Here is a 72,089-nt window from a genome sequence, read left to right as displayed (position 1 = left end):
ATATGGGAGGAAAGGCTATTGAGTTGGATGATCAGCCATGGTCATAATGAATGGCGGAGCAGGCTGGAAGGGCCGAATGGGCTCCTTCTGCTTCTAGTTTCTATGTTTCTATGACTCTTACCAGTAACCAGGGGCGGCACGGTAGCACAGTGGTTAGCACTGCTGCTTCACAGCTCCAGGGTCCCGGGTTCGATTCCCGGCTCGGGTCACTGTCTGTGTGGGGTTTGCACATTCTCCTCGTGTCTGCGTGGGTTTCCTCCGGGTGCTCCGGTTTCCTCCCACAGTCCAAAGATGTGCGGGTTAGGTTGATTGGCCAGGTTAAAAATTGCCCCTTAGAGTCCTGAGATGCGTAGGTTAGTGGGATTAGCGGGTAAATATGTGGGGGTAGGGCCTGGGTGGGATTGTGGTCGGTGCAGACTCGATGGGCCGAATGGCCTCCTTCTGCACGGTAGGGTTTCTATGATTCTATGATAATTTATCTGTTTCGGGATATGTCCCAATAGATTCTTCAAAAACATTTCAATAAATGCTTTGGTGCTCTTAACATCACCTCTGCATCTGAGCCCCATTTCATTTGTGATTGGTGCAGTGGCTCAATGTCAGAAACAATGCTGGCATACTGTGCTATTTGTCTTGGTAGCACGTTACATCAAACCTAAAATTTGAAGTTCCTGTCTTAACCAAAGGACTCAAAGAACCTCCTCCGATACAGATATGGTTAGCCATAGAAAGCATTCAATTAGCTTCATCATAGAATCCCTACAGTGCAGAAGGAGGCCATTCGGCCCATTGGATCTGCACCAACCACAATCCCACCCAGGTCCTATTCCCATAACCCCAGTATTTACCCTGATAATCCCCCTGACATTATGGTCAATTTAGCATTGCCAATCAACCTAACCCGCACATCTTTGGACTGTGGGAGGAAGCCGGAGCACCCAGAGGAAACCCACACAGACACAGGGAGAATGTGCAATCCACACTGACAGTGACCCGAGGTTGGAATTGAACCCAGGTCCCTGGCACTGTGAGGCAGCAGTGCTAACCACTGTGCCACCGTGCCACCCGACCTTCCACCACAAAATAAAACTGCTAGAAGACCTACAATATCAGAAAAATGAAAATCACAGGAAAGTCACAAGTATTTAGCTCTGGCCCATCCTTCAGGAGGTTTCTCAGTAGCAGCTTTGTAGAGTCAGTATGCAGTAGTATTATACAACCTTCCTTTCCCATACCATGCCTAAACTCATTCACTATTTAGAATTAAGGACATTAGGTTCTTTGTCATGGGCAACATCCGAACGCGGGCTCTATTCTTAGTGGGAAGAATGTGCTTAGGCATTGCAACTTACATTTTGGCAACACGGTGGCACAGTGGTTCGCACTGCTGCCTCACAGCACCAGGGACCCGTGTTCGATTTCCGGCTTGGGTCACTGTCTGTGTGAAGTTTGCACGTTCTCCCTGTGTCTGTGTGGGTTTCCTTCGGGCGCTCTCACAGTCCAATAAATGTGCAGGTTAGGCCGTGCTAAATTCTCCCGAACAGGTGCCGGAGCGTGGCGACTAGGGGATTTTCACAGTAACTTCATTGCAGTGTGAATGCAAGTCTACTTGTGACTAATAGATAAACTTTTTCTTGTTTTGACAGTAAGTTGCCCTCTTTTGAAACAAATTCTCTTCCTTTTTGCTTTCTATAACTCTGTCTAGTCTCACTATTACTTACATCAAGGAGACAGGTTGTTGATCGAAGCCCACTCCCAATGTTGTTCTGAAATCAGTCACACGAATGCACAGAAACAGCAACTTGGTGCCACACTCCCTGCTTCATGAATCGGTATTTAAGCCTCCTTTCTATTTTTAAGTTTTTATAACACTATGTACAGCTGTAGTCAACTTATCAGTACAAAATGCTTCTGCAAACAATTAAGTGTCAGCATTGGATTGCAACATTGGCAAAAATGCAACATTTCAGTTCAGGCACATCCAAACATAGCCACAGCATAATTTTGTAAAAAAAAATCAATTCCATTTAATCTGATTACTTTAAAAACTTAAAATCTCTGCCAATATTTCTGTTCATTAGAAATTAAATTCTATAATATACTGTTAGAGCACATGCCAAATATACTAAATGAACAGTTTGATTTCAGACCCCAAAATCAATTCAGGTTTTACAATAATAGATTAAAAGCCGGTGGAATTAAAGCAGGTACAAGCACATGGAGCTGCAATTGCTGATGATAGCTAAAGTTAAATAAAAGTAAAATCATTATCTACTGCATGTACCTCGGAATATAGCAGCCCAAATTATGGAACGAGATATGCCATGCAACCTCCGAACTATACAAACTCTCCAATTTGTAAAAATGTCAATGATGATTATATTGCATTTTGCTAAGTGAAGCTATAGAATATCTTCTGTTTCTACTGCCCACCCCACACACCCCACACCCAAGATGCTTGCATTTTAAATTCCTTCTTTATTGATAGGACATGCAACCACCATTTTTGGCCAAACAGCTACCACAAAAACCCATAATCACTTAAGCCTTATTAACATGTCCTCAAATCACTACAACAGACCTAGGTACAAAACATAAGTCACGGTTCAATGTCCAAACGTCCAACTGCTCATGAAATTCATTCTATAAATTACATATGCTGTCCAATATCACTCATCATATGCTTTATGCTTCTATTTTGAGATATATTTTAATTGGAAGTGCTTGAAAGAATGATTTTGCAGTCAATGGGGAAGGAATACATTGTCAACCAATATTCTAAATATCAGCATGAGCAGACATATCACCTTTATTATTCATGAGAATCCTGGCCAATATGAATCTGAACGACGCATTATTATTGAATATCAACACAAATTAAGGAAGATATCTGTCGATGTATGGAAAAATACTCCTGTTTTCCCGTCCGTTGAGCAGTTAGTTTTGTTTTGGGAGAATCCCGGCCAGCTCTCTGCAGTAACAACTCACTAATCCCGCACACACCCTTTCCTTGTATCCCGACTCCAAATTTTCTCTCTTCTGGTACTGAGGTAATTTACTTTTAAAAGTCACACTTGAATCTACACGCTCTCATGCAATGGGTAGGATTTTCTGGCCGCGCTTGTCCCAAAACTTGAAAAGCCCACCCGAAGTCAATAAACCTTTGCATGGTCTGCACCCCACCCCCGGCCTGCTATGATTCCCATAGTGGGCGGGATGGGAAATTCCCACCAATGTGTTTCTGATCACAGAATCATAGAAACCCTACAATGCTGAAAGAGGCCATCCGGCCCATCGAATCTGCACCGACCGCAATCTCACCCAGGCCCTACCCCCACATCCCTACACATTTACCCACTAATCCCTCTAACCTACGCATCTCAGGACACAAAGGGGCAATTTTAGCATGGCCAATCAACCTAACCCGCACATCTTTGGACTGTGGGAGGAAACCGGAGCACCTGGAGGAAACCCACGCAGACACGAGGAGAATGTGCAAACTCCACACAGACAGTGACCTGAGCCGAGAATCGAACCCAGGTCCCTGGAGCTGTGAAGCAGCAGTGCTAACCACTGTGCTACCGTGCCGCCCCTCATGATGCTCATGACTCACTGCAGAAAATACTCTTCCTCAAGTTGCCATTGGATCTTTTGTCAACACTTTAAATCGGTGACTCTCAATCCTTCTACCATTGGGGACATTGCGTCTCTATCTACTTTATCTAAACTCTCTGATACGTTTAACAATTTTGACACTTTTTCAACTCCGACCCTACCATCCACCCCCCACATCTCCCGCAAGTCTCCCTCCGACTGGGCCCTTTTTCAACACCCATTTTAGAAGTGTGCTCTTCATTTCATATTTCTATTACTTTTTCTTCCAACAAAAATGTATTCCTTCACACTTTTCTGCATTTGTCCTCTGCCACATGTCTGCCCATTACATCCTGACCTGCCCACGTCATCTTGTTGTACCTTACAGTAGTGCTTACAGATTGACAGCAATTCATGTATATATTATGTAGCAAATCAAGTACCATGTGAAATTTGTTGAGGACTATCTGGATTCAGTTGTCTTCTCATAGTTCAGTCATGAAAATTAGCTCTGAAGAATACATTTTGTTAGCAAACAAAAAAATACAAATAATGGACTGGGAATTCCTTGATTTGAGTTCCCTAAAACGATGCCAATCTTGCTGACAGGAACTTAACAGAAACATCCTGCAGAATGCATTTGGTTATACAGGAGCAAAAAAAAAACCCCAGCACAACAAATCACATAATTTCAGCATAATCACTCAGGGTCTTACAAATTGATGAAGTATCCGATAAAAGAGAATAATAAACTGACCTCTGAAATGGCCGAACAAGCCATTCCATTCAAGGGCAGCATTCCTGCAGTGCTGCAATGGAGTGTCAGTCTGCTCCTTCCTGCTCCAGACTCTGGTCTAGATTTTCCACTCCAGTTAATGTTGGGCGGGTTCAGCAACAGGAGCAGAAACTATCGCAAGAAAGTCAAAGTCATGTTTTATGTTGGCGTGAAAGCCTGCAACGATCAACCCCTCCCCCATTAGTCACTTCATGCCGTGTAATGTTGGGTATGACATTGTAATACATTGGCACCTCATTATTGGACCCGGTCAAAAAATCCATCCATGGCAGGGTGCTATCAGAATGGCATGAATCACGACTGGTTTCAAAAAATATGTACCTGGTGAGCACCCACCAAGGGAACGTTTGTGGAGTGGCTCCGTATATTAAGGAGGCTTCCTCGGGGGTGACCAGCCTTTTACTGGGGAGTATCAGCTCTGACTGGAGGTGAGTAGCCTTTGACTCACGGTACCGGTTCTTTTTCTTTTGTTATTCATTCATGGGATGGGGGCGTCGCTGGTTGGGCCAGCATTTATTACCCATCCCGAAAGCATTTAGGAGCCAACCACATTGCTCTGACTGGGGGTGACCAGGTTTTGATACTGGGGTACCGGCTAGACTCTGGATGGGGGGAAACCAGCATCAATTCTGGGGTGACCAGGCATCACCGGGGCTAGCGGGGTGAAGGCTCCAGGGTACCCAGGGTCTAGTAGGGAGAGCAACGTGGATGTTGAGGGGGTTGGGGTTGATTCGGGGTTAACTTGGGGAGATGAAAGGGGGGGGTGAGTTGATATGAAGGAGACCAGGTGATTGACTGTCAAGTGCCTTATGCTGTTGGGCCACTGGCTCTTTGAAAGGGCCTCACAGAGGAAGGGATGCCTGGGGTTGTGCGGAGGGTGGGTGGGCAGCCATCATGGACAGATGGTTCCATTCAAATCTTGGGGGAGAGGGCTTCTGGAGGCAGGATGTTAACAAGGTCAAGGCTAATGGAAAGACATGTCAGTGACCTTTACCCCTTTGCAGCTGAGACCATTCAGCTGTAACTCAATTGACATACCTGGAGTCAAACTAATCACACCATTGTGCCCACTCAAGCAGCACTTACAGGTGTGAGACCCATTGGTTACTGCTTAGTATTAACCCTTGGCACACTGACTTCCAAAATTGCTGCCATGGTGTGCCTGCGCCACTGGCCCACTGAGAAAGCAACTACGTTTTCTCCGAAGGTTGGCAAAGCACAATACCCAAGAAAAGCGCTCCTAATCCTTGGCTGTTTGCTGAGGTGTTTATTGACAAGAGCCCCGCCCAGGTGAGGTTGAATACAAGGCCTTGAATTTTGGACAATATCTGCAGCTGAGAAGAGTGCTCAGGATTCAGTAGAGTGGCCAAAGCTTGGTTATGTGGTGTGCAGCAAGGACGGTGTGGGGCCTTGGCGAAGCGGAATGCGAAGTAAGGATTGCCTATCACTGTGGTGGCCAGAATATGAGAAAGTGAGCTTAGAGAGACAACTTCAAATAATGAATAGGTAAAGATAGATCCACAGGAGACAAACGCTGACCGTCAGGCCTCTCTTTGATACTGCAGTGAGGACAACGGACGAAACATGGAGCTTGGTGATTTCGCTGCAATTCTTCTTGCTCAAAGGCAGGAGAGAAGAAGATGTCACTGGAGGTGCCTGGCTTGCCAAAGGCAGGAGCAGAAGCACGAAGAGGAAAAGGTGGCAGGGCTTGCTTCACATGCAGATTTTGCTCCACAGAGAGCTGTCATTCATGGGCGCCTCACTAGAATGAGGGTCTAACATATCTGTAGATAACTGAGAACTCATGTCACCAAAGACGGCACATGTCCAGGGAACTGATTAGTTACATTTGCCACCTTCTGCAGGAATTGGCACCACTGGGACTTGGATGGCATCCACTGCCTGTGTCACTGAAAGCTACAGCAGCGCTCATTTTTTATGCCAGTCGCGCCTTCCAGGGTTCCACAGGTGATCTCTGTGGGATTTCGCAATCCTCCGCATACACGTGCATTCAAGAAGTGACAGACACAATCTTTGCAAATGCAGACAACTTCATCCATTTCGAGCAAGATCAGGCAAGCCAGGTTGCAAGAACGATGGGCTTTGTGTGAATCCCTGGCTTTCCACAAGCGCAGGATGTCATCGACTGCTCTCATGTGGCACTCAAATCTCCCCGGCATCAAGCGATGAACAACATAAACCGCAAAGGCTTCCGCTCGCTGAACATTCAGCTGGTCAGAGACTTCAACAAAGCACATCCTCCAGGCGTGAGTTCGATTCCCAGGGAATGTGCTTGACTGCTACATTCTGAGCTGCTCTCAGATCCCTAACATGTTTCAGGGTCAACAGACGCTGCAGAGTTGGCTCCTCGGGGACAAAGGTTACCCACTGAGGAGGTGGCTGATGACGCCTGTGCGAAGGCCACAGAGTGGAGCTGAGACAAGGTACAATGAGGCTCATGCTGAATCTCACACTTTGGTGGAGCAGACCATAGGAATGCTGAAGATGAGGTTCCAGCACCTGGACCAGCCTGGTGAAGCCCTGCAATACAGCCCACATCATGGTCATCTGTCATGCCCTGCACAACCTGATACTGCAACAGGGAGAGGAACTGCCAGAGAAGGAGATGGATGAGCAACAAGTTTCATCTGATGGGAATGAGGCTGAAGAGATCCTCAAGAGAGGATGTTGGCCATGGGGCAATGGTGATGTCCAGACAAGCTTGGGAAGCGCTCATTGCCACTAGATTCAAAGTGTGATGAGGGCATCTAGTGAGGACATCCCATTATCTTCATGTAGCTTCCCTTGACCTCGCCAATGTATTATAATGTCATACCCAACAATACACGGCATGAAGTGAGTAATGGGGAAGGGGTTGATCATTGCAGGCTTTCACGCCAACATAAAACATGAGCATTGTTGCACTTTCCGACTGATGGCAGCGCACACTCTCTGTGATAAAGCTCCAGTCATAGGATGCAGTGGTTTCCCATAGTCCCTACATTCCAGGAGGATGATGACAACTTGCAGCGGGGACGGTGGATAGATCCTCACAGAGCTTCTGTGAATGTCTGACTCCTGTCTGGCTGATAGCAGCTCACTTGCTCTCAATGACTAGGGTCATATCACAGCGATGGAGGGGGGGAAGTTTTATCTCTCCGAATCCTTTAGCATCCTTCGTGAGCTGCATCCTTGAAGTTCAGTGTCACCGGAAACAAAGGCAGATGGGATGGGATGGCAAGATCAGTCACACCTCAAAAGGTGCAGAGAGCACACATTGGCAATGACTGGAATGAGTGATACTATCCCTGTACATTGTGGGAGACATCCTCATTGTCTCCGAGATACAGGTATGACTGATGTATTCAGTCACTGTGAAGGGACACCACCAGTGCATTGACAACTCTGCACATGGAGGAAGCTCTGGACTGAGCATCCTGCCTTCTTCTGGTGCAGTAATCCAGTTTTCTGATCAAGATTACAGGAACACATCAGAACAAAGAGCCAGAGAAAGGGTGCAATTAGTGAGAATTTATTTACGGTGGTGAACGTTATGTACAAGTGCTTAATACCCGTGCCCACGCTGCGCTATTAGAACTTCTTGACCTTTCTAACCATGCCACTATGTCTTGGTGCATCCCCGACATCCACAGTGAAAATGGAGGCTGTTGGATTTTTAAAAAGAAAATATTAATTGTGAAGCTAATGGTCTGATCTAAATTCTTTGGTACGGATACATGAGGCAGTCAACACATCAAAAGACCAGATCCAATTATTCTAATTGGAACATGGGACTTAGGAACAGGAGTAGGCAATTCAGCCCTTCGAGCCTGCTCTGCCATTCAGTGAGATCCTGGCTGATCTGGCCGCGGTCTCAACTCCATTTTGCCATCTGCCCCCATACTCTCCACCCCCAACTCCCCCCCCACCCCCGCCACTTCCCCCACCAACCCTATTACCCTTGACTTCTTTGTCAATCAAAAAGCTGCCTAACTCTGCCTTGAATAAATTCAATCCCCCAGCCTCCACTGGTTTCCGAGCATTCTGCTGACTAATGACCCTCTGAGAGAAGAAAATCTCCTCATGTTTGTCTGAAACCTCTTATTCTCAAACTGCAATCCCTAATTCTAGTCACTCCCACAAGTGGAAACATCCTCCAGGTGTCTATCTTTTTAAGTCCTCTTAGGATCTTAAAGGTTTCACAAAGATCACTTCTCATTCTTCTCAACTCCAGTCGGTATAGACCAAACCTGTTCAACCTTACTTCATAAGAGAAGCCCTTTTCACCTCAGGAATGAGCAGAGTGATCCCTCTCTGAACACCATTAGATCTTTTTCAGTATCTTTTAGATATTTAACAGTAAGAAAAGCTCCATTTATTCCACAATTTTTCAGAGCGCTGTATTATCGGAGGTACCACTTTTCAGATGATGCATTAAACCAATGTCCCATCCACCTGATCGAGTAGAAATAAAATATCCCGCGGTACTATTCATTGAGGAGCGCAGAGTTCTCGTAACATCACCAAAAATAGATTAGCTGCTCATTCATCTTATCTGCTGATTTTGTGTGATCCTGTGCATGCAAATTTACTGCTGCATTTGTCTACATAATGTCGTCCAGACTTCAAAAGTAATTGCGAGCGTTTTAAAAGGTTCCACATGAATCTATATGAATCCAAGTCATTTCTCAGTGCAGGCACAATCTTGTTTTTCATTCATCATTAGTAAATAGTTATGTCTAATTAGAATTTGTTTACCAGTCTTTTAAAGTCTGCACCAACTCTCCGAAACAGCACCCCACCCAGGCCCTCCTCTCCATCCTCTGGGCGGCATGGTGGCACAGTGGTTAGCACTGCTGCCTCACAGCAACAGGGACCCAGATTTGATTCCCGGCTTGGGTCACTGTCTGTGTGGAATCTGCACGTCCTCCCCATATCTGCGTGGGTTTCCTCTGTGTGCTCCACTTTCCTCCCACAGTCCAAAAGATGTGCTGGTTAGGTGCTTTGGCCATGCTAAATTGCCCTTAGTGTACCCGAACAGGCGTTGGAGTGTGGCAACTGGGGGATTATCGCAGTAACTTCATTGCAGTGTTAATGTAAGCCTACACGTGACACTAATAAATAAACTGACCTCACGTGCTCATTTACCATGGCAAATCCCCCTAACCTGCACCTCTTTGGACACGAAGGGGCAATTAAGCATGGTCAATCCACCTAACCTGGACATCTTTGGGCTGTGGGAGGAAACAGGAGCACTCGAAGGAAACCCACGCAGACACAGGGAGAACCTGCAAACTCCACACAGACAGTTACCCAAGGCCAGAATCGAACCCAGGTCTCTGGTGCTGTGAGGCAGCCGCGTGTTAACCACTTTGCCACCGTGCCTGATGCAATTTTAAGAGGATAACCCACCACAAGCAGACAGAGGCCTACTTTCGATTTAAAACTGACCCAACTGTGCCACTGGGGATTTTGCCTGTGAAAGTTGTGCTGGGTGCTCATTAATAAACCTGTTCAGAAAACCTGGAGAGCAGCGGCAGTGGCTAGAAGCAGTTAGGTAATTTCTTTCTGAAGATTCCTGGTGCCCTGCAAGAAATCTGTGGACCTTCTCAACTCTGGTCTTTTCTCGCTTTCCATCTTGTTTTCCAACCACTCCCCCACCACACCAGGGCCAACTGCCACATTCCTCAGGTTGCCCTTTGACACTCTGCACCTTTGTTCTGCCATTTACACATTCCAATCTCCTAATGGACGCTGTTAGCACCATTCTCAGCCTTTATCATCACCATTTACATTCCCTTTGTCTATGCCATTGCTATCAATTACAACCTTCCAACCACCACTCCACCTCCCCCCCCCCCACACTCATAGTATACATCTTGTCTGATTTTCCTTGTCTTCAGCGCTGACAAAGGGTCATCCTGACTCAAAATGTTGGCTCTGTTCTCTCTCCACAGATGCTGCCAGACTTGCTGAGATTTTCCAGCTTTCTCTGTTTTTGTTTCAGATTCCAGCATCTGCAGTATTTTGCCTTTGCCCTGTTCTTTTCGCTGCCTCCCACCAACAGCAGCTCCTTTAAGACTCCAGCATTGACCATATGTCAATGATTGTTCCCTCGGAGGTGCCAGCCTCCCATTTGACTTCCTGCTGTCGGCTGCCAGCCCTGATATCACCCACATGCTTTGCATGGAGATACTGCTCCTCAACTCAATCAGGGGAAATGGTGATGCAGTGGCAATGTCAATGGGCCAGTAATCCAGAGACCCCAGGCTAAGGCTCTGGGGTTAGGGTTTCAAATCCTACCATGGCAGCTAGTGGAATTTAAATTCAATTAATTAATAAACTCTGGAATTGAAATAATAAAATCATCCCATCAGGACAAAGCAACCAGCTTGATTGACACCCCCCAAAGTAGAAATGGTCAAGAGCCTCAAGTTTTTAGATGTTCAGATCATCAAAAACCTGTCCTGGTTCCCCCCCATGCCAAAACTATAGTTAAGAAAGCCCACCTACGCCTCTACTTTCTCAGACGACTAAGGAAATTTGGCATGTCCACTATAACTCTCACCAACTTTTATAGATGCACCATAGAAAGCATTCTTTGGTTGTATCACAACTTGCTTTGGCTCCAACTCTATCCAAGACCGCAAGAAACTACAAAGGGTCGTGAACGAAGCCTAGTCCATCACTCAAACCAGCCTCCCTCCCATTGACTCTGTCTACAATTCCCGCTGCTTCGGAAAAGCAGCCAGCCCATAATTAAGGACTCCACGAATCCCAGATTTCTCTCATCCATCTTCCTCTGTCAGGAAAAAGATACAAAGGTCTGAGTACCAACCGACTCAAGAATAGCTTCTTCCCTGCTACCATCAGACTTTTGAATGGACCTACCTCGCATTACATTGATTTTTCTCTATACCTTAGCTATGACTGTAACACTACATTCTGCACTGTCTTCTTTCCTTCTCTATGAATGGCATGCTTTGCCTGTATAGTGCGCAAGAAACAATATTTTTCACTGTATACCAATACATGTGACAATAATAAATCAAAAAAAATCAAATCACTCCCCCCACTACCGATGCACAATGGCAGCAGTGTGTACCATCTACAAGATGCACTGCAATAGTTCACCAAGACTTCTTTGACAGCATCTTCCAAATCAATGACCTCCACCGCCTAAAATGACAAGGGCAGCAGACATATGGGAACATCACCACCTTCAAGTTCCCCTCCATGTCACTCACCAGCCTGACCTGGAACTATATCGCTATTTCTTCACTGTCACTGATTCAAAATCTTGGAACTCTCTTCCTAAGATCACTGAGAGTGTACCTACACCACATGGACTGCACCATCTTCTCAAGAGCAAATAGAGATGGGCAGTAAATGCTGGCCTAGCCAACAACACCCACATCCCCAGAATGAATATAAGGAAATGCATGGTGGACTTGTGTGTCATCATTTGATTTCACTTTTTCACACAATATTGCTAAACTGTAAGATTTACACAAGGAACAGCAATGGGCCAAGACTGGATCCTAGAGGTGATTACACAGGCACAACAAGGTAAAATATTGGAGGATATTTGCATCGTTGGTGGGACAGGCTACAACAGAACCAGCAGATAGCAATCCTGCAGTATTGGATCACACAGGGAACCACTGATAAAGGATTGGCTGGCCAGCCATAAATCAAAGAGCGCAATGAACGAAAAGGGATAATGGATTTTACCAGTGCTTTGGACTCACATAAGACTCTAAGACCATAAGAAATAGGAACTGGAGTAGGTCGTTTGGCCCCTTGAGCCTGTTCCACCATTCAAAGGATCATGGCTGATCCGATATTTCTCACATCCTCTGACCCGTCCTTTCCCCGTAACCCTTGATTCCTTTTCTGATCAAAAATCTAACTATCTCAGTCTTAAATATAGACAAGGACTCTCAGCCCTCACAGTTCCCTGTGGAAAGGAGTTTCAAAGGCTCACAACCCTCTGAGAGAAGAAATTCCTCCTCATCTCATTCTTAAATTGCGGCCCCTTTATTCAGAGACTCGTAGTCCAAAGTGTACCTTATCCGAGTATCGTATAGTATTTAAATCCACTCACGAGACCAGCTATCATCATGACAGGCAGGGAAGCTGGCAAACTGCATCAGGGAAAGCATCAGGAGATGTGTCCAATGCCTTCCTGCAGCCATGCATTTTTGCCAGCAGGATAGTTGGCAGACCATGTGCGCACACATTTAAATGGACAATTACAGGCCTTTTCCTACCTCTGTTGGCAGCAGCGGAGGATGCCCACCATTACATGGAGAGAATGTCATGTCAACCCCGTCAGCTTCCCAGCAGGCTCCAGGACAGGGACGGAATGGGAGGGGTTCCCTTTTTGGACATCAGCAGCAAACAGTGTCACCTGCCCTCAGGACTCCAGCCCCTCCCCTTCCCCAGAGCCTGGTGCCTCAGAACACACTCACTTGACTTAGGGGCATCGATATCAGTGGTTATCATTGAGGCTCATGAGCTGCTGGCCCTCTGATTGGGTCGCCAGCTCTTGCAGGTGGGCTACTGTCCTTAGTAGTGAAGGGTCATCATTGTCAATCCAAGTGTTTCACCGGGGAATATCCCGGCTTTGGGAAAAGGGACCCTGTTTAAAACACAGGCTGTTGGTCCCAAGACCAGAAAGGGTAAAACATTTCAAATGCTAAACCAAAACCAACCCCACCCAACAGAGACGTTAATCACATAATCGTGGCTCCCAATTGGCCAGGGAGACAGTGACACAGACGGTTCTGATGTGATCAGAGAGGTAGCAGAGCCAATTGGAAGGTGGTTCACACATCGTATCACATTCAAGATCAGGAGTTCCCATTGTTCTGCAATACCAGCTAGATGAGGGGCAGGAGAACAATACACAAATGAACAAAGCTTTCTGACCAGGGGACCAATCGATACAATTTTTGGTTTGTTTTTGCTGTCTGGGTAGATCAGGCAGAAAATAAGACCATAAGATATAGGAGCAGAGTTAGGCCATTCGCTCCATCAAGTCTGCTCTGCCATTCAATCATGGTCAATAAGTTTCTCAACCCCAATCGCCCGCTTTTTCCCCTTGATCCCTTTACCAATCAAGAACCTATCGATCTCTGTTTTAAATGCACTCAATGACCTGGCCTCCATAGTCTTCTGTAGCAATGAATTCCATAGATTCACCACCCTTTGGCTTTGTGAGTGGAAAATCATGTCTCACAAATTTGATTGAGTTTTTTGAAGGGGTAACCAAGAAGGTAGATGAGGGCAGTGCAGTTGATGTTGTCTACATGGGCTTTAGAAAGGCCTTTGACAAGGTACCGCATGGTCGGTTGTTGCATAAAGTTAAATCTCACGGGATCCAGGGTGAGGTATCTAAATGGATACAAAATTGGCTTCTTGACAGAAGCCAGAGGGTGGTTGTCAAGAATTGTTTTTCAAACTGGAGGCCTGTGACCAGCGGTGTGCCTCAGGGATCAGTGCTGGGCCCACTGTTATTTGTCATTTATATTAATGATTTGGATGAGAATATAGGGGGCATGGTTAGTAAGTTTGCAAATGACACCAAGATTGGTGGCATAGTGGACAGTGAAGAAAGTTATCTCCAATTGCAACGGGATCTTGATCAATTGGGCCAGTGGGCTGACGAATGGCAGATGGGGTTTAATTTAGACAAATGCGAGGTGATTCATTTTGGTAGATTGAACCAGGGCAGGACTTACTCAGTTAATGGTAGGGGGTTGGGGAGAGTTACAGAACAAAGAGATTGAGGGGTACATGTTCATAGCTCCTTGAAAGTGGAGTCACAGGTGGACAGAGTGGTGAAGAAGGCATTCGGCATGCTTGGTTTCATCGGTCAGAACATTGAATACAGGAGTTGGGACGTCTTGTTGAAGTTGTACAAGACATTGGTAAGGCCCCTCTTGGAATATCGTGTGCAATTCTGGTCGCCCTATTATAGAAAGGATATTATTAAACTAGAAAGAGTGCAGAAGAGATTTACTAGGATGCTGCCGGGACTTGATGGATTGAGTTATGAGGAGAGGCTGAATAGACTGGGACTTTTTTCTCTGAGCGTAGGAGACTGAGGGGTGACCTTATAGAGGTCTGTAAAATAATGAGGGGCATAGATCAGCTAGATAGTCAATATCTTTTCCCAAAGGTAGGGGAGTCTAAAACTAGAGGGCATAGGTTTAAGGTGAGCGGGGAGAGATACAAAAGTGTCCAGAGGGGCAATTTTTTCACACAGAGGGTGGTGAGTGTCTGGAACAAGCTGCCAGAGGTAGTAGTAGAGGCGGGTACAATTTTATCTTTTAAAAAGCATTTCGATAGTTACATGGGTACAATAGGTATAGAGGGATATGGGCCAAATGCGGGCAATTGGGATTAGCTTAGGGGTTTTAAAAATAAAGGGCGGCATGGACAAGTTGGGCCGAAGGGCCTGTTTCCATGCTGTAAACCTCTATGACTCTACAACTCTATAAGAAGTTCCTTCCTATCTCGGTTCTAAAGGGTCATCCCTTCTGTGCCCTCGGAGCCTAACTGGGGCAGCCTCTAAAAGGAGGGAGACGAACCTTGAGCTTGAACAAAAGGGAGGAACAAGAGGTATGCAGCTCAACAAGACTGGCACATCAGAGCAACGTCTGGCCCGTTCTCTCCTTCTACAACCAGGGCCGAAGAAAGTCACATACCCCAAGGAACGGGTATGGCCCCAAGGATTTTGACCAGAGAAAACACGACAGGGTGAATGTTTCATCTGAAGTCTGGATAACATAACATAATTTCCCGTCAATATTTTAAATGAACTGAAAGTATTTAGTCTTTCGTTTATTAAGCATACCATGCAGATTAATCACCGTAACTAACTGTTTAAAAATATTGTCTGTGGAATACTATTAATTAGTGCAACTAGTCAATAATTGTAATTTGCCTAAATGAGGATAATTACAAGTTAAAATGGGCGAAAATTACAGAAGACCATTGAGAAACCTATCAATGATAGTTACAAATAAAGTCTCCTTCCTTTACCGTTTCCTGGTTTTGTCATGACAGTCTCAATTTTCCATTAAATGCCTCAGTGTTCTGATAACTTAGAGTGACACAGTGGCACCAGGGACCTGGGTTCAATTCCCGGTTTGGGTCACTGTCTGTGCGGAGTCTTCATGTTCTCCCCGTGTCTGTGTGGGTTTCCTCCGGGTGCTCCAGTTTCCCTCCACAATCCGAAAGATGTGCAGGTTAGTTGCATTGGCCATGCTAAATTCTCCCTCAGTGTTTCCAAACAGGCGCCAGAATGTGGCGACTAGGGGATTTTCACAGTAATTACATTGCAGTGTTAATGTAAACCTATTTGTGACACTAATAAATAAACTTTAAAACTTTAAACTAAATGGCTCAAGTTTGCAGGTTTGAAGCTTTTCCTTCCTATAAACAATCACAGATTTCTGTCAGCACCTCACCTTTTTGCACTCATCAGTGTCTCTTCCCTTTGCTTCCTCTCCCCTCACAGCCTCGTGCTCCATTTACTGTTGGTTAACATGAAGAAAATCCCACTCACTGCGCTGGACCCTGGGAATGGAATGCCACCTACTCAACGACCATTAAACACCTGTACCAGGACACCCCTGCCTGCGAGGAATCCCTCTCATGAGCCACCCAGAGCTGAGAGTGAAAATGGTCCTTGAAAGGACTGCAAGACATTGGTAAGGCCACAATTGGAATACTGTGTGCAGTTCTGGTCATCCTATTATAGGTGGGATATTACTAAACGAGAAAGAGTGCAGAAAATATTTACTCGGATGCTAGTGGGACTTGATGATTTGAGTTATAAGGAGAGGCTGGATAGATTGGGACCTTTTTCCCTGAACTTCAGGGTGATCTTAATGAGGTCTATAAAATAATGAGTGGCATAGATCAGCTAGATAGTCAATATCTTTTCCCATAGGTAGGGGAGTCTAAAACCAGAGGGCATAGATTTAAGGTGAGAGCAGAGAGATACAAAAGGGTCCAGAGGGGCAACATTTTCACAGAGCATGGTGAGTGTTGGAACGAGTTGCCAGAGGTAGTAGTAGATGCAGGTACAATTTTGTCATTTAAAAAGCATTTAGACAGCTACATGGTTAAGGGTGAAAGGAGAAAAGTTTAAAGGGAATATTAGGGGGCGCTTCTTCACGCAGAGAGTGGTGGGAGTGTGGAATGAGCTGCCGGATAAAGTGGTAAATGCAGGGTCACTTATAACATTTAAGAAAAACTTGGACGGGTTCATGGATGAGAGGGGTGTGGAGGGATATGGTCCAAATGCAGGTCAGTGGGACTAGGCAATAAATGGTTCGGCACAGACAAGAAGGGCCTAAAGGCCTGTTTCTGAGCTGTAATTTTCTATGGTTCTATGGGTAAGGTGAGTATGGAGAGATATGGGCCAAATGCGGGCAATTGGGACTAGTTTAGTGGTCACAAAAAAGTGGCATGAACAAGTTGGGCCGAAGGGCCTGTTTCCATGCTGTAAACTTCTATGATTGCTCTCATTGTAAAACTTTTGTATTCTTCCACCTGTTTTCCTGTCCTGGCTTCAACTGCATTAACTTTTACACCTAACCCCTTGTACCTTCTCCCACAAGGGAAAACCTAGTTTAGTTCAAGTGTTTTTTCTTCACCTTAAAAACTATGACCATCAGGTGAATATCTATTCCAGTTGGCCAGTTGGATCCTGCTGGTGTGTTCTGTTTGGCTGTGTAAACTGTCACTCGCTCACTGTAAGTAATGGGTGCAGTTGAACTTGTTAATCAAAGAAAGTCAAGTTTGACCTCTGCTCAATTCAAGTCCTCCTAGCATTTCCATTACCATCCAATTTAATAGGCAGTGATGATAGATCCAGCTTGTTCTTCAAATAAACACCCTTTTCAGTGCTTGAATTATTAGAAGCTGCATTGCATCGACCTGCGGCAAAGGTGACTGACCGCTTGATAAGGTGGTGGCATCAGATTCTATACTAGCTTCCATTAGAGAATTGGATAACAAATATTTGAAGGAAAAATTGCAAGGAGACGGGGAAAGGACGTGATTAAGGCTAGCTAGTTCTTCAAGTGAACCAGCACAGGCTTGATGGACCACATGACCTTATTTTGGGGAAGCTGTAGCATAGTGGTATTGTCACTGGACTAGAAAACCAGAGACCCAGGCTAATGATCTGGGTTCAAATCCCACCAGGGTGGAATTAAAATGATGACCATGAAACCATTGTCAATTGTCATAAAAACACATCTCATTCACTAATGTCCTTTAGGGAAAGAAATCTACCATCCTTACCTATCTAGCCTACATTTGACTCCAGATCCACACCAATGTATAATTGATTCTCAAATGCCCTCACTTCAAGGGTATTTAGGGATGGACAATAAATGTTGGCCCAGCCAGTGACGCTCACATTCCACAAATGAATAAAAAGAAACTATTCTATGATTCTACAACAGCGGTAAAGGCCAATCACAAGGACCCAAGTGGATCACGGTGCCATGACATCGCTAAGCAACCAATGAAAATCAAGAGGCGCTTTAAACCAACAGGGGACAGAATTCTCCCATCTGGCAGGAACAGGGGGGTGTTTCCATTGCAAAGGCCAATGGAAAATTACACCATGGTCAGGATTTTACCGGCTCGCCCGGCCCATCGATGGGTGGAGTGAGCCAGTAAAATCACGCGAGACCCAAGAAATCAGGATCACGCCCGATTTCTCGGCTGTCGTGAACTTACCAGAGCCGGATTTCTGGCAAGGTCAGTCTCTCGCCAGAAATGGGCGTGAGGCTGAATAAATTGTTTAAATTTATTACAACGCTGATTTAAAAGGCATTAGCAAGCCCGGCGCTGAATCGTCCGGGCTCGCTTGCCTTTATGGACTCTCCGTAAAGAGGTTATCTCTGGCGAGGAAAATTGTGCTCCCCATGAAAGGGGAACAGTCATGTTGGCCTCACCAGTAGAACTAAAGGCCATTGATACCCCCCAGGGAGGCCAAGGACAAGGTGGGGTGCCCCTTGGGTAATGCCAACCTGGCACCTTGGCACTGCCAGCCTGGCACCTCGGTAATGCCCACCGGGCACCTTTGTGTTGCCCACCAGGTAGTGCCAGGGAGCGGGGAATATAGAGGATAGGGCCTGAAGGGAGCAGCCTGATCGTGTGGGAGGACGATGCTGTGCACTCTGCCTGCGACTGGATTGGTGGGGGAGAGGGGGCCAGCTACCAATCTGCATTGCGATCATTGTAAGGGGGCACAATCAATCTGGGCAGTGATGGGGGCGGCGGGGGCTGTATTTCGGGTGGTTTGGGGCTCGCGATCAGCCACGGGCCCCCGGGGGGGGCGGAATTTGTTCAGGCTGCCTGCAGCAGCAGGGGCAAGCCCACTGCCTGCAGCAGCTAAAGAAATGGTCCAGACCATGTTTCCATGCACTATGTGCACAAGATTGAGTGTGAAAACTCACCCAAAAAAATGAATCTGCAACTCTCCCATTTTTACACTAGCTGGACACTTAAGAATCATTCTCATAAAATTCCACCTCATATCTTCCTGCCCCAACCTCATTAATGATGGAGGTTTAACACTACGACGGGCAGGCTTGCATGTCCTGCCATCAGATCTGGATGCCATATTTAAAAGTGCCCAACATCACTAACCCACTGAAGATAGAAGATGGACCTCCTGAAAAAGGAGATGGATCTCCCGAAACACTCTGAGGCTGGATGATGGAGCTCCTCAATGATACTGAAACTGGTAGATCCAACTGATGGATGCTTCTTGCACCCACTGCTGTGGTGTTCTGGGGTCCAGGGTTCACTGGCAGCCTTCACCTGAACTCCGGAGGCAGTGCCAGGCATTGTGCAGGTAAGTTCCAAATTCTGCACGTCATGTTGTTCTAGACATATTCCAGACTGGCAAGTTTTCCTGCAGGTATCGCAGAGAATCAGAGCGTGGATGGAAAACTCTGGTCAGGCCGTCACCTGCATCTCATCAGCGGGATACAAATGAGTTTTACATCAGCCACCAGCAGGTACCGATCCATCATGGTGGTCACCAGCAGAAAGCCACACTGGCGTAAAGCTGCTTTTTGGGACTCCTGCTGAATTCTACCCCATTCCCCCCACCCCACCCATCACTGAACCTGCTGGTGGGGCATGGGAGCATGCTGCTCAAGGCTACCAACTTATGCTGGACAATTCTGGGAGATGTCTCACATGATTCCCTCCTCCCCACCTTGAATTTCCCCTCCCCCAGGCTCCTGCCATTGGTCATCCAAAACATGTATCATCATGACAACCTTGGTCTTTCCAAGGCTTTTAAATGAGTCCCGATTTTGACTTTTTGAAAATCTGGTCACCTTATATTCCTTATAACCAAAATACCGGTTATTCTGTCCAACTGGTCCATTCCAGTAATTATGTTCCACATTCATCGCCCAAATTCCCCACTCATACTCTTTCACCCAACCCCAACCTATCCGTCTATTTGTTTCTCCCTCATTGTTTATCTAGCTGCCACACATGCATCTATGCTCGTTACCTCAACTACCCCAGCTTTCTGGGACAGCCTCAGTCATCTCTGGCACTGCCTCTCTGACATTTGCAGGTAATTAGTTCTTGATCTGAGGACACGTTGATATGTCAGTCTCAATCTTATATGGCAGTGATGGGCAACCTGCACGCCAGGGGCCACATGTGGCCCATCTGGGTTCTGAGTGCAGCCCATGAGACATTTTGTTGATGGTTGCCCAAGCACAGTGTTGCCAATTTCCACTGGTTTATGTCCATGTAGTTTTTTTCCTACTGGTATGACTGAAGTGATATGCATGTAAGGCAAGGACAAGTGAGGTGAGGTATGTGCTGATAGCACATAACATTGACTATGAAAACCGTGTGCTCCCTCTGCATCCAAAGTGTCAATATTTCTACCATTTGAAGTTGATAGTTCTATTAATATGTAAATGATTAAGCATTTTCTACCATTCGGTATGAAATATTTGGTGCGTATTAAATGCGTTTAAGTTTATTCATGGGGTCATGAGTAGTGAATATGCCCAATTTCAATCTTGCGGCCCACTGAGATGAAGGAAGACCATTCATGCGCCCCACTCACTAGCCAACACTCACTGTTGGATGGTGTCTTCTCCGGATCCATCGTGTTAACTGACTGCAAATAAACAGAACTCTCAACCCATCCCTACTGGTATCCAGGAACACATCCTCCACATCACCAACCATCACAAATGTCCCCCAAATGCTGGGGGAAGGCTAGGAGTTAGAATTTCAAAAGAAGGGCATGTAGCCCTGTAGCACTTTCTTCCATGAGAGGGAACCTTGTCAGGGAAAGAGGCATTTAGTTCAATTACCAAACAGAATGGAGTGAACGAAAACTTGTTGATTCGACTCACTTAAACTCATCTGAACACAATTAAATTGTCCTCATACATCAGTGCAAATCAGTAACATCCAGACAGTACAAATCAATACATCCAAACAGAAAACCCTTAAATGCTGCTGTGCCCTGACTCTCATTTACAATGCTTCTTTTATAAAATATTTCCAATACTTCAGACAATACACCTTTGGATGGCAATCCTTCATCACAAAATATTACCCTTGATTTTCATGGGGGATGGAGCCAGAAGAGTGTGAAGAAACCCAATGGCAGGCAACAAGGCCAGTAAGGCTGGAGCCATAAAACCTCTGCCAATCTTACGGGTAGGGCTTCATTCCATTATATCTATACACAGAGTCCCACTCAGCAGTCTAGCAGCAGGAGGCAACAGATGAAAGTGCTCTATGAACAGTTCCCAGCAGTCAAGATGGATGGAAGCTCTGACTACTGCCAGGACAGTGGGTCACGGGGCAGGAAGGAGTAGCGAGGAAGCCTGTGACCATTATCAGGAGAAGAATACATCAGAGATCAAGAGGGACAGCAGCACAAGGGAGGTCCAAAGTCCTTGTGAGGCCCACGGACCTATCTAGTCCTCCCTAGCTCAGGCCTCAAGTTGAATTGCAATCAAGTCCTGATGACATCAGATCAGATCTGTGCACTTAAAAGTAGCACCCTGCATTCTCCCCACTCAAAAGAGCAGGTTAATATTGGAACAGGAAGGCATTGGGTTTGAAGAGAGTGGTGAAATGTGTTTTAACAGCAGTCACCACACCAAATTCTACTACATGAGGGTAGTTGATATCAGGGCCTCTGAGTAATTCAATGCAAGTTTATATTAGATGTTTTCTCCCGGTCCTTGGCATTAGTCACTTCCTTAACTGCCTTAGTTTTGAGTGATGGCTCACAGCCCTACCTCAGCTTGTAAAATACATTACTCAGGTATGCAACAACACCATTCCCTGTGGTCTGGACCAGATACTCACATCTTTCAAAGTCAATCTCTCTGAAAGCAAAATAAAGCAGCTTGAGGAGTCATATCTAATTGGGTAAATATACAGAAAAATGACAATCAGAATCATTCATTTCCATCGACGATATTTGTCTTCTAATAATGTAAAAGTAATCAACACAGCACCCCAGTCAGTGGGTCATCTTAGAATTATTGAATGATACAGCAGAGAAGGAGGCCATTTAAGCCTATTAAGTCTGCGCTGGCAATCCAATTAATTCCACTGCCACTCTCATTCCCAATATCCATGCAATATTTTCCTTTTGAAGTATTTACCCAAATCCCTTTTGACGGCTTCCACTGAGTCTGTATCCACTGCCTTATCAGGTCGTGCTTTCCAAATTCTAAACAATCGTTGCCTCAAATTTCTTCCTCGTATCGCCTCATATTTGCCAGCCGCCTAAATCTCTGTCTTCTCAATATCGACCCATCAGCCATTGGAAACAGTTTCTCTTGATATGATCACTTCTATCAAATCTCCTCTTTGCCTTCTCTGCTCCAAAAGTAATAATCCCAGATTCTCCAGCCTGTCCACCTCACTGTAATCCTTCATCCCCGAAACTACGCCAGTAAATGTCTTCTGTAACCTTCTCACAAACCCAAGAGTGTGACAGCCAGAAGTGGACACAACACTCCGGTTAAGGGTGAATTGGTGTTTTATCTTGTTCATTTCAAGTTTATTTTCTAATTCTCCTGTCCGATATTCCATCCTGCTGGTCGCCTGGTGCTGCCTCCAGTTCTTGCAAATCTCTTTGCTATTTTGAAAACTAGGACTTGAGTGCCAACTTTAAGTCAAACTATTACCTTTCCCCCCCATTGAATACACTAGCTTAACTTGGTAAGAATTGTTTCTGCACCCAGATGAAGAGAGTTGATCTGACAGGAGTGAATATGAATGACCACTGGAATGCCAAATTATGTTTTGTTGATTCCAGCACACTCATTTACAGACATGGGGAGGGGCGACTCTCCTACCTGCTCGAGCAACACAGTGGACCGAGAGACACCAGCGGTGGCTGTTTGCAGGCTTCCCGCTGGGCACCACAGCCTCTGCAAGTCTCCACAATTAAGGTCTCCAGCGCCATCAGCTACCTGCCAGAAATCAGCACGGAGCTGATTACAATTTAGAAATCAGTATTTACATTTCACTAGCGGGTCCGGGATTGAAGTCTCCATGCCCGCTAGGCGATCGGTGAGGGGGACCCGCTGCCACTCTGTATTGGGATGACTGGGAGAGGGAGGGTGGTGGTGATCGGGGCTGGCCTTCTGGGTGAGGGGGGGGGGGGGGGGGGGTGTCAGGTGTTAGAATGTAACCGGTGACAACTTTGTATTGGATATAATGTGACCAATGGGAACAAAGTGTAAGGGTCAGCTGACCCAGTAGACCATGGAACCAATTACAGAGTGATGTAATAGTCAGCTGACCAACTGATCCACTCTAAGTAAGGAACTATGTAGAATTGTGGGGAGCTTGGAGTGGCCCAGGGCGTGGCCCCGAGTTTGGAGTAATGATGTTTCTTTATTAAATCCTTTCTTTGCTTTACAAGTTGGAGTAAGTTTTGTTGCATTTTCATTAGCTGCATTTTGAAGAGTTCCTCCTGAAGAAACATTCGGGATGCTGGGGATGGTTGTTGGGACTGTCGGCAGGGAGGGGGGTGAAATTGGGAGATTGAGATTTGCTGGTTGCGGAGTGGGGGGAGGGTGTTGCGGGGGCAGGTCTGCAAGCCAACGATGGGGGATTGTGGGACTGGCCAGCAATCGGGAGGTTGGCAATGGGGGGGCCACTCTGCATGCACCAATCTTGACGCTGACAAATCGGCGCCTGCGCAGTGTCCCTGTCAGCGCTTTGCTCTGGCCTCTCAGGCGGGAAAAAGCCCTGCGCCCTGATTTCCAGCGTGAATCCCGCTAGGGCACTCTGTGAAGCAGAGTGTCGGAGTTTCATTCTGAAAATCACACTAAAAAAAACTAGCAGGATTTACTCCGATTTTCCCACATGTTGGGGACTTTGAATTTTTTTGGGAGAATCCCGGCCATGGTCTGAAAGCGAATGTAAATCTGGTCGTCGTACTGTCTGTGAAATTAACCCGAGGGAGCCAGGTTTAACTCAGTAGTCATTTCAAAGTACATCACAATGGGTTTCTGCAGTAGTCACATAATCTGAAACCCCCAAATATAGCAAGGAGAACATAACAGGAGAACATAGAGGGTGACACAGTGGAATAGCGGTTAGCACTGCTGCCTCACAGCGCCAGGGACCCGGGTTCAATTCCCGGTTTGGGTCATTGTGCGGAGTTGACACAATCTCCTAGCGTCTGCATGGGTTTCCTCCGGGTGCTCCGGTTTCTTCCCACAGTCTGGTTAGGTGCATTGGCCGTGCTAAATTCTCCCTCAGTGTACCCAAACAGGCGCCAGAGGGTGGCGACTCGGGAATTTTCACACTAACTTCATTGCTGTGTTAATGTAAGCCTACTTGTGGCATTAATAAATAAATAAACTTTAATACCAATTACTGACTGAACTGTTCTCTGTAGCTGAAATTGGATCTAATGATTTTTTTCAGCCTTCTTAAACTATCAACCTTGGAACTCAGCCCCTTCATTTGGCGTTTCCAATTTAAAAACGCAGCTCCTGAACAAACATAATTTCGCAATTTGACCAGTTATGTTATATAAATGCTACGGCCATTGCATAAAGAGTCCACTGTTTCAGTGGGACACTACTAGCGTTAGTCATATCATGTTCATTTTGCAACATCAAAGAGCAGTGGTTTTGTTCAGTAACCTCTCTAGAATTTCAATCCACTGAAATAATAAATGTGCGTTTGTTTTAAAACATGATATGTGCGATGAGTACAAAGAGTTCAAACAATTTGCGCAAACAATTCATTACTTTTCGAAGCAGAGTGTACAACATTTTCAGGATCTAATTGTGGTTTAATTCTGGAATACCCACTAATCTGTATGAAAGTGCACATTATAACCGTATTGCTACATTAAGCCATCCAGTATTTAGATGGCACAGAACAATTATTCCAATTTGAAATCAATAAAGCAAAGCAGCAATATCTACAGAGAGGAAAAAAAGACATGCAATTCTAATCAGAGAAAACAAAGTACGTTCAAAACACTTGTTCTGGCTACTAAAATTTACAGTGAAAATTTAAGCCTTGCCACAGGAAATGCTCACCCATAAACATCATAATGTAACTTTTTTTTCTTACTATAACTTAATGATAATTGTGAAATAATTTATCTCAACAGACAGCAAAGAAGTTGAAAGGCTTCATCCTAGTTAATCCTTAGGCCTGTAAGATCGTTGCATAAAAACAAGTTAAAAAGAAAAGTAACCTTACATAATAAACGTGATCCCCATTTTAGATCAGATACCCGGAATCGATTAATATAAGCCCTGAATTAAACTGTTGTTCCAACGGGGTTATTTTTCAGCCAGCCTTAGGGAACCAATAATGAAAGGAAACATTGTCCCACTCTCCATTTGCAAATTGAAGTAGCAGTTTCAGCCTCCTGCAAAGTGATCCGATGATAATTAGCCTCGACACTGATCCTCTCAGGGGGATGTTGATGAACAAAACAAAGAGACAAAGAGTCAAAGGTCAGGCTTTCAGCAGGATCAAATGGAAGAAGCAAGCAGTGTTTGCTTGGAAAATGCTCCCAGCAAAAATCCAAATTCAAAATCTTGGATAATATGCACCATATAACACATGGTTAGCGTAATGTATCAACTTGACACCTTTTGAAGGCAGGCAGAAACTATTAGTTCATTAAATCCCAGATGGTCATGCATTGAACCATAGAATCATAGAAACCCTACAGTGCAGAAGGAGGCCAATCAGCCCATCGAGTCTGCAGCAACAACAATCCCACCCAGGCCCCACCCCCGTCACCCCACATAATTACCCCGCTAATCCCTCTAATTTACGCATCCTGGGACACTGAGGGACAATTTAGCATGGCCAATCAACCTAACCCGCACATCTTTGGAGATGCGCTATGAATGCTATATTTTCAAATGCAACTATTTTGACTACCATTGACCATTATAGTTCATAATGTCTGGGTGTGATACCTGGGGACCCACCTTAGCAAGTGAAGAAAGTGTGCAGAGACCTTCAGAGGTTGACATCTACAAAAAGGTTAATAGGGTCAAGAGGACAGATATTCCCCTACATGCTACAAAAATCAAGAATGCAGTAATAAGTGCTGGGGAGAGGGCAGGAGCGAGGGAGAGGCACCTAAAGGGCTATTCAGCATTAACTCCAACATTTGAAATCATTATGTAGCACTGGGAGTTTGAAATGTTCAACTTCAAGTCAACTTTGGAGACTAGATTGAAACTATCAAGAGCAGGTAGTGCATGTCTGAAAACTGCAATAGCCAGCATCCTTCATTTGCTTCAGAGGTCATCTCATTATAAACGTATAAGATTGCTTTCAAAGAGCTGGTTTCATGTTTAGGGCTATAAAAGTTAATTAAACCTTTTAGCAAAGTTATCCCGATCACACTGAGGCAGGCAGTATGCACTCTTCATGCTGTTTGCCACAATTGCGGCACGGTGGCACAGTGGTTAACACTGCAGTCTCACAATGTGAGGGACCTGGGTTCAATACTAGCTTTGGGTGACTGTGTGGAGTTTGCAAATTCTCCCTGTGTCTGCCTGAGTTTCCCTGCTGCCTCTGCATCCACTGTGCCTGCACTTGTTCCACAGGTCACCTCTTGGGATGCTGCATGCAGACATCTAGCCTCCTTTCATTTCTGGTCCTCTTTCCCCCTTCAGTAACGATCCCAGCAGCTGAGTATAGAATCCCCATGAGCAGAGAAGCTGAATGCACTGTCAGGTGCACTTGGCAGAAATCCTCCAAGAAAGCTGGAAAAACAAATGAGTCCTCCAAAAAAATGGCAGCAATGCAAAGAATGCAGCCAAAATCGGAGAAAGCTATCAAATCTCAGAAACAAAATCGGAGTAAACTCTCACCTAAAGTCTGACTTATTCACAGTGCCAATGCTCCAGACCCCTTTTACCCATGAGAAGTACATCAAAACGGAATGGCCACACGCCAACCACAAAATCGTGCAGGCAAAGCCAAATTCTACTCAGTTGTCCTTTTAATAGACTTAATTGTGCCTCCAATTGTCAGCGGATGCACGTCTGCCTCCTGTGCACCCACCATTAACATTGATTGAGTGCGCGATGGTGTCTGGACACAGCATCTTCTTGCACTAATGCGCTTCAGGCATGCACCCTCAGAGAAGAGTGTAAAATTCTGGCCTCACTTTTCGAATCGTTTCTGTTTTGCTGTGTGGCTGAGGTCTAGACAGGGATTTCAGTGTTTTTTCCCAAAGTATGCTGCTCGAGATTATAGTTTCTCAAAGCCATTATTCCTTATTTATGAGAAGTATTAATACATTTAGATCTCTACACGAGGTGGGAGATTTTCCTCCTTCCAGATCTCCCTGACTTCTGTCATAGAATCATTACAGTGCAGAAGGAGGCCATTTGGCCCATCGAGTCTGCACAGACCACAATCCCATCCAGACCCTATCCCCACAACCCCACTCATTTACTCTGCTTGTCCCCCTGACACTAAGGGACAATTTACTCTGGCCAATCAACCTACCCCGCACATCTTTGGGCTATGGGAGGAAACCTGAGCACCCAGAGAAAACCCACGCAAAAATGGGGAGATTTTTGCAAATTCCACAGTCACCGGAGGCCAGAATTAAACCCAGGTCCCTGGCGCTGTGAGGCAGCAGTGCTAACCACTGTGCCACCATGCCACCCCCATGTGATCTGTGTCATGTGATCTGACATTATTATTACATCAGCATCATGTATGCTTCTAATGTTAACCATTTACTCCACACCTTCCCCTCTCTCCTCCTCAAGTCTTTTATCCCTGCCATTTTTACATCCTCCTACATCTCCCCACAGAACCTCAGACTTCACAGGGTTAGTCTCTAAGTTGCCTTTGACCAATTCCCTGATCTCGTTCTGAGCTCCTTTTGAGGTTGAGGATATTCTGTACTCTCCTTTCTGTCAGAGTGAGTGATTTTTTTCTTTATTCTTTCATGGGATGTGGGCAGCATTGCCAAGTGCCAGCATTGTTGCTGTTGGACCCTCTCCTAGATAGTTGTGCATTTGTAGTATTTTTAATGTTCCTTCACAAGCTGAACAGGGACACTCTAAGGCAATGATTGCGTGACATCATCGGAAATGATATCGTCAGTCTTTTGTACGGGCAAACGGGCAGTGTAACATCACAGTCTGTAGCGTTAATATCTATGACATAAAACTCCACATTTGGTTGAACCTCCAAGGCCTGCTGACTCAATCATGAATTCACCACATAAAAAGTGGTGACAAGGTAGGCGAATGGTGTTTGCAGGCACCCAAAAATAAAATTAAAATCGTCGCTGCGTGAAAGTTGGCCACGGGGGAGGCAAACAATGGTTGCGGCCACTGCAGGAACTGAACAATCCGAAGGAAACAACTTTGGAGAGAAGCCTGCCACATGTTCCAGCTAAAACCAACTCAGTAGCCGTGAGCAGCAAGTACCCAGCAACACAAAGTTTTAAAACTAGGGGTGTTGTAAAACGCAAACACAGGCTAAGTTCAGGTTGTGCCTTATTTTGGGAAGCATACTTGTGTAAAATTTCGTGGCACATTTTCACTATGGAAGAACATGTGTGTGCACAAAAATGGCGGGAGCTTTTGGCATGTGAGCCCGTCAGGTGAGAATACAGAGAGATGGAAATCATATACAGAGAGACTCAACTATTTTTTTCAAGCTAACAAGACAGCTGCAGATATAAAAGTCCCAATATTCCTGAGCACAATAGTGGTGGAAACAATTAACCTCCTGAGGAGTTTGGTACAGCCAGAAAAACCAGACACAAAGACATACAAAGCTATAGTAAAACTTTTGCAGGGCCACTATTCACCAAAACCTTCAGTCATCACAAAAAGGCTTAGGTTTCGTAGTGCAACCAAGAAGAAGGTGAACCGATTACACAGTTTCCACTTCTCTGAAAAGATTGGCTGAACACTTCGAATTCGGAGATGTGTTAAATGATACCATCAGAGATAGATTAGTCTGTGATTTAAGGAGCGAGGCTATTTAAAAGTGGCTGTTACCCAAAAGCAATCTGACCTTATAGAAATCTTTTGAAGTTGCTGTAACTCAACAGTTGAGTTCAAGCACAAGAATTCACATGATGTCGGCCAAGACTAGAACACAAACACAGACTCACACTTGCCAGAGGTGTGCAAAAACTGGGCACTCAGCAGCAGATTGTTGGTGCAAATATATCATGTGCAAAAATTGTGGCAGAAAGGGCCACATTGAAATCACTTATTGGAAAAAGAAACAAGCTTCGGGCAAAAATTACAGAAAACATGAGCCGAATAAAACAAATCGGAAGCTGAATCAAGGAAAAAGTGTCCACATGGTACAAAAAGGACATGAGAAGGAACTTGATTCATAGTCCCAAAATGAGCTCTCATTACGTATACCAGCTACTGCTGGTGCAATAAACCGATACTGGGTCATTCCATTACTGGCTGGTCAGCCAGTGAAGATGGAAGTGGACACTGGAGCAAGAGTCTCACTGATGCTAGAGTTTGGTTACCAAGAAAAGCTCTGACATATTGCTCTATAACCCTCAAAGATAGTGTTAAAACCTACACTGGAGAAGCGGCTCTGTTGAGGGACCATATTGATGTAACAGTGCAATTAAACAGACAGACGGCAGATTTGTACTTGCACATACTCAAAGAAAATTATCCAGCACTAATGGGAAGAACTTGGCTGAACAAATCAGATTAGGTTAGCCAAGGTAAATCTCATGACAAATTCAGAATCAGGCCTACCCAAAATCTTGAAGAAGCATGCCATTGTCTTCAATGATGGGCTAGGAAGCTTAAAGGATTTCTCAGTGAAGCTGAAGATCAAGTAAGAAAGTCAGGCAAGATGCATGAAGACTAGGTCAGTGCCGAGCGCAATCGGACCAAAGGTAGAGGCGGAATTCGAATGGTTGGTCAGAATGGGAGTCCTTGAACTCGTCAACATGAGTGATTAGGCTATGCTGATCGTACCTGTGATGAAAAGACAATCTGTATCCATTTGTGGTGATTTTAAAGTCACTGTCAATCCTGTACTGTATGCAGAGCAGTACCCTCTGCCTCTCCTTGATGATCTAGTCGCTAGGTTGGGCGGAGGCCAAAACCTCTGTAAAATCGGCCTCAGTCAAGCATATCTTCAGATGAACATTGGTCAGGATTCACAACAATTCTTGTTGATTGTGACACACAAAGTATTATTTCGACAAATAAATACCATTTGGCATAATTTCAGCGCCAGCATTGTTCCAATAAACTATGGACAAAATCTTAAGCGGATTAGATGGAGCCCAGTGTTATTTGGATGACATCTTGGTTACTGGGAAGAACGAGGAAGAACATCTCCGCAGCCTAGATGCCACAGTCCAGAGATTAGAAGATTATGGATTAAGAGTCCGGGAAGACAAATGCGAATTTTTACAATCTTCATTTGAACATCTGCGTCATGGCCTCAATGCCAAGGGACAGCATAAGTCGCCTTCGAAAGTTAAAGCCATTATTGAGGCACCCGCACCTGAAAATGTCAACAAACTTCAATCTTTCTCAGGTTTACTGAATTACTACGGAAGATTTGTCCCTCTTCTGCTCACTATTTTAAAACCCCTGCACAATCTACAGTGTCAAAATAATAAGTGGAAATAGGTGGATCAATATGAGAGAGCATTTGTGCAAGCCAATGAGATTCTACTCAAGTTAGAAGACTTGACATATTTTGATCCAAATTTACCCCTGCAACTGACATGCAACTGATGCATCACCTTATAGTGTTGGGGTAGTGGTTGTTTACATGATGCTCACAGGTGAAGTGAAGCCTTTGTGTCTGTGATGATATATGTCATGTATTTTTTTTACGTTTTATGTTTCAGGAGAATGTTTTAAAGTTCAGCTTTTTTCTACACGCAGTCAGTATGTCAGGAAGGAATACAGCTAGAAGCTGGGGAAAGCAGGATAATTACTCATTTTAGCCATGTAGTGTTTATATGGGAGAGATCTAATGGCTTTTGATTTATGGATGGAAAGCTCCCTTGGGGTATTTTGATTAAAGAACTGGAAAAGGACAGTTGGCACACTTTTCCTCGGTTTTAGTGGACTTAAGCTTTGGCACCCTCTCCCTGTTATGGTCTACAAACTGAATGGCCTCACTCAATCTTTTCCATTCCCCCGTGAACAAACATCTAATTCTATTTGGAGTTCCATTTGCTTCTCAGTCTGCATTACTTTTGCTCATGTTAAACCACCTCCTATCTGTAAGGTATCTAATAATGTTTTATCTAGGGCCTTGACTACGATTCTGTCACTAAGCAACTCACCCTGTAAGATTCTAAAATCACAGTTCCCTTTGTCGTTGATGAATGAATTCATGCTTTTGACTGGGCTTTGGTTTCTTTTATTACCTTCTGTCCTCTCAGATATTAAGTTCTGATGGAAACTGAAAGATGAGCTGGAAGCTTGTGCGGCTTTCCATAAGTAGTTTAAGTCTAGTCACCCGCCCCCCCCTCTCCTTCCCCCCACCCCACCCCCCACCCTTGCCTTATTATATCATACTGCATAAAATAGTGCATGGACCTAACTCTTTTGACTTTTTTGTGAAGCAGTTCTGTATCTTGTAAACCTTTTTCTCCAACTGTCCCAGTTCCAGCCGTGTTGCAAGCCTTCTGGATTCTGAAATGGTTTTGGGAGTGGTAGCATGGGATCCATGCTTCTACTGAGCCCTGGGATTGTTCTTGCTTTCTGCTTCAGGCCTATGCTCACTGCTCTCTGTTCTTGGAGCCTGCGCTGCAGTCTGTATCTACTGCTTCAACGACTTTCTGACTTACTGCATGGGATTTTACAGCCTCGCTCAGGCGAGACCTGAAATTCCCGCCACAGGGATTTCCGTTGTCGGACCCCCTCTCGTGCCGATTCCGTGGCGGGTGAGGTTCCGGCCGATGAGTCTTAAATTCTGTTCTCCCAAAGTATGCTACTCAAATCTGTAGATTTTCTTTTCTAATTATGTTTTATTTGCAGCCAGTATTTGCACATCTGGATCTCTACACAAAGGTTGGTGCTTCTCTTCCTCCCTTTATTCTCCAGTTTCCTCATCCAGGCTTCGGTTCACGATGCCTCTGTGGCGCTGTGAACCGTGGCTCTTTGAAAAGCTGGCCAAATCCATGGAAACTGCAAAGAACGAGGACATGCCTATCCCAGCTGTGGAGTTGGCAGGCTCAGGAGTACGGTGCGTGGGCTCACTGTCTGAACCAGCCAGCACCCTTCAAACGGCTATGTTGAAAATCACAAACTCCCATAATGGGGTCAGGAATCCCAGAGTCAGGTCCTGGCCGCCATTTTCACCCCAACACAGATTCTCCCCAACTCCATGAAAATCCAGCCCTCTTCTACTCTGGGAAGTACCTGTATCATTTTCAATTTTAACATATAATAACTTTTTCTTAAGAAGTATATTTTAAGATCTGAGCATTTTTGTTATACCACCCACAAAAAGTAGTTGAGGCCAAAACGGTGTCTGATTTCAAGAATAAATTAGATATAGCACTTGGGGGCCGAAGGCATCAAGCGATATGGGAGGAAGGCGGGATCAGGATATTGAATTTCATGATCAACCATGATCAAAATGAATGGCGGAGCAGGCTCAAAGGCCGAATGGCCTACTCCTGCTTTTAGTTTCTATGAACTATCCACTCACACCTACCATGCCCCAGCTCCCCTGCTCTCACTGTCATGTACTGCACCGAAAGAATAGACTTGCCTCTTCTCGACTGTCGGCAGCCATTTTGGAGATTTACACCTCCCCAACATAGAAACTAGAAGCAAGAGTAGGCCATTCGGCCCTTCGAGCCTGCTCCGCCATTCATCTTGATCATGGCTGATCATCGAATTCAATATCTTGATCCCCCCTTCCCCCCATATCCCTTGATTCCTTTAGCCCCAAGAGATATATCTAATTTCTTCTTGAAATCAGACAACGTTTTGGCCTCAACTACATTCTGTGGAAGTGAATTCCACACATTCACCATCCTCTGGATGAAGAAATTTCTCCTCACCTCAGTTCTAAAAGGTTTACCCCTTATCCTTGAAGTATGACCCCTAGTTCTGGACTCCCCACCATTGGGAACATTCTTTCTGAATCTACCCTGCTAACCCTGTTAGAATTTTATAAGTTTCTATGAGCTCCCCTCTCAGTCTTCTAAACTCCAGTGACTATAATCCTAACCACCTTAATCTCTCCTCATGTGACAGACCTGCCGTCCCAGGAATCAGCCTGGTAAACCTTTACTGTACTCCCTCTATAGCAAGAACATCCTCCCTCAAATAAGAGCACCAAATCTGCACACATTACTCCAGGTGTGGCCTCACCAACACTCTATAAATTGCAGCAAAACATCCCTATATCTATACTCAAATCCCCTCACTACGAAGGCCAACATGATATTTTACTTCTTTACTGCCTGTTGTACCTGCGTGCTTTCAGCGACTGATGCACGGGGACTCCAAGGTCTTGTTGAGTACAAATGATTGGAGATGTTTGTGAGAAGGTAGTCTCACCGATGAAGGCTATATTTTCCCCAAAACTCTACCCCAAATACAGCCTGCAGCATTTGGCGGCACCTTCTCAACAACCTTGTTTACCAGCTCGAACCCAAAGGAAAATATAGCTACGGTGTCAGATACTTTCAAAAACAGACAGGAAAGGAAAGAGTTAATGGGAGTGAAGAAGGAAAAGAATGGAAACCAAGTGAGAAGGATAAAAGTGAGAAGTCAGAACAGCAACTTAATGACAGCAGAGAGAGGGAGGGGATCAAAAAACTCAATCACTAAGGGGAAAAAAACAGTATAAACAGAAAAAGATACACTGCAATCTAGGTAATGGCCTCACATAAAGACTAACTTCAGTGCTATCCTGGACAATGTATTAACACGACTGCAGTTGAACAAGGTCAATTTCAAATGCGCTCATGAGTATGAGCTTATTGCCCAAACTATAAAAAAACAAGTTTTCGTTGAGTGCGGTATGATCACGTGGCCCTGATATTTCTGAGCATCAGGTCAACAGCTGCACTCCAACAGACGTCCAGCTGCCAGTGAGCTATAGCATCACAAAAACACAGAAGAATGCTTTGAATGTATCCTCAACAGTGCTATTAATCATTTGCAATGACCCGCATCTCCATCAAACCAAATACAAAAAGAAAATAGGGACCAGAGAGAATATTTAGCTCCTATATCCAAGTAATTGTGAGCTGTGAAAAGACAGCATTATACTTGTATCACTCAGCTAAAAATTGTATTTAGGCATTATTACGCTTCAAGTACCTTCTTTCTTCACTAAGTATAACAAAATCTTAGTGATAATCGGCACAGAACATTTCTAGCTGGTACATTATCAGCACATTATAGACACAGGAGGTGTAAGTGTTCCACACAGTACGAGGCACGTGATTTTCAAATAAGGTTTAAACATAGAATCATAGAATCCCTACGATGCCGAAGGAGGCCAGTCGGCCCATCATGCCTGCTCCAACAACAATTCCACCCAGGCCCTATCCCTGTAACTCCACTGTGGTAAACCACTGTTATATGTTATCTGTAGTGGTTAATCACCGTAGTTAGTATTTCTCAGTACCTGTATATGTGGCACATCCCTGTCGGTTCCGCCCAAGTCTCCTCCTCCTGGTCTGGGTATAAAGGCAGTGGCTCCTCCCCCTTGCTCTCAGTTCAGACCAGATCACCGACAGGGATGGCTCCAAGTTCTTGCTAATAAAAGCCTATTTGTCTTGCTCACAACTAGTCTCGGCTCGATTGATAGTGCATCATCCACATATTTACCATTGATACTAAGGGGCAATTTAGCATGGTCAATCAAACAAACCTCCACATCTTTGGACTGTGGGAGGAAACCCACACAGACACGGGAAGAATGTGCACACTCCACACAGAGGCTGGAATTTTACCTACATGCCCGCCAAGGCGCGTAAGATCGTGCCCAAGGTCAACGGAGAATGCCGTTCTGCGAACCTCACCTGCCCCGAAATCGGGGCTGGTATGCCGGTAAACCCCAGTCCAACGCCAGCATCTCCACATCATGCCGGTAAAATCGGGGCCAGAGAGAAACCCGAGGCCGGAATTGAACCCAGATCCCTGGTTTTGTGAGGCAGCAGTGCTAACCACTGTGCCATCGTGCCGCCCACAAACATAAGCATACCTTACATTAGTCACACAATCGATAGTTTCAATTTTATATTGTGGCTCAATTAATTGATTCCCCTGGATTATGGTAAGAATTGTAGGTTCAGAAATCTGAAGCAACAAAATACTTCCTGACCAAGAAGGAATTTTGTCTGTGTGAACTTCATGCAATTTGCACTGAAAATATTTACACACTTTCTGGTGTGCAAAAAAAATAAACTTGCGCGTTTAACAAAATCATTTTTGAAACATAAATGGTGCTGTGCCAGAAACATGTCGATAATTGTGTCAGTAAGAAGCTTTCTGCAGATTGCCAGTTAGTTGTTAAAAAATTAAAATTCAATCAGGCTGATGCACAGGAAGTAACCTATCAAAAAACTTTACAAAGCACAGGTTCATGCTTAAGATTCAAATCATCAAATGCAGTGGCAGACATTACAGGTTTGCCTATCCAGTGTGGAACTACGTGACAGTAAGGCGCACATGAGGAATTTTGCTCAGATTCCCAATAAACATGCCCCAGCACAAGATTCTGCATGGAGTACGAATCTATGAAATGAACCTTACAATACTCAGATCATGAAATACATCTCTACAGAAGCTCTGAATGTCAATAATGGCTCATGTCACAATTCCTGCCACTTGATAGAAGCCTGCGCACTGTCCATGCTAGGAAGAGCGCTGCACCATAAGGGTCAGCGGGGGTCCTGTCGTGGCAGAATCTCTCCATATTTTTCAAAGTGAGAGGCTCAGACCGAATACAGCATTACGCACAATCACCTTTTCTGTTACCTCTTCAAAAATCTCCAGCAAATTAAACATGATTTTCCCTTTAGAAATCCATGCTGGCTTTTCCTAATCAATCCACATTTTTCCATGTAACTTTCCTGAATAATTGTTTCTGGAAGCTTGCCCACGACAGATGTTAAACTCTCTGGCCTGTAATTGCTGGGGCTATCCTTACAACCTTTTCTGAACAAGGGTGTAGCATTTAATATTCTCCAGTCCTCTGGCACCTCCACTAAGAGTGAGAGACCACTCCATCTGATGAAGGAGCATTGCTCCGAAAGCTTATGGTATTTGCTACCAAATAAACCTGTTGGACTTTAACCTGGTGTTCTGAGACTTCTTACTGTGCTTACCCCAGTCCAACGCCGGCATCTCCACATCATGACCTCCACTAAGTCCAGAGAAGACTGGAAGATTATGGCCAGTGCACTTGCAATTTCCATTCTCACTTGCTTCAATATCCTTTGATGCATCTCACCCAGTCCTGGTGCCTTGTCACTGTTCACAATACCTTGCCTCCAAAGTCTATTGGGCGGCACGGTAGCACAGTGGTTAGCACTGCTGCTTCACAGCTCCAGGGTCCCGGGTTCGATTCCCGGCTCGGGTCACTGTCTGTGTGGAGTTTGCACATTCTCCTCGTGTCTGCGTGGGTTTCCTCCGGGTGCTCCGGTTTCCTCCCACAGTCCAAAGATGTGTGGGTTAGGTTGATTGGCCAGGTTAAAAAAAAAAAATTGCCCCTTAGAGTCCTGGGATGCGTAGGTTAGAGGGATTAGTGGGTAAATGTGTGGGGGTGGGGCCTGGGTGGGATTGTGGTCGGTGCGGACTCGATGGGCCGAATGGCCTCCTTCTGCACTGTAGGGTTTCTATGATTTCTATTCAACACTTCCTCCTTCTCAATTTTGAACCATTCCAGGGACAGAGTTTCTTCTTCTGTCACCATGCCTTGGTAGCATCTAGTTCTTTGGTAAAGATGGATGCAAAGTATTCATTTAATACCTCAGCCTTGTCCCAGCCTCCATGTGTAAATTCCCTTTTAGATCCCTAATTAGCCCTACTCCTCCTCTTCCTACCCTTTTACTATTTATATGCCTGTTGAAGACTTTGGAATTCCCCTTCATGTTAGTTGCCAATCTTTTCTCATATTCCCTCCTTGCTTCTCTAATGTGCTTTTTCACCTCCCCTCTGAACCTTCTGTATCCCTCTGGGTTCTCAACTGTTTTTCCTACCTGACAGCTGTCATAAGTTTTTTCTTCCTTATCTTAATTTCTATCTCCTTTTTATCCAGGGAGTTCTGGATTGGTTTGGGCTACCTTTCCTTTTGAATGGGATATACCCTGGAGCAGGAATAGGCTATTTGGCCCTTTGAGCTCGCTGCAATAAGAGTACGGCTGATCTGGTTGTGATCTCCCCTCCACTTCCCTGACTCCCCTACACCCCTTCATAACACTTGGACTTCACAGTTTATCAAAAATCTGTCTAACCCAGCCCACTCAATGACCCAACTTCCACTGCCTTCTGAGGAAGAGAATTCCACATACTAACAACTCGAGAGAAAACATTTCTCTCACCTTCTCTTAAAAGGGAGACCGCTTATTTTTAAACAGGGTCCCCTCATTACAGTCCTCCTATTCTGTGGCCAGATGTTTCAGGCTCTGTCACAGCTGTACACATGATGCAGAATAGCATCTCCTCCATCAGCTCAAGGGGTGCAGGCACCTGGTCCCCACCAGTTCACTGCTGTCCCCCTTTTATATTGTGCAATTTTGCCCTGCAAGAGAGAGAGGGCAATATGACATTTAGGCCAGTTTTTTGCAACCCTGGCACCCCCAGGGTATGTTCCGATGGCAGAGGCGGCACTTCGTTGGCCACGAGCAGGATCTTCTGGTCCCGCTAAATTCTACAGCGTTTTTGTGGCTCACCTGCCCCACAGCCAGGGAATCCACTATGGAGGGTTGCTTTCAGCAGGATTGGACAATCCTGTCATCAGGAAGGGTCAAAAGAAAAACCCTTTAATGTTTTGCACAGTGTTTGGGTGATGAAGTTTCCATAGCTAAGTAGCTGAAGATACATGGAAACAGAGAGACTTGGGTGTGAGGCTGGCAGCGTCTGTAAGTTTGAGAGGTTGAGGTGGAGTACGTGAGTGTTAGGTCTGAATCCTGAGTGCCAAGGACTGGTGCCGCATGAGTGATTGACATGTGGTGCATTAAACAGCGGGAGGTTGGTGCTGAGTAGAGGATGTCATGTGATGATGCTGTCACAGGCGTTGACCACCTTGTAAGGTCTTTGAACATCCTGCAGCACAGTTTCCAGGTCCTTGGTGTCAGATTCCAAGAGTTGATTACTCTTTTGTTCCAAAGGGCAATCAAGGCTTCCCCATGCAAACATGGCATGTCTTCTCCTGAAACACCCCTGACCAGCTCTCCAGTGCCACATCTGTGAATCGCAGAGCCCTCTTTTTGTCCCACTGCTCCATTCGCATTTGCAGCAGTGTCTGTCAGCAGCAACATTTTTTGATTCCTCTTAGGAGTGACAGACTGCCTTTAAGAGCTGTAGGCTAGTTGGAGCTGAATGTTGTTGGGCTCCATGTGGTGGGTGCAGTCAGCCAGCAGTGCAGGTCAGACTGGGCTGCACATAGAAACCATGGAAATGAGGCGGCATCAGAAAGCTTGGATGGCTGCCTTCTGTTGTGAGCTGTTACAGATCGGCACATCTCAAAGAACTCCATGTAGTCTTCCATAAATTAACTGGATATCTTATTAACTAATCGAACCATTTCCACATATACAGTAAAGGTTACAAGCTAGGAGCTGTCTCCATGCTTAGGTTTACATATGGTCTCCATTCAACAGTACACTAACTGCTGGATTTGTGTCATGTGCCTTCTTACATCAGTGAGTGGGTGGTACTGACTCCATCTCACATTAACCCTATATGTGCCAGACCCTTATACTGCATGTCTTCCTCAATGGGAATGAATGCAGGCAGATCACAAATCATGACCACTATACCCAAGAAAGAGCCTTAATGAATTGTTTTTCCTCAGAATGGGTCACAGACTGATGATTCAGGGTAGACCATTTAGGACAGAGGCGAGGAGACATTTCTTCACCCAAAGAGTGGTGAGCCTGTGGAATTCATTACCACAGGAAGTAGTTGATGCCAAAAAATTGACTGTACTCATGAGGCGGCTGGATATAGCACTTGGGGCAAATGGGATCAAAGGTTATGGGGAAAAAGCAGGATTAGGCTATTGAGTTGGATGATCAGCCATGATCAGAATGAATGGCGGAGCAGGCTCGAAGGGCCAATGGTCTCCTCCTATCTTTTCTGTACATTCTTGTGAAGGGGGAGCACTTAAAACTTGTGCATAAGGTTCCTTTTATGATTTCAACTCGAGAATTTTAATTCAATTAAAAACAATGTAAATCTGTAAATTTAAAAATAAAGTTGGTCTCAGTAAAAGTGGCCATAAAGCTGTCCTGTTGTCATAAAAATCCAACTGATTCACTGGCGTTCTTCAGAGAAAGAAACTTGCTGTCCTTGATAGATCTTTTCTCTATGCAGTAACAGACCATGTCATTTATGTTAGCTCTTCAATGCCCTCTGTGAAGTGGACTAACAAGCCACACAGTTACATGAAAACCACGACAACTGCGGTAGTTAAAACCTTCTCAGGGCAACTAGGGATAAGCGCTAAATGGCAGCCTTGCCCACATGCCAAGAATAATAAAAGGCAAAGATGGGAAGAAATTTTCCCTGGTTATATATTGACAAACATAGCAGGATGACTTCCTAAATCCGTTTGAAATTGTGCTGAAGACAGCGCCTAAGATAAATCTTCTTCATGATTCCCCGTGACTTAGGTGGATGAGTGGACATTCAGCCTCGCAAGCCTATTCCAACATTTAAATAAATCATAGCCAATTTATGACGCAGCTCTATTTATCTCACCTTTGGTTCATTTCCCTTGATACCTTAATATTAAATAAACCCGTCAATCATAAATCCTTAAAATTTCAATTGATCCAGAGTCCACACAGCCTCTTGGAAAGAAAAGAGAAACATTTTCTCGACCCTTGGGTGTGAAGAACTGCTTCCTCATTTTTCTCCTGAATAATTGGGCTCTAATTCTGGAATGGGGACCTGATTTGATGGCCTCGCCGGTGAGCCTGGAGGCCATTGAAGCCCCCCAGGTGGTCTGGAGCAGGGCAGGGCAGTGCCCCCTGGGAAGTGCCAGCCTGGAACCCTGGCACTGCAAGCCTGGCGTCCTGCCACTGCCAAATGGGCACCGGGCAGTGCCAAGGGGGTGGGGTCTGAGGGGAGGGGCAGAACCTGAAGGGGTGGGGCAGCAGGGGGGGAGCACTGTTGGGGGGTAGGGAAAATCAGCCAGGGATTGGGGGGAGTGGCTATTGACTAGCATTTGGGGGGGTGGGCGATGGTGGGGGTGTGACAGATCTCCCAGTGCACAGTATACAGCGTGTGCACAGTGCACTAGGAGATCTGGACGCCTGTGTAAAGACACCCCTAGACCTCAGCAGACGGCTCGTGGCGCGAATAGGTTTCACCCACTCTCCTACTGGCAAAAATCACACCTGGGTTCTTTTTGTCTCTGTGCCATATGATTGCGTCTCGGAGCTCGCCCAAAAAGTGAGCACAATTCTCTTCTGTTTTCACGCTTATTCGGTACTTAGAAATGTTTTGGTAAGATCATCCCCAAGCACTTTCATTGGTAGGCTTTAACTATGTACTGTTCCAAATATTGTCTTGCATGGAGCACTTCCATGTAGACTTTTTGCTTACCGAGCTATGTCCTAGACTGTGGTCTGACCAAGTGACTACATACAACACTCTGTGGGCAGTGCCACTCTCCAGTCCTACATTGACCCCTGCACTGCCGAGCACTCTACATTATAATGTATACAGGCACATATCATCATAATGCAACAATGCCTGATGCCTTGACAGTCCTTTCACAATCTCAGTCTGTCACACATGAAGGAACGGTTGTGGACTTTGTTTCTGGTACTTGGGTCATGTGATAAAGTTTCTACTCTCTCCAGTATTGCAATTCAGCACCTTTTCATCAACCATTTTATCATATTGGTTCTTGTGCTTTTCCATTCATGTGTCCATTTTAGCAGTCTTGTTCTGTCAATTTCAATGTTTTTACATCTTCAGTGAATTCCTCATTGCCAAGTTTCCTTCTTCAAGCTCTTATCCTCCTGATTCAATTCTTCACTGGACTTGTTCTTATTTTCTGGTTACTTTATCATGGAGTTCAACTTATTTAACATTGGCTCATTAATTTCTTCTTCTTCTTAACTTCAGTTTGTAAGTTTTTTTTAAACTGTTTTTTTCCAGGTTTGCTGTCAGTCACTTCATCTTGTTGTTTTGATATCTTCTGTAGAGCGTTAATTCTTGTTGCCAATTCCTCTTTATGTTCAATAGTTCCGAGTTTCTTTTGAAGTCCTTAATTTCTGCATTTCTTCCGAGGTGAATCTGTCATATTCTTACTAGACACATACATTTTACAAATGGAATCTTCATTTCCACTTGTCTCAACTTCAGCGAAACCCTTTTTGGTTTCATTGTTGGTCGGGTCTGTCTCTGACGAAGTGTTGACTTGTTTCCATCCCACAATTCTCTCATTGCCCTTCAATTGTTCATTTATTGTCTTTCAATGTCCTCCTTCTGAGGTCTTGCGTTGCCTCCTCTGAAGGTCTTGCGTTGCCTCCGCTGACGGTCTTGCGTTGCCTCTTCCTTGAGGTCCTTGTTGCTTATGGCCTTTTTTTGAGAGCTGCCATTTATCTGCAGTCTTTTCCAATTTTCCTGTCCATTGCTGTTTGTTTCTTTTTGTGGCTGCTGCTTTAAGTACACTACCACATTAAATGTATTGCCACTTCAAATGCATTACCTCTTTAAGACTGTGTAGCAATCTTTCGTCGCCCACACAGGCTGTCATTGCTCAGGTATAGATGACTTCCCTTTGCAGGTGTATTCTGCATCAAACATATCAGTGCAGGTACAGAGTGTCTTGTTCGGGCTGTTTCTATTTATTTTACTCTTAAAGCTGCAACATTGCTTCCTACCGTCAGCTTTTTTTTAACTTTAGAACTTGTTCAACTGCAGCAATTCTTTGACTCCTATCCAAATTCCTTCCTCCTAGATTTGAAACCACAGCTCTTCTCGCTGCCAGCTCCCTGGGCATTTCTTCTTCTTCACTTAAAACACTGCTCTCTCTGTTCCCTTTTCTTTAAAATATACTTGCAGCAACTCTTTTGTTTTTCCTCAACCCAAGTTCTGTTTTCCTTGAACTCAAAGTCACAGCTCTTGCTTCTGAGATCCTGTATATTTCTCTGTATATACAGGATCTGCTCAGATGAGGAGGAATGCAACAGACATTTACAGATGCTGAAAGATGCCCTCGTAAGAACAGGATATGGTGCTCAACTCATCGATTGACAGTTCCGACGCGCCACAACAAAAAACCGCACCAACCTCCTCAGAAGACAAACACGGGACACGACCGACAGAGTACCCTTTGTCGTCCAGTACTTCCCCGGAGTGGAGAAACGACAACATCTTCTTTGGAGCCTTCAACATGTCATCGATGAAGACGAACATCTTGCCAAGGCCATCCCCACACCTCCACTACTCGCCTTCAAACAACCGCGCAACCTCAAACAGACTATTGTTCACAGCAACGTAACACAGGCTTCAGGAGAACAGCGACCATGACACCACACTCTGCCACTGCAACCTCTGCAAGACGTGCCGGATCATCGACATGGTTACCACCATCACACGTGAGAACACCACCCACCAGGTACACAGTGCATACTCATGCAACTTGGCCAACGTTGTCTACCTCATGCGCCGCAGGAAAGGATGTCCCAAAACGTGGTACATCGGCGAGACCATGCAGACACTACGACAACAGATGAATGGACACCACGCGACAATCACCAGGCAGGAGTGTTCCCTTCCACTCGGGGAACACTTCAGCAGTCAAGGGCATTCAGCCTCTGATCTTCGGATATGCGTTCTCCAAGGCAGCCTCCAAGACACAAGACAATGCAGAATCGTCGAGCAGAAACTGATAGCCAAGTTCCGCACGCATGAGGACGGCCTCAACCGGGATCTTGGGTTCATGTCACACTACGTGTAAGCTCCACCATTTGGCCTGGGCTTGCAAATCCTACTAGCTGTCCTGGCTTGAGACAATTCACATCTCTTTAACCTGCGATTATCCTTCTCTCCACTCGCACTGTCTGTACCTGTAAAGACTTGATTACCTGAAAAGACTCGCATTCCAATCAATATGTTGCAATTATATCTTTGTCTATATATGCCATGTTTGTGAACCCACTTCTCCGCTCACCTGATGAAGGAGCAGCGCTCCGAAAGCTCGTGATTCCAAATAAACCTGTTGGACTTTAACCTGGTGTTGTGAGACTACTTACTGTGTTTACCCCAGTCCAACCCCGGCTTCTCCACATCATATATATTTCTAAACAGCTGACTGCACCGGCCAATTCAGGTCTGCTCTGTGTCTGTCCCTCAGGATCTGGCAATATCTCAATATCTTAAATGGGTCTAGTCACCCAAAGACAGGCATCCAGGTGAATATTCATTTTCTTCAGACTTCAATTAAAACATGATACTCAAGACCACAGGCAGTGACATCAATAATCCATTTCATAATTGTCACCAATATAATGATGCCAGGCCATAGACTCCTCAGTAACACAAAAGGCATTTATTAATTAGAAAAAAACTGTACCGAGGCTGGCAACACTCCCTCCCCCTGCCCCGCCCTAGAGCAGCCCACCCACTGCCCCAATCCCTACATGTCTTCGAGATGTCCTCTCCCTAAGGTCAGACTCCACTCCCTGGGGTGATTACCCATTCAGTGCCAGTTGGTCCCTAAAACCAGGTAAACCTCCTCTGCTGAATTGCCCTTAAAGGGACAATCACCACACCACCTGAACAACTTGGCCCGTCATCTTTGAGGATTTGCATATGGGCACCAAGGTCTCTGCTTCTCTACACTTTGCTTAGTTGTACACCGTCTTTCCATATTGGTCCTCCCTCAGTGCATGACTTCACACTTCTCCACAATGAGCTCCATCTGTCAGATTTCTATCCATGTCACCATTCTTCCTACATCATCCTGAAACCTGTAACTAATCTCATTACAATCTAGTACTAGATATTTAATGCCCATCCCAAACTGCCCTCCATTTCCGAACATTTGAGAGTCAACCACATTGCTATGGTTCTGGAATCACAGGCCAGCAGATTTCCTTCCCTAAAGGACATTAGTGAACCAGATGTGTTTTTACGACAATTGACAAAGTCACCGTAGTTCCAGAATTTAATTCAATTCGAATTTCACCATCTGCCGTGATGGGATCTGAACCCAGGTCTCCAGATCTTGCCCTGGGTCTCTGGATTACTAATCCAGCGACAATACCACTATGCCACCATCTCTACATGCATGTTGGTTTCAAATATAACAAACATGGTTGCAATGACTTCAGACAAGGACTAATAAAAAATATATGCAGAATTCTGAGCAAGGATAGATGAAGTCATTCCTATTCAGTCCCAGGGGCATTTGTATAGTTCCTCACTACTCCCAAAGCACTAACTGAGGATAGTTACAAAATTGAAGGTAATTTAAAATAAAGAATACATTGGTTAATAAAAAATAAATAAAGCTTACCATTTGGGATCAACTCACCAACAAAATGAACAGCTTTCAAAAATAAACTTTTATGACAACAGTCAGCTGTGTGTCGTAATATAATACTAAATATTGCAACGGGAAATTAAACAGAAACCAGGAACCAGTAGCTGCTCCAAAATACATCACTGGAAAGTGTTGACAGCTTAGCACAGGCAGTTACAAGACATTTTCTTTTGCAGTAATTACCAGCTCTTTACGTGGACTCCATACAGTCACAAGGTATAAATAATCGGCAAAATATGTTAAAGTTTAACATCTTGATTCAACTTCTTTTCCCCACTGATTTTGGGTGGGTTCTGTGTTGGTTTAATGAGAGGCTGCAGACTGAGGTGAAGAGCCAAGCACCCTTAAAATAGCAAAAAGATATTTAAAGTCTCCACAAAGAAATGTAGACCTACCATGTCAAAAAGCGCAAACATCAGAAACAGATGTTTCATGTTATAAACAATTGAAGTACTCAGCCCAGCAAATTAGGATATTCTGCAAGCTGCAGGTCTACTTTAGTAAGGGAACCTCATCGCTTGCATTACCTATATTTAGATACATCCCGCAATTAGAATGGACATTAAAATAGATGTTTTGAAATGAAGAGTGGAGGAACTTTTGCTTCTCATTAAACAATGGACTCTGGGAAGCATATGTTCTTAAGAAAATCAGCTTGCCTGCCTTTTTTTGATAGCTGACTCTCACAAACCCACATCTGCCAGATTGGTAACAGGACCCAGGATTGTAATCATGAAATATAAATGGAAACTCCTGAAAATATTCAGCAGGTTAGGAAGGCAGCATCAATGAAGAGTGAAATAGAGTTAATGGGCGCAATTTTCCTGGCCCGCTGTGCTGCTTGGGTAGCGCAGCGGGCCTGGAAATGTCAGCAGAGGGGCTGTAACGGGATTCGCAACAGGTTCCAGCCGATCGCAACCTTCCCAGCCCCTTTTTTCCGATGTAATCAGCCTCGCACCGGAAATCAGCCTGAGACTGATTACAATATGGAAATCGTCATTTCCATATCATTAGTGAGCCTGGGACAGTACCTCCGTGTCTCCCTATCCCGCCGGGAGACCATCAACAGGAACTAGGCATGGTCACTCTGCTGGCGGGGACAGAGGCCACTGAGGCCTCCCCAGGAGGTCGGGGGCAGAGGGGTTCCCCTTGGGCACTGCCAGCCTGGCACCCTGGCACTGCCCACCAGGTACCAAGCATTGCCAAAGGGGGGGGGCGATCGGAGGGGTTGGGATCAAGGGGGGCAATCAGGGCCTGCACATGGGGGGAGGAGTCATGGAGGCCAGTGATTAGGGACGGGGGTCAGGGTCTGTAAAGCACAGAGTGCCGGAAATCCATCCCACTAAATGCACCCAACAAAGGGGTGGGAAATTCTCCCATTTTCCTGCCTTTGGGCACTTAGATTTTTTTGGGGGGAAAATCGCCTCCAACGTTTCATGTCTGTGATCCTCCATCAGAACTAGAAAATGTTACAGATGCAAATAGGTTTTAAGCAAGTACAGATGCAGAGACAAAAATAGAAAATGCTGGGGAAACTCAGCAGGTCTGGCAGCATCTGTGGAGAGAGAAAATAGAGTTAATATTTCAAAACCGTATGACTCTTCTTCACTCTGATGGCCAATAGGAGGCTCTCCATTCAGAAACAAAAGCAGGATACCTTTTCAGGTAAGTGAGAGAGAGACAGAGAAAGAGAGAGAGCGGGCAAGAGAGAATGTCTGATGTTCGCTCCTGTGGACTAAGGGGCATAAAGAATCACAAGGTAGGGTTGAATACTTCAATACTGGGAGCTCTTTATTAAGGTATGCACTGATTCACAGTCAGGTCTAAGACTGCCCAACAGGGTCCCGCACTGGGCGGAGCTAGTAGTCTAGGGGTCCCCTAACCCGTACTCGTAAAGGACAGTCTGCACCCCAATATACTATATAGAGCACAGAAGGCGCCACCACTTTGAAATGCCCTTTCTCCAGTTCCTTTAAAGTTAAAAAGATATGTGGGTTAGGTTGACTGACCATGCTAAGTTGCCCCTTAGTGTCAGGGGGATTAGCAGGGTTACAGGGATAGGGCCTGGGTGGGATTGTAGTTGCTGCAGGCTCGATGGGCCGAATGGCCTCCTTCTGCACTTTAGGGATTTTTTAATGACAAAATGAGAATCAGCAGGTGGGCCACCATTGTGGGAAGGTTGGGCTCTGGGTACAGCTGATGCAAAAGACCAGGAGCCTCCAAACCTGGCTGGTGTGCTGGTCGTCCCACCCTCACCCCCAACCCTGGTCTGCTGCCGGGAGGCCACCTCGGTCGGCCCTGCCTTGCTGGTAAAGCATTCCAGCTAATTTCACTCCCCTGCCTTAACCCCACAGAAGGTAGAAACACAAATGCCAGAGTTCTACTGCCCCGCCTGTCACGGAATCGGAGTGGGTGGGGGGGGCGGACATTAGAAATGTCCTTGGCCTCGGGCGGGAATTTCTGGTCTCTCTCGAATGAGGTCGTAAACTCCTGCCCTTGAAGGCTCCCAGAACAGGACGTGAGTTCTGCAATCGCAGCCTGCTTCTGCCTGCTCTCTGGCTACAGGGTTGGCTATTAAAAAGCATTCCTTTGAAGACCCGCAAAGAACAAAGACATTTGTCAGCAAAGTGCAAAGTGCGTTCTGAATGGCCAAAAATAATTGATAATTGTCCAGTTGTTTTTCTGGACCTGGGTAAAACAGTTGCCCATTACAATCACTTTCAGTCTGCCTCGGGACAACCCAGTCTGGACCTGAAAGTTCCCTTTCAGGCAAACCTCTGTCTAAAACACATCAAAGTCATACATGGTCCAAAAAAGCCATAGAGTCCCAAATCACAATGACAATTAAATCAGTCTACAGAAACTGGGGAGAAGAAAATGGAGAGAGTGAGTTGAAGCAGTCTGAAATGTTTATAAGCAACAATGAAAAGGTGGCAGCCTATGTGTTTACATTTGTTCGGAGAAGCTATCGCAAGGATCTTAATTTCAACGTTCACAAACAATATGGTGGGCTTTGTCACAATGCCACCACTTAGATGTGGCACTTTTGATTTGATTTGATTTACTATTGTCACGTGTATTAGCATAGAGTGAAAAGTATTATTTCTTGTGCGCTATACAGACAACGCACACCATTCACAGAGAAGGAAAGGGAAGAGTGCAGAATGTAATGTTACAGAGTCATAGCTAGGGTGTAGAGAAAGATCAACTTAGTGCAAGGTAGGGTCCATTCAAAAGTCTGACAGCAGCAGGGAAGAAGCTGTTCTTGAGTCGGTAGGTACGTGACCTCCAGACTTCTGTATCTTTTTCCCGACGGAAGAAGGTGGAAAAGAGAATGTCCGGGGTGCATGGGGTCCTTAATTATGCTGGCTGCTTTGCCAAGGCAGTGGGAAGTATAGACAGAGTCAATGGATGGGAGGCTGGTTTGTGTGATGGATTGGGCTACATTCACGGCCTTCTGTAGTTTCTTGCGGTCTTGGCAGGAGCTATATCAAGCTGTGATACATCTGGTGCATCTGTAAAAGTTGGTGAGAGTTGTAGCTGACATGCCAAATTTCCTTAGTCTTCTGAGAAAGTAGAGGTGTTGGTGGCACGGTGGCACCGAGGTTAGCACTGCTGCCTCACAGCGCCAGGGACCTGGGTTCGATTCCCAGCTTGGGTGACTGTATGGAGTTTGCACGTTCTCCCCGTGTCTGGGTGGGTTTCCTCTGGGTGCTCTGGTTTCCCCCCACAGTCCAAAGATATGCGGGTTAGGTGAATTGGCCATGCTAAATAGCCTCTCAGTGTCAGGAGGACTAGCTAGGGTAAATGCATGGGGTTATGGGGATAGGGGCTGGATGGGATTGTGGTCGGTGCAGACTTGATGGGCCAAATGGCCTCCTTCTGCACTGTAGGGATTCTACTATTCTATGATTCATTTTAAGGGACACTGTCTGGAAGTAAGGCGACAGCGAGCACACAGCAGCAGATGGATGTAATTTTGACAAAAGATCCACACCTGAAATGTCAGTTTCTTTGTTCTCTTCACAGATGCTGCCTGGACCTGCTGAATGTCTGGACTTACAGAATGTTTCTGCCGTTTTCTGTATTCTGACAGATGGCTGCAATTACTTGCACAGCTTGTGTTAAGATTCAAACAAAACAGTAACCCAATTTGGAAGCCTTCACAATACAATAATGTGATATGCCAGACCAAAGCAGTTACTATTACAAATTGCTGTTCATTATGAATGCTGCTACGAGTCAGCTTTCATAATTTCTTCTGACAAGATCCACTAAATAGAAATTGAGTCATTAAAGTGAATCAAACTCGTCACTTTGCCGCTGGTGTTTGGTTTGCTTTTACTGTATCCCAAACATGAATAGAACTCCACTTCAAACATGTTAAGGATTAGCTGTTATCCAGAGCAAATTATGTACAGATTTCAGCAACTTTAATTAATTCAAACAACGGAAAGAACAAGTCATAAAACAACTGGTAGAAACTTTAAACAAATTAGACTGACACAATGAATTAATGATTCACACAAAGCCCCACAATTCAAAAAACTCCAAATTCCTGAGGTAATCATGAACAGTCAGAAACAATTTAATCAGGATATTAGAGTTTCACTGGAAATCCCAAATTATTAGGCAAGGATACCTCCATGTCTAGTAACAACCAGGGCCAACATTAAAGTGATCAGATAGCAGAGGACTCGGCACACCAATCCTACAAAGTGGGAGTGAACATGGGAATAAGAAAGAAAAGGAGATTTGAAAGAGAGAGATGCACACATGGGACGGAACTTTCCGGCTATTCATGCCAGCAGGATCTTCCAGTCCCGCCAAAGGTGCAGTCCCGGCAGCAAGGGTGCATTCAACAGAAACCCCATTGACAACAGCAGGACCAGAAGATCCCACCGCCAGCCAATGGTGAACCATCTCTGTGGTTGTAAAACATGCAGCGGGTTGTGTAGAAAATGCCGGCCATAGTGTTAGGGGAAATTAATACATTTAGTAAGACCTGAATTTGAGTAAAATCACATGCTAGTCAAATGCTAATACCCCAGTGAACCTTTGCATACCATAAGGTCCCATAGAATCCCTACAGGGCAGAAGGAGGCCATTCGACCCACCAAGTCTGCACCAACAACAATCCCACCCAGGCCCTATCACCACATATTTACCCTGCTAATCCCTCTAAACTACAAATCCCAGGACACAAGGGACAATTTAGCATGGCTGATGCACCTAATCCGCACATCTTTGGACTGTGGGGGGACACTGGAGCACCCGGAGGAAACCCACGCAGACACGGGGAGAACATGCAAACTCCACACAGACAGTGACCCAAGCTGGGAATTGAACCCAGGCCCCTGGAGCTGTGAGGCAGCAGTGCTAACCACTGTGCCACCGTGTCATCCCATATCAGTAGCGTAAGTTGTCTGACAAACTTACACACCCTCAAGGACCTGAGATCAGCTGGAACTCTCCAGCAAGGCCTTGGTGATTTGCTGTTTTAAGGACAGGAATTGAGTCATAGCAGATTAGACCCCGAGCTAGGAGGTGATAACCCTGCTTAATCAATATTCTGTGTATGCGATTAACAGTGTATAAATATAATGGAAATCTGTGACTTGGTGAGAGTGCTGTATTGGAGGTGAGTGCTGTATTGGGGTCTCTACGACAGCGGTCTCCTTGCTTGAATAAATATTTGTAACCTGTATCTGAGTTTCCACTGACCAGTTCGCAGAAGTGCACCACAACACATGGGAGGAAATCGCATATGCAACTAAACTAGGTGAGAAATTGTTGAAGCAATTGTTTTCATTGCTGGCCCATGCCAAATGAACATACAAGAAAGAGAGAGAAAAAATAAAGAGAAATAAAGCCCTTAATACAGTCCTGAAAAGACATAGCGTAGCCCACCTCCCTTCTCTTCGCGAGGCTGCTCCAATAGCATAAAATGCAGTTGACTGTACACAGGCCCAGGAGGTTTTGTGGCACTGTGGATAGAGTACCTGCCCCTGAGTCAAGTCTCACCCCCAGACTTGATGGTCCAGGAAGATATGTGCATAATGTGACCAAACAGCTTGATTATAAACTCATATATCCTTCCAACACATGCAAATGGCAGGCAGTAAGAATAGGTGATATTCCTGGTCAGCCATGCGATGGAAAGAAAGTTGAGACTTGACCATTACTATCCATAGTGACCTGCAATTAACCACCACCAAATGCAGGCAGTTTCTGCCATCTTTCTGCCATTTTGACTGGATGTGAAATCAGGTCTGGCTTCCAGTGTTTCATAAACATTGGAAGGGGAGGTGGGGTAAAATATATTTTGAAAAGAAAAGAAGAATACCTTTTTTTCAGACAGAGGGCTGCTCACAGGCCCAAGGCCTCTTGCATCAATCCTTCACCCTCTTTTCTGCAGAGCTCTCTGGTTGAGTCAAAGGATTCACTTCCAGTGTGAAATGAATGCAAGGTCAGAAAGTCGGTGGACTTAAAAGAGAAAAACATCTCCAACTTAGGTAAAAATACTAAATCCCATAGAAATATTTCCCAAGTAGCAGGAGGAGTGGGGGGGGAGAATGGTCTCAACACATTAATGAGCACATGTAAGTTTAATTTTAGGGGTGTTTGTTGTTTTAGCTCCGATGCCATGACTTGGCAGCAACTGTGCTTGGAGACTGAAAGATTTTGTTTAAACGTACAAAAGGATTGTGGAAACAACAGACTGAATTGTGGATGAGCTGTCGATGAGAGAGAATATGGACATTAAAAAGATTTGTTGGAATCTGCACTGTACAAAGAGGCAGATTTTCACATAAAACAGCTGAGAAACATTACCAAAAGTTACCTGAGGAAACAGGTTCTAAATTTGATTACAAAAAAAAGTGGGACATTCAACCCCCCCCACCCACTCCGCCCCCCCCCCCCCTCCCCCCCACCCCCCACCCTGCTTCCCCACTCTCCTCCCACTGGCAGGATCAACCAGTCCCAAAGTCAATGGCCATTTGCTTGCCGGCCACATGGCCAGGGTACCCATAGTGGCAGGGGCGCGAGGTCGCCCTTGGCGGGACCAAAAGGTCCCGTGGACTGGGAGGCCCAGAAAATCCTGTCCAAAATTTTTTCACAGTGTTTATTTTTCAAGTGCTGGTAATTTAAGCTGACAATAACATAGAACATTACAGCGCAGAACAGGCCCTTCGGCCCACGATGTTGCACCGACCAGTTAAAAAAAAAAACTGTGACCCTCCAACCTAAACCAATTTCTTTTCGTCCATGAACCTATCTACGGATCTCTTAAACGCCCCCAAACTAGGCGCATTTACTACTGATGCTGGCAGGGCATTCCAATCCCTCACCACCCTCTGGGTAAAGAACCTACCCCTGACATCGGTTCTATAACTACCCCCCCTCAATTTAAAGCCATGCCCCCTCGTGCTGGATTTCTCCATCAGAGGAAAAAGGCTATCACTATCCACCCTATCTAAACCTCTAATCATCTTATATGTTTCAATAAGATCCCCTCTTAGCCGCCGCCTTTCCAGCGAAAACAATCCCAAATCCCTCAGCCTCTCCTCATAGGATCTCCCCTCCATACCAGGCAACATCCTGGTAAACCTCCTCTGCACCCTCTCCAAAGCCTCCACATCCTTCCTGTAATGTGGGGACCAGAACTGCACACAGTACTCCAAGTGCGGCCGCACCAGAGTTGTGTACAGTTGCAACATAACGCTACGACTCCTAAATTCAATCCCCCTACCAATAAACGCCAAGACACCATATGCCTTCTTAACAACCTTATCTACTTGATTCCCAACTTTCAGGGATCTATGCACACATACACCTAGATCCCTCTGCTCCTCCACACTATTCAAAGTCCTCCCGTTAGCCCTATACTCAACACATCTGTTATTCCTACCAAAGTGAATTACCTCACACTTCTCCGCATTAAACTCCATCCGCCACCTCTCGGCCCAACTTTGCAACCTGTCTAAGTCTTCCTGCAAACTACGACACCCTTCCTCACTGTCTACCACACCACCGACTTTGGTGTCATCAGCAAATTTGCTAATCCACCCAACTATACCCTCATCCAGATCATTAATAAATATTACAAACAGCAGTGGCCCCAAAACAGATCCCTGAGGTACACCACTTGTAACCGCACTCCATGATGAATATTTACTATCAACCACCACCCTCTGTTTCCTATCCGCTAGCCAATTCCTGATCCAATTTCCTAGATCACCCCCAATCCCATACATCTGCATTTTCTGCAGAAGCCTACCATGGTGAACCTTATCAAACGCCTTACTAAAATCCATATATACCACGTCCACTGCCTTGCCCCCATCCACCTCCTTGGTCACTTTCTCAAAAAACTCAATAAGGTTAGTAAGGCACGACCTACCTGCCACAAAACCATGCTGACTATCACCTATCAATTCATTACTCTCCAAATAACTATAAATCCTATCCCTTATAATTTTTTCCAACATCTTGCCGACAACAGAAGTGAGACTCACCGGTCTATAATTCCCGGGGAAGTCTCTGTTCCCCTTCTTAAACAATGGGACAACATTCGCTAACCTCCAATCTTCTGGTACTATACCAGAGGCCAACGACGACCTGAAGATCAGAGCCAGAGGCTCTGCAATCACTTCTCTTGCCTCCCAGAGAATCCTTGGATAAATCCCATCCGGACCAGGGGATTTATCTATTTTCAGACCCTCCAGAATATCCTGCACATCCTCCTTATCAACTGTAATACTGTCTATTCTACTCCCTTGCAACCCAGTGTCCTCCTCAGCTATATTCATGTCTATATTCATTGTCTATATTCATAACGACAATCCAAAAGCAAAAAAAAAAAACTGCCAATAGTGGAAATCCAAAATAAAAACAGAAAATGCTGGCAATGCCCACTGAGGAGGAACCAGCATTCCCTGCTCACCACCAGCCTCCACAGGAAGAACTGCCAGGTTGACAACACTGCTTTGCCCATGTTGCTGGAGGGACAGGAAGGGCAGGTGGGTAGGCAGCAGATTAGATTTAGATAGACCCCTAGCCCTCAAATCTGCCAGCTGGGGAGTGTAAAATCAAACTCATTAACTCTGCTTCTCTCTCCACACCTGCTGCCAGACCTGCTGATTGTTTAGGAACATAGGAGCAAGCGGAGGCCCATCCAACCTGCTCCAGCATTTAACTAGATCATGGCAGATCATCCACCTCAACGCCATTTTCCTGGATGTCATGACTATCTAGAAATCGACCCATCTTTGTCTCGAGGGAACAAGTGAGAAAACAGAGTTCAAGTCCAAGATCAACCACGATCATGCTGAACGGTACAGCACGCTCAACTGATCATGTGGTCTACTCCTGCTTCTACTCCTTGTGCTCTTGTAACACTTCTCAGAAAATGGTTGGTCCACTCTGATTTGATTTGATTTATTATTGTCACATGTGTTGGAATACAGTGAAAAGTATTATTTCTTGTGCACTAGACAGATAAAACATACTGCTCCTATGGAGTATGCGAGAAGGAAAGGAGAGAGTGCCCAATATAGTGTTACAATCATAGCCAGGGTGTTGAGAAAGATCAACGTAATATCAGGTAGGTCCATTCAAAAGTCTGATGGCAGCAGGAAAGAAGCTGTTCTTGAGTCGGTTGGTACGTGACCTCAGACTTTTGTATCTTTTCCTCAACGGAAGAAGGCGGAAGAGAGTATGTCCAGGGTGCATGGGGTCCTTGATTATGTTGGCTGCTTTTCCGAGGCGGCGGGAAGTGTAGACAGAGTTAATGGATGGGAGGCTGGTTTGCGTGATGGACTTGACTACATTTACAACTGATGCCATGCACTCATCAGATGGTCTATCTCAGGATCCTCCTCTCATCTGCTGCTCTCAGCATTTTCTCTTTTTAATAACACCGACTAGTGTTTATGTAGCACGCTGAGCATGTAAAATGTCCCAATGTTAGTTGTATATTAGTTGAGTATCTATTTACTTGTAATCAGGGGGTGGGTATTAACTGGGGATTCACTTATGCTCCAACATTGGGACAGAGTGAAACAGTGCTGGTTTGGAGGTGAATGTTTGTAATGTGTATTCCTGTAAATAACAGCTTACAACTGCATAAAGACTAAGCTCTAACTCTATCTCTTACCACCTGGCTTTCTGGAGACAAACACGGTAGCAGAGAAAAGAAAATCAGACATAAAACTAAAATCTAAGTGGTCATTGTGGGAAAACAGCAGAAAGCAAGTTTAAATTGTTGGGGTATGAGTGCCCTCCCATGTTCTTGCAGTCCATTCTTTGTCTGTTCATATTGTTCAAAGTGGATATCTCCTAGTCTGGTGGGGAAAATAATGATCCAACACCACCCTCTGCTTCTTGTCACTGAGCCAATTAATATCTACACTGCCACTTTCCCCTTAATTCAATGGAATTCCATCTTCCTAAAAGGTCTTTGATGTGGCACATTATTAAATGTCTTCTCGAAGTCCATGTAGGCTTGGTAGGCTCAACACCTGCACAAGATTGAGAAGAGCACTCCAAGTAATGCATCTGAAGATCAGATATTCCTCCCTAGACCACCGGCTAGGTAGCTACCAGGTATGTTTCATCAATTAAGGGGATACAAGAAAAAAGCAAACTATAAGTTTGCTACAATATTACTGAAGTGGAAAAACAAGATGTGAATAGAAACACACTTAACGATGCTGTTTCACTCTCCTGGTAATAAAAACTGCCCTCTAAAATGTTAAATTTCCTTGGGAGTGAAGCAATTTCTCACATTTTTCAAAAGATAAAGGGGGGAATTTTACCATTTTGAGTCTAAGTGCCGAATCCGGGCGTCAAATAGATCCGCGCCTGGAATCCTCTTTCCAGCGCGCCCATACGCGTTTTGCCGGCTCCGGTCCGATCCGCGCTGTGGGCGGGGCTTAGCGCTGGCGGACTGATCGGAGCTCTGAACTGCGCATGCGCAGTTCAAAAAAAATCTGACAGAGCGCGCCCGGACGCGAAAGAAAGAAAAATCAGAAAGCGGAGAGAGCGGCTCTCTGACAGTAATCCTCTGGTCGGGCGGGGGGCTGTGACCGATCATCCCCTGGGGTGGGGGGGAGGAGAGGGGGTGTGACGTCTCATCCTCTGGCCAGGGGGGTTCCACTGCCTGTCTGCGGCCGATCCCTCCTGCCAGAGTGGACGTGCGGCCATGCCATCCCAGGATGAAGCAATTCCTCGCTAAGAAGATGAAGCAGAACCGGTCGATTCCACAGTGGATCCGCATTAAAACCGGCAACAAGATCAGTACAAGTCCAAGAGGAGACACTGGAGAAGGACCAAGCTGGGCCTGTAAAGGGATACACCATCACTGGTACACTCCCAGCCACAGATTACTCTTCCCTGCAGGGGCAAGAGAGCGGGAGAGATGGCTGTGGCTGGTAGTGTACCAGTGATGGTGTATCCCTTTACAGGTCCAGCTTGGTCCTTCTCCAGTGTCTCCTCTTGGACTTGTACTGATCTTGTAGCCAGTTTTCATGCGGATCCACTGTGGAATCGGCCGGTTCTGCTTCATCTTCTTAGCGAGGAATTGCTTCATCCTGAAGGTTTTGTGGGATGGCATGGCCGCACATCCACTCCGGCAGGAGGGATCGGCCGCAGACTGGCACCGGAACCCCCCGACCAGAGGATGATACGTCACACCCCCTCTCGTCCCACCCCCCACAGCCGCCCCCCCACCCCCCCACCCCCCCCCCCACCCCACCAGGGGATGAGACGTCATATCCCCTCTCATCCCCCCCCAGGGGATGATGGGATGATTGGTCACACCCCCTCCCCTCCCACCCCCCCCCCCACCCCCCCACCCAGAGGATGAGACGTCACACCCCCTCTCCTCCACCCGCCCCCCCAACCAGGGGATGATACGTCACACCCCCTCCCCTCCCACCCCCCTCCCCCCCTGACCAGGGGATGACCTGGGTCAGAGAGCCGTTGCAGTCTCTGACCCCGCTCTTCGGAGGCTGCAGCGGCGACTTCGGATTTTTATTCGGCAGGTCGATTACAGCGCGGACGCGGATCGGGCCAGAAGACGGTAAAGTGGGATTTGGCGGTAGAGTTGGGCGCGCGGGTCATTAAGTCGATTTAAATACATTAAATGCATTTAAATCGTCGGGCCTCCCGATTCGGGCGTGGGCCGGACCCGCGCCCAAATCGGATGTCGGTAAAGCCGCGATCTGCTCGGATTTGGGTGCAGATCGTGGTATAGGCCCGACACCCAACTTTACCCAAGTTTTGGTAAAATCAGGCCCAAAGTCAGGTACATTTCTACAATTATTTTGTTACACTTTTGAATAATTTGGGGGCAGATGTTGTAATTGCATACAAAAAAACATCCTCAGCGGAAGGGCTGGGGGGCCAGAGTGAGGGTTAGTGAAAACAGTGATATATTATCACAAATAACCATCATGATAAAAAATAAAAAGACAGAAATTCTCCAGGCATCCAGCAGTTATGTCTACTGCTGTGGCAATAGCAAGAGAAATACTAATGCTATAAACTTCAGCATGTGTGCTTGCAGATGAAGCCAAAAATCTTGGCAATGCAAGGAATGAACACGTTGGAGTTGCCCTCTGTGCAAGTCTTTGGTTGTGGATGCTCCATCATTGAATACATTTACAGCTGGGATAGGCAGACTTTCTCACAGAGGATTAATAAAACTTGGGAAAATGGAGTTGAAACCCAAGAGCAGTCGCGATCATATTGAATGATGGAGCAATGTGATGGACCTTGTGGGCTACCCCTGCTCTTCCTTCTTATGTTTCTCACACTATTCTTCTGGGCTCACAGCCATTTTGGTTCTTGTCCTCATCCAATCATGTTTGTCAAACAGAATGCATCACTTTATTTTTATTCATTCGTGGGCATCGGTCGCTGGCTGGCCAGCATTTATTGCCCATCTCTAGTTGCCCTTGGAGGGCAGTTGAAAGTCAACCACAATGCTGTGGCTCTGTACTCACATGTAGGCCAGACCAGGTAAGGAGAGCAGATTTCCTTCCCTGAAGGACATTAGTGAACCAGATGGGTTTTTCCAATAATTGACAATGGTTTCATGGTCATCAGCAGATTCTTAATTCCCAGATATTTTTTATTGAATTCAAATTCCACCATCTGCCATGGCGGGATTCGAACCTGGAACAGTTTCTGGATTAATAGTCCGGCAATAATACCATTAGGCCATCACCTCCCCATAGTCAGGATGCAAACTTGATATCATGTCACCAGGAATGCTGGCAGATCATTAGCCCCATTAAAATATAGGAAGCCATGACTTTCAACAGGACAAGCTCACGCTCGCAACTTCAGCTGGCATTCAGTAGATGTTCTCCAGCATTTCAGACTGAAAGTAGGAGTGAGATTTATCTGTTGGACTGAAAGGCTGTGAAAAACAAAATCACAATTACCTGCAAGCAAAGATGGAAGTGTGCTTGACAAAAAATAAATTGTGATGCTGACCGGGATTTGAAATGAGTCTGTGACCGGAATGTTACCACCTTTCACATCGGTGGGATTTTCCCATCCCGCTGCAGTGAATGGAGATTTGACTGGGCGCCAAATTCCCGACTTTGCTGCCGCGTGAGCGGCCGGTAAGATCGTGCCCTGTGATTTTAACTAGAAATGTAAGAGGCAGGGTCATAAAACATAGGAGCAGAATTAGGCCACTCGGCCCATCAAGTCTGGTCCACCATTCAATCATGGCTGATATTTTTCTCATCCCCATATAAGACCATCTTACACATGGTCACCGTATGATGGTGTACACGATGAGTAATTATATGAGTACCATTTTCTGTCAGTTCACTTCACTTCAGTGGTGCATGTGCAAACAGAACTTCAACAGCTATAAGATATTTCAGAACTCAATACTCACTGTTTCCTCCAATATTGCAGTGGGTTTATCAAGTGGGAGCCCAACTCACACAGATAGGAAGATAAGAGCAGAAGCAGGTCAGTCAGCCCATCAAGCTTGTTCCAAAACAGGCCATCAAGGTCAGAATTTAATATCTGGCCACATCAAGTTACTTCAACATTGTCAAGGCATTTGGAAAGAGCAACAAATAGCCTCCAGAATGCAAGGTTGGGGAGGGGGAAGAAAAATTGATTGATCTCCTGAGTACAGTGCAGTAACTCCTGCTGGGCATGGTATGTTGGTAAAATAATTCTTCCACCAGGCCACAGTGGTTAACTAGGATGACAATGCTCCCCATTAGTAATGGATACTTGATGAAGATATCAGTGGAACCCTACCCCAAGAAAGGATCAACAGTATAGGAAGTGAATGGCAGTTTTATTTTAGATTCGCTATGAACATCAAAGACCTCAATTTTTAAAACATTAATTGATGGGATCTGAGTGTTAGACCAGCATTTATTGCCCATCCCTAGTTGCCCTTCTGAAATGGCAAACAATAATCGAATCATCCACCATATTGAGTGAGGACAAACAAGAGGTCTGTTACTCAGACAAAAAACAGCTGTTTGGCCCTTTACACATACAAAAGGGGACCTAATGACTGCCTGAGGTTTCCCTTCCAAGATTGGAGATGGCCGTATCGTGCAAATCAATGTCACTGCACTCAAAAAACCCAGACCAAAGGAGTGTTGGAAACAAAGAAGATGAGCAAGTTACCACAATGTGGAGCCAGGAGGAGCAGGGAAACTCGCCCACTCTCATATAAAATCACACTCCTGACTGCTGCCATGCCAGGCCATGGGACATCTGAACTTGATCTCCTTGCCCTTAATCCCCTTGGGCATACACCCCAATTTCCCTTCCTCCAGTCAAAGATTCCCTTATCCATGGCCTCGGTCAATCCCCTGTCCCCGAATCCCCTGTTCCCCCAAAATCCACTCCCCCAAAATCCCCCTCCCTAAAACCCTGGCCCCCAGATTCCCCCTCTTCCACATCCCCTTTCCCCCATATTCCTCCACCCTCACTTTCCCCCACCCCCACATCCTATCCCCCACATCCCCCTCCCCCACATCCCATCCTCCACATCCCTCTTCCCCCACATTCCCCCTCCCCCACATTCCCCCTCCCCCACCCCCTCCTCCACATTCCCCATCCCCCACATCACGCTCCCTCACATCCCCCCTCCCCCACACAATCTCATCATTCCAGCACGTGGTATTTACCTTGTTCCACCCACCCTGTCATTGCCACCTATGGGGGTTCCTGAATTTCTGTGTCTAAGCCTTGAACGGGAATGAATTGGTAGCATTCATCTCTCCAAGACTGATACAGTATTTAAAAATTTTCCATAGATCAAACTTATCACATGTTATGATCCCCATAGAGATCCATTAAAAACATTAATTCAAACTTCCAATTAATAGCTGAATGAATGACACAAGCTTTCCTATTCTAAAACAGCTAATACAGCAAACAGACTAAAAGTATTCTTGACTGAGCGCTAATATTGCCGGCAATTTATATTTTACTCCACAGAGCAGACCTTCCAATACCAATGGAAAAACCCATTATCAAGTATACATTACATTTTTTCTTTAAGTAGACAGCCAATTTGCCCAGAAACAGTATAAAATGATATTTAACCTCGGAGGGTTTATTTCTAAGATTTTCCTTTCCCATCCTGGAATCTTTTGACTCCAGGACTATCATTAAAAGTGTGAGTTTTCCTGGAGGCTTCTCTCTCTGGCTAAAGCTAGGCAAATCTTTCAGACTCTTTTTAACTCCCTTGAATTTAATCTTTCCAATCTGAGTGTAAGCTTCCACCTGCAGCCCACATGGTGAGCCAGAGAGAGAGAGACTTTCAGCCTTTGGCTCCCCTCTCTCTCTCTCTCCTCAGACCCTGACAGACTAACCTGATCTTTCCCTCGCAAAGCCCATCTCCACAGCAATGTGAATCACATGGGCCTTGTATCCAGGTATAAATGCTGATTAGCTATCCTTGAGAGCTGAACACTTTCATCTTGGAACTAAATTGGCAACTTGACATTCTCAACACTTTTCTGGGATTTTGAAGATTCCCAGCCTATCCACTGTTAGCACACTCGCTGTTGCCATTGTCTCCAAAAACAAACACCTTGCACCTTCTTCCCAGTATTACAACTTGGGCCTCCTTTAACCTTTAACAATTAAACCACCCAGGCTTCTGTGGGTCAGACTTCAGAACACGTTTCACAGCTCCCTTCGTTTTACCTTAAATCGCTGTGCTTTGAAGTTCTAAAGCCGTGCGCAATATTCCTTCAAGCCTCCAGTGAAAAGAAAAAGGCTATTCATTGTGAAGAACCAAAATCAAATGATTTTCTACAAAAATATATTAGCAGCTGAACATTTTCAGCACCCAGAGAAGGTACAAATACTCCTTCAAAATAACAAGCTTTGAAAAGGCAAAGTGGGAAACAAGCATCATTGGCTACGAGGTCCATGGGGGATAAGTTCTGTCAGCACTGCTGTATTCACCCTTGAATGACTGATTTCCCACTCGTGTTTGAAGCCCTACAATTCACATGTTTGGAGCATCAATATTGCGAACTATCCATGCCTTTCGTAAACATTTTCCTGTAACCATCACTCAACTGAATTTATACTTTGTACATTCAAAAATAATCTGCTGTTTAAAATGACGTTAGCTAGCATGTAAAAAGCATTGTAATTTTGCTAAGTTTATTGATTCTCCCCCCCGCCCCCCCACACTCCCTATCCCCACAGAGGTAAAACAATGCCTGGAAATAAATAAACAGTATTACATCTCAGAAACAAACGTAGTAATGGATGGATCTTGGATGATGAATAACAATATTATCAGCTTTCCAGTGAGGGAACTTTCTTTCGTTTATGGTATGCATAATTTAATATCTGATGGAATATTTCATTGCCTACAAAGGCACCAGCTGATTTGACATGAAAATGCAAAACACATCTAAAAAAAATCTAGCAGCGCAGTAAATATATCCCCAGTCAAAAAAAACTTACCCAAAAATAAATTAAAATTCAGAACTGAATCTGAAACTCTGCTGTTCTCCTGCTTCCACGTCTCCTGTGAAATACTCCTGCTGTTTGCTTCCTTGTTAGAAGCAGAGTTTGTGTGAACTCTGAAAGCAGAAGATAGTTTACATATGAACAGGAAAATCTTTTTCAGACATCACAAGGGTTCTGAAGACTTCAAATTTTCACCAACCACTTTGCTGCTCCTTCCACCCTTCCACCCCCCTCCTCCCCTTCTTCCACACCCACCCCCACTAAAATACCTCTGCACTCCAGACTAGCCTCAGAAGTCTTGCTTCGGATAAAAGGCCACATCATGCTGTCGGATAAGCAGTGCACAGCTTTAACTGGGCTTCAATCCAAACAGACATAAAACTATTCCATTTGAGTCTACAGTTACAGCAGAAACTTTCAAAGGGATTTTCTCGTGAAATCTTCAGTCTAGCTGCTGGTTAATAGAGGACGCATTTTTGGGAGATTGGGTTGTTTAATGAGTTTCTCGTCTTCAGAATAGAAAACTAAAGTACAAAAATAAATGGCATCGGGCTGACAGAAATGACCGGTGCTGTGAAAGTATAAGACTGACTAAGAGAAGGCAACATGTACAACATAAGCAAATATTCCAGGGAATACTCTGGAAGGGAATGTGCAGATAATTTCAGGAATGTTTTACCGTAGGAAACAATCCCAAAATCTCAATTAACAGAGGACAAATCCAAATCCACACACACACATACAGGCTTTTAGCTCGATTTCTATACAGAGTGGCTGAGCAGTGAGACCACTCCTGGAATGTTGTATTAAAGTCAGGTGCTTCCTCTTAAAGTTGCAATGTTGGCAGTTGCTAATTTGATGTCTGTTCAAGTTTTCTACCACAAGTTGTACGTGTTTCACTGTAAGTCAATTTCCAAAATCAGGTTAAACAATGAGGCATTTCTGAACAAGTTCAGAGGATGGGGCGATTGCATTAAATTTTACCAATCACATTAAATCCGAAAGTACTTTATAGTGCATTGCGTTTTCATGGGTCACCTCATCTTCTTGGAGCATATTCTGGAAATTCGGATGCCCCATCACCTGTTTGGTGCAATGAAGAGTGAACAATAAACATTCCCTATCAACTTCCTGAGCATGTCAGAAGCATGATCTTGATCAATCAGCTACTATTGCTACAAAAGCAAGACAGAGACTTGGAATTCTCCGGTGAATAACTCAACTTCTATCTACTATCTTCTGTATAACATAAGCAAATATTCCAGGGAATACTTTGGACGGGAATATGCAGATAATTTTAGGAATGTTTTACCGTAGGAAACAATCCCAAAATCTCAATTAACAGAGGACAAATCCAAATCCTCACACACGTATGGGCTTTTATCTTCTATACAGAGTGGTTGAGCAGTGAGACCACTCCTGAAATGTTATATTAAAGTCAGGGCTTCCTCTGTCTACTATCTACAAGGTGCACTGCAGCAACTCTCCAAGGCTTCTTCAACAGTACCTTCCAAACCCACAACTTCTACTATCCAGAAGGACAAGTGCAATCTCAAAAAGAGGACCACCCTACCATGCAAGCATTATGTCAAAGTACAATGCATCAAAGCTATTGTGTGAGATAATGGCTACCCTGATCAGATCATCACTTGCCATACTTATAACATGCAAACTCATGAATGGGCCTAAGGCCATCACTTTTAAACATGAAGTCAACTTCAAACTACCCTGGAAAGATAAGTATCCCAAACATTTTAGGTACTGGTGAAGCTAGTCAGTTCATGCTGCTACTATGCAGTAGTAGCACAAGCAGTGTTTTCCATTGACAGGATTCTGCTGTCAAGCCAGAAAGACTTTCCGCCTACCACATAAATGAGTGAAATGGTATATCAAATTCAGTGCAATGCCAGCTATGGATGCCATACATCCCCAAAGACTGGCGGTGGATCTTATCAAACAGCACCTCTCTTCATCTGTTCATAATAGGCAGAATACTGACTGTACTCAACCAACCATTGCTTCTGAAACTCAGTACATTATGTCTAATGTTACCTGTGATTCCATGATTGGGCAGCACTTGCTAAACAATCCCAAGTGTGTTAAGAATTACACTAACAATCAATTTAAGATTATCCATTAGTCTCACAACGTAGTTCACTTATGCTTGCAAGAAGCCACATATGCCGTGACCTGTTCTCTGCAGGCAAAAGTAATATGTCCGGACAGTGCAGCTGGTGCATTCGCAATGGCGATGTCTCGAACAATCAGTGCCAACCAATCAGCACCCCTTTTCCCATGTAGTATAAATTGTTGCCCCTTTCAAATTTTCCATTCTTACAAATGTCCTGATGAGTGCAAAAGCTTAGACAGCATCTGGAATTTTCCTGCCATTCACACCCCACTGCCATTGCAAGCGAGGATGCAGTTTGGCACTCAGCCAAATCTCCATTCACTGCAACAGGATCAGAGAATGCCGCTCTGGCATGAACGGCCAGAAAATCCCAGCCAGCATGTCTCAAGACTTGAATTTTGGTCCATGGTGGTGACATTCACGAGGGGTCATAGGTTCAAGGTGAAGGGGGGGAGGTTTAACACAGATATCAGAAGGACATATTTTACACAGAGGGTGGTGGGGGCCTGGAATGCGCTGCCAGGCAAGGTGGTGGAGGCGGACACACTAGGAACGTTTAAGACTTATCTAGACAGCCATATGAACGGAGTGGGAATGGAGGGATACAAAAGAATGGTCTAGTTTGGACCAGGGAGCGGCGCGGGCTTGGAGGGCCGAAGGGCCTGTTCCTGTGCTGTATTGTTCTTTGTTCTTTGTTCTTTGTTCAGGTGACAAAAACGATTGACGAGGAAAGGGCAGTGGATGTCGTCTACATGGATTTTAGTAAAGCGTTTGACAAGGTCCCTCATGGCAGGCTGGTGCAAAAGGCTAAATCTCACAGGATAAAAGGTGAGCTAGCTAGATGGGTAGAGAACTGGCTTAGCCATAGAAGACAGAGGGGTCTTTTTCCGGTTGGATGTCTGTGACTAGTGGAGTTCCACAGGGCTCTATACTGGGACCTCTGCTGTTTGTGATATATATAAATGATTTGGAGGAAGATGTAACTGGTGTAATCAGTAAGTTTGGGGACGACACGAAGATTGCTGGAGTTGTGGATAGTGATGAACACTGTCAGAGAATACAGCAGGATATAGATAGGCTGGAACATTGGGCGGAGAAATGGCAGATGGAATTTAATCCAGATAAATGTGAAGTGATGCATTTCGGTAGATCTAATGTAAGGGGGAGCTATACAATAAATGGCAAAACCATCAGGAGTATAGACACACAGAGGGACCTGGGTGTACAAGTCCACAGATCCTTAAAGGTGGCAGCTCAGGTGGAGAGGGTGGTCAAGAAGGCATATGGCATGCTTGCCTTTATTGGACGGGGCATAGAATATAAAAGTTGGCATATGATGTTGCGGCTGTATAGAACGATGGTTAGGCCACATTTGGAATACTGCACCCAGTTCTGGTCGCCACACTACCAGAAGGACATGGAGGCTTTGGAGAGAGTACAGAAACGGTTTACCAGGATGTTGCCTGGTATGGAGGGTCTTAGCTATGAGGAGAGATTGGGTAAACTGGGGATGTTCTCCCTGGAAAGACGGAGGATGAGGGGCGACCTAATAGAGGTGTATAAAATTATGAAGGGCATAGATAGGGTGAACAGTGGGAAGGTTTTTCCCAGGTCGAAGGTGACGAACACAAGGGGTCACAGGTTCAAGGTGAGGGGGGGCAAGGTTCAACACAGATGTCAGGGGGACGTATTTTACACAGAGGGTGGTGGGGGCCTGGAATGCACTCCCAAGCAAGGTGATTGAGGCGGACACGCTGAGATCGTTTAAGACTTATCTAGATAGCCACATGAACAGACTGGGAATAGAGGGATACAAACGAATGGTCTAGTTGGGCACTTGAGTGGCGCAGGCTTGGAGGGCCAAATGGCCTGTTCCTGTGCTGTAGTTTTCTTTGTTCTTTGTTCTATTTCCTCCCTATTCATGTACCCATTCCAGATGCCTCTTAAATTTGCTAATGCGCCTGCTTCGACCATCTCCTCTGGCTGCGCGTTCCAGGCACCTATCACTCTGCGTGAAAAACTTCCCCCGCACATCTCCCTTAAACTTTGCTCTCCTCACCTTGAAACTGTGCCCCCTTGTAATTGACACTTCTATCCAGGGAAAAAGCCTCTGCCTATTCATCCTGTCTATGCCTCTCATAATTTTGTAGACCTCTATCAGGTCTCCCCTCAGCCTCCTTCTTTCCAGTGAAAATGTATTCAAGTTTATTCAACCTCTCCTCATAGTCAACACCCTCGAGATCAGGCAACATCCTGGTGAACCTTCTTTGCACACTCTCCAAAGCTTCCACGCCCTTCTGGTACTGTGGCGACTAGAACTGCATGCAATACTCCAAATGTGGCCTAACCAAGATTTTATATAGCTGCAATGTGATTTCCTAACTCTTGTACTCAACGCCCAGCTGATGAAGGCAAGCATGCCATATGCCTTTTTAATCACCTTGGCCAGCTGTGTTACCACTTTTCAGGAACTGTGGACCTGCATGCCCAGATACCTCTGTATGTTAATGTTCCTAAGGGTTCTGCCATTCACAGTATAATTCACACCTAAATTTGATCTTCCAAAATGCATCACTTCGCATTTGTCCTGATTAAACTCTATTTGCCATTTCTGTGCCCAAGTCTCCAATCTATCTATATCCTGTTATACCCTCTGGCAATCTCTGGTGCTGTCAGCAACTCCACCAATCTTCTTGTCATCCGCAAACTTACTAATCGGACCACCCACATTTTCCTCCAGATCAATTATATTTACTACAAACAACAAAGGTCCCTGCACTGATCCCTGTGGAACATCACTAGCTACAGATCTCCATTCTGAAAAACACCCTTCCACCTTTACTCTGTCTTCTATGATCAAGCCAGTTCTGTATCCATCTAGTCAGCCCACCCAAAATCCCATGTGATTTTAGTTTTTATACCATTCTGCCATGTGAGCCATTGTCAAACACCTTACTAAAGTCCATATAAATTACATCCACGGCCCTTCCCTTATCAATTATCTTTGTCAACTTTTCAAAAAACTCAATCAAGTTGGTGAGGCATGACCTTCTCCATAACCATGCTGCCTGTCACTAGCTAGTCCGTTTTCTTCCAAAAGCAAACATATCCTGTCCCTCAGTATCTTCTCCAAAAGCTTCCCCACCACTGACATCAGGCTCACTGACTTATAATTTCCTGGACAATCTCTGCTTCCTTTCTTAAACAAGGGAACAACATTGGCTATTCTCCAGTCCTCTGGAACCTCACCTATGGTCAAAGAGGACGTGAAGATATCTATTAAGGCCTCAGCTATTACTTCCCTTGCCTCCCGCAGTAACCTGGGATCCCATGCGGCCCAGGGGACTTGTCCACCTTACTGCAAGTTAGGATATTCAACATTTCCTCCTTTGATATAATGACATTGTCTAGAGCGTTCACACACCTATCCCTGACCTCAACATCTGTCACATCCTTCTCCTTAGTAAAGAGTGGAGAAGGGGTACAGAAACCTCTGGGATTTTGAAGACTATAAAGCAGATTAGTTTAGAATAGTGATCACAGTGTGCCTTATATGTACTATAAGGAATCACAAAGTACCTCATATATATGTATCACACAAAGGTATTGTCTGCATAGACACATATAATTTTTGGTAGAGAATTTTGAACAAGTATCATAGATTTAAAATGTACTTTTAAATGTCTTGTAAGCTTTGGCCAAGATGCAGCCAAAATATAATGGGAAACAAGCAGAAGAAGAATAGAATAGAAGAATAGAAACCCTACAGTGCAGAAGGAAGCCATTCGGCCCATCGAGTCTGCACCGACCACAATCCCACCCAGGCCCTACCCCCACATATTTACCCGCTATTTCCACTAACCTACGCATCAGGACTCTAAGGGGCAATTTTTAACCTGGCCAATCAACCTAACCCGCACATCTTTTTGACTGTGGGAGGAAACTGGAGCACCCGGAGGAAACCCATGCAGACACGAGGAGAATGTGCAAACTCCACACAGACAGTGACCCGAGCCGGGAATCAAACCCGGGACCCTGGAGCTGTGAAGCAGCAGTGCTAACCACTGTGCTACCGTGCCGCCCAGAACTCGACAGGTCACATTCTTTGGAAACAAAAAGGTACATAATATATTCTCCATTATCAGCAGAGAATCCTGCAGCTGCAAGCTACCAAGGTTTTAAAGTGAGTGGAGGCATCTAGCTTCTGGTTGCTCTGAACAGAAATATTCAGCCTTGACTAATACGAGGTAGCTAATATTCAGATGAAAATTACACCCTCTCTATTCCCATGGTTTACAGGTGGTGAGGGAAATCCTTGAACCCTACCAGATTTGCGTAGGTAAGGTTGTTAGGCAATGTGGGTAAGAACTTCCAGGTCCAGTTGACCAATGAATTCACAATTCTGCTTGAAAGTAGAATGCTATTGGCTAAAGTAAATAATGTGTATTAATGTAATTAGATCATCCAGTTTAGAAAATGCTATTTTCAAGTTTTATTAAAACTGAACTGGATAGGTTGAATTACTGTTCTTGCATGTTGGATTATATATGAAAGGCTCTAAAGTAGTTTTTTTGACCTACGGAGGCTGCATTCACAAAACAAATCTTCATATTGCCTTTGATTCTTTTGCCAGTTACCTTAAAATACCTTGCTGCCGACAAGGACAGTTTTTCCTTATCCTAGGCCCCTTGAGATTTTTGAACACACTCATCTTCTATAAGGACCTCTGGCTTTTCCAATCTAACCATGCAACTGAAATCCCTCATCCCTAGAATAATTCTTGAAAATCTTTTCTGCACCCTCTTTAATGCATTCACATCCTTCATAAAGTGTGGTGACCAGAATTAGACATAGTCCAGTTAAATTCAATCGATGACAGGTTGGGCAGGAGAAACAAACCTTCGAAAAAGTATATCTGTCTAGCGCATGTACTGTAACGGCAGAGAGGAGTTGGAATCTTCCGGCTGTCTCTCTCCCAATGCGCATTGATCAATAGAGAATGTCTTTAACTTCATACTGTCTTTTGCAAGTCTTTGTATTAGCTGAGTTCAGCTCAATACATAGCACCAGATGCAAGCCCTCCAGAAAATCCCTGTAGAAATACCGATACAAAGTACTCATTAAGGATCTCACTTCCTGTGGCTCCACACATAACTTTCCTCCATTGTCCTTGAGTGGGCTTACTCTTTCTCTTGCTACCCTCTTGCTCCTAATATATGCATAAAAAGCCTTGGGATTCTCTTTAACTCTGTTTGCTAAAGACATTTCATGGTCCTTTTCAGCCCACCTAATTTTGCATTTAAGCTCCTTCCTACTTTCACTATACTCCTCAAAGTCTTCGTCAGTTTTTAGTTGCCTAGGCCTATCATATGCTTCCTTTTTTCCTTTGGGCTAAGCTTACAATTTCCTTTGTCATCCATGATTCCCGAATCCTGTCATTTCTATCCTTCATTTTTGTGTGCACATGCTGTCTTCAAGGATCCATGGACATGCACTCCAATGTCCTTCTTGTCCTCTGTACTTTCTAGCATCCTACCTTTCATCATGTACTCCCTTGCTTTGTTCGTCCTCCCAAAATGCATCCACTCACACTGTTAAGTGTTGAACTTCATTTGCTACTGTTCTGCCCATCTAGCCAGTCCGCCTAATCACAGCTTATCTGTACCCCAACTTCACTTAGCCACCCATGTTCTATATCTCATGTATATTTATTTCTATTTTGTATTCAAAATATCCAATACAGTTTCACAAAATGCCCATGTAAATGTAAGACAATGAAAAATATTCTGTTCTATTTAATAAATTATCCTACTGGAGACCAGTACAATTGAGATAAGACAGTGTGGTATGCTTTGAAATTATTAATGTGCTTATACTTCCATCATCATCGTAGATGCATTGTATACTGTCAGGATTTAATTAGGACAAGTGTTGGTCTGCCATTTCTGTTCCAATAATAATGCACTTCTGCAAATTGTTTTTATTTCTGTAAAATAAATAGCTAGCAGCTCATTTTAGAGCTGGTTGCACACATTTCCTCGGGTTCCAGAGGGCTGGAGTATTTTCATTTGACATATTCTTAATATGCAATACTGAAAACGTATCAATAACCTCTGAAGTCCTCCAAATATCTATCCTCGACTCCCTCCTATCTCTTGCCTATACAAAATTAGAAAATACATCTCCATCCAAAAGTTGGTGGAAACTTGGTACTCTCTTCCACAATGACAATTGATGCTAAATCAATTGTTAAGTTTAAAATTGTTTTTTAAAAGCTTATTTATCAGTCTCACAAGTTGGCTTACAGTAACACTGCAATGAAGTTACTGTGGAAATCCCCGAGTCGCCACACTCCATGCCTGTTCGGGTACACTTAGGGAGAATTTAGCATGGCCAATGCACCTAACCAGTACTTCTTTTGGACTGTGGGAGGAAACCGGAGCACCCTCTAGGAAATCCACAAAGACATGGAGAGAACGTGCAGACTCGGCACAGACAGTGACCCAAGCCAGGAATCGCACCCAGGTCCCTGGTGAGGCAGCAGTGCTAACCACTGTGCCGCCCTTGTGGTCGATAGGCTTTTGTTAACTATGGATAGGTACATTAAGGAATATGGGACAAAAGCAAGTACATGGAGTTAGGTCACAGAATCACAGAGCCTACCATGGAGTTAGCCTCCAGGGCCCATTCCTGTTGGGCTGTTTTTTGTATATTTACATCCTATTAATGGGAAACAACGCCCAAAGATGTGATTTTGGTTCCATGCGCCCAGTTTTACATCACACCAACCTCTTTTGACCCCTCCACTGTCTCTGTTATCAGACTGCTTGCCCACCATCCAGTCCTGGATGAGGCCTAGTTTCCTCCAATTAAACAGTGAGAAAACAAAAGCCGTCGCCATCATCTCCCTCTACAAATTCTCTTCTCTCACCATTAATTCCAACCCCTCCCTGGTTGCTATTTAAGCCTGACCAAGACTGTTTGCAACTTGCTATCCCAGTTGATCCTGAACTGGAGGCAATTTGGGGAAGGCTGACTAAGGTGACCCCCAGTGTGGAGGGATTGTCGGATGAGGAAAGGTTAAACAGGTTGGTGGCACAGTGGTTAGCACAGCTGCCTCACAGCGCCATAGATCCGGGTTCAATTCCTGGCTTGGGTCACTGTCTGTGTGGAGCTTGCACATTCTCCCCGTATCTCCGTGGGTTTCCTCCGAGTGTTCCAGTTTCCTCCCACAGTCTAAAGATGTGTGGGTTAGGTTGATTGACCATGCTAAATTGCCCCTTAGTGTCAGGGGGACTAGCTAGGGTAAATGCATGGGGCCATGGGGATAGGGCCTGGGTGGGATTATGGTCGGTGCAGACTCAATAGCCGATTCTTAGGTTGGGACTCTACTCATTGGAATTTAGAAAAATGAGAGGTGATCGCATTGAAACATATAGGATTTTTAAGGGACTTGACAGGGTAAATACTGAGAGGACATTTCCCTCATGGGAGAGTCTAGGACCAGAGGGCATAGTCTCAGAATGAAAGGGCACCAATTTGAGACTGAAATGAGGAGGTTGTGAGTCTTTGGATGTCCGTGCCACAGAGATCTGTGGGGGTAGAGTGATTGTGTATATTTAAAGCTGAGATAGATTTTTGATCAGTATGGGAATCGAGGGTTAATGGGGAAAGGGCAGGAAAGTGGATGTGTGAATGATGGATCAGCTATAATCCTATTAAATGGTGGAGCAGGTTCAAGGGGCCAATCGGCCTACTCGTGTTCCTATTTCTTATGGTCTTAACTATATAACTTTGGTAAGAAAAAAATTGGAAAAGCACTTGATGATAAAAGATTTACAGGTCCACTGGGAAAGGACTGGGGAGATGGACTAGGTAGATTTGTTCTGGCAGAAAGCCAGCACAGACACAAAGGGCTGAGTGGCCTCATTCAATGATGCCCAGGATTTTTTTCACTGTGGATGCAAACGGCGACGTGGGTGCAAAATCTTGCGAGAGTCATAAAAGGAGAATCTCGCCGGCGAGATTTTCCCGGCCCCTACCAGTGACGTAATGAGGCTCCCATCTAGAAGGGTTGGAAATCTGTTAAAAAGTTATAATCTGATTATAGCCATCTCATCCCCCCACGTTGGGATCTCCACCCCCCCCCCCCCCCACCGCCACGCCCCATCGTCCCCCCTTACTGTGTGATGTCACATTAGTGAGTTTTATAACAAAATTTATAAAAATGGGAACCAGGCGAAGGGAATCCACCGGGGGGACATACAGCTCAATGTG

Source organism: Mustelus asterias, chromosome 9, assembly GCF_964213995.1.
Source record: "Mustelus asterias chromosome 9, sMusAst1.hap1.1, whole genome shotgun sequence".
Lineage (NCBI taxonomy): Eukaryota > Metazoa > Chordata > Chondrichthyes > Carcharhiniformes > Triakidae > Mustelus > Mustelus asterias.
This window is presented reverse-complemented; position numbering follows the sequence as displayed.